This window comes from Phascolarctos cinereus, unplaced genomic scaffold, assembly GCF_003287225.1.
Source record: "Phascolarctos cinereus isolate Bilbo 61053 unplaced genomic scaffold, phaCin_HiC Scaffold_2;HRSCAF=192, whole genome shotgun sequence".
In the NCBI taxonomy this organism is placed as follows: Eukaryota; Metazoa; Chordata; class Mammalia; order Diprotodontia; family Phascolarctidae; genus Phascolarctos; species Phascolarctos cinereus.
The window spans coordinates 76,328,065-76,400,153 of NW_027555625.1; the positions used below are offsets into that span (position 1 = coordinate 76,328,065).

Consider the following 72,089-nt stretch of genomic DNA (forward strand, 5'->3'; position numbering starts at 1 on the left):
GGTGGGATGGTTTTCATGACTCCATTCATGTGTATCACTATCTCCTATGCCTACATCTTCTCCAAGGTAGTGAAGGTTCCATCTACTCAGGGGATAAAGAAAGCCCTGTCCACATGTGGCTCTCATCTCACCGTAGTTTCTCTCTTTTATGGGGCTATCATGGGAATCTATCTACGACCATCATCCTCCTACTCAGCTCAGGACATGGCTGCCACAATTATATTCACTATAGTAACTCCCATGCTCAACCCTTTCATCTACAGTCTAAGAAATAGAGACATAAAGGCAGCCTTGAGAAAAATAAAAAGAGAGTTTTTCAAAGATTTTAGAATCACAAATTTTTAGATCTAAAGCAGACCTTAGAAGTTACCAAGTTCAACTTATAATAATTAAGCTCATTGACTTCCTGCTTCCTATCTGCCCTTTAGCTGAGGTTAATTAAGCTTAATTGGCATGTTCTGACCACTTCAACATAATCTATGCAAGGAAAATATAAGGATCCCAAATTCTATAGAGTGTCAGCTTCAACTTCAAGTCAGGGCTCTGAGCTTGTACAATGTGAATCTGGTAAGAAGTCTATTCTCTTTTTATGATAGAATCATGTATTCTCAAAGGTGAAGGGACTTCAGATACCATCTAATCTAATGAATATCTGAAGAGGAATCCTCTCCACCACATCCCCAGCAAGTAGTCATGCCAACTTAAGGTAAAGATTTAAAAGCATAAGGAACTCATTAGTTCATTTTTTAATAACTTCAGTTGTTAAAAAGTTTCTCCTTATACTGAGTCAAAATTTGCTTCCTTGTAACTCACACACAGTGCTTCTAGTTCCATCCTCCAGAATGAAGCAAAATAAACTTTTTCTCTCTTCGTGCTAGCTAACTTTCAATGACTTCAAGACATCTATTATGGTTCTTTTCTATTACCCAACCCCAATGTTTTCTCTACTTCGGGTTAAGCATCCCTACCTACTTTTGCCAATTCCCATATGACATGGTTTATACTTCTTTCACCATAGCAGTCACTCTCATTATGACTTGGTCCAGGTCACCATTAAAATTCCAGAAATATATCACTCAGAACTCAATACTCCTAATGTAATCTAATCAGGGCACAATAGAATAAATTCCCTTATTCTGGACACCATGCTTTCCCCTCTAGCCTGTCTCTCAATGTGGTCCATAAAATCATATCTTGGAGTCTTATCTTAATGTAGCCTCAATCTCATTAATGTTTTGGGGTCCTATGAGGTACTATTAATTCACACTGAGATTGCAATCCATTAAAATCCCAATGGTACTTTACAAACAGACTGTTGTCTTCTCCCCATTGTGTATCTATGCAGTGGATTTTAGAAACCCAAATGCTGGATTTTAAATTAAGTCCTAAGTATAAAATTTAGCAATAACTTTAATAACCACATCACTCCCTTAATAACAAAAATCTTCAATGGATAAGCTTTACCTACATGGCAAATAAAATACAAATTCTTTACCTAGCATTTGAGGCTCTCCAGAGTCTGCTTCCAACCCATATCCTTATTTCTGTCCATTCCTCTGCAGACCTTCTACATGGCATACTGAATGACTCTCTCTTCTACAGTTTCATCCATCCCTCTGTGCATTCATTTCCACCCACATGTGTTCCCTATTTGTAACAGGGTGTTGGAGCTAATGGAGATCACCTCAGATATAGGTGCCAACTTCTGGAAGAAAATATCATATACCCCCCTACCACAGGAGTGTTCAGAACAGGCTTCATTTTTTCAAACTGCCAGAGTACCACACTAGCTTTCTTCTCTGCTCAGCATCCAGAGAGGGTGAAGGTTCCCCCACAGAACAGGTGCCATGAACTAACTGCACAAGTGAGAGAGGAAGGACTAGTTTTTCCCCTTCCCCCTATTTAGGCTCATGGCTCCAAGAAAAGAACCTGAAGTTACTGTTTGTCCATTTCTTTTGTTCTCAGATTCAGGTAAAGGAAGTAGAATCCCCACTAAACTCAGAATCACTGGGCCATAGCAACCTCAGAGCCAGAATTCCAGGCTGCTTCTTTCAGTCAACTTGGCAGGGAAGCCCTGGGAAGCCAAGGTGCCTGGGACCTGAGTCTAAGTTGGGGTTAGATTTGCAACTAGGGACTGTGCTACATAGGAACTGAGCTAAACTATGAACCTACTCCTCTACCCCTTCCCAGAGTATGAGGTAGTGCAGAGGGAGATTATACCCCACATATTGGGGGATAGGTTTGCATATTTGTCATTGCAACTTTGAAATGAGCATTTCTTCTTAAACTAATATAGTTATTATGACTGTTAAGTGATTGAATAGGACTGAGGTACAGGAGATGTCCCATAATTGAGGGAAAATTATTGGTGAAAGCTAGATCTTAAATCCACAGAGAACCCTGGGGAGAAGTAAAGTATACCTGGCCTTCAAGTAATAAGGATTAGATTAGGCACTATTGGGGCAGCTAGGTGGCACAGTGGATAGAGTACTGGCCCTGAAGTCAGGAGGACCCGAATTCAAATCTGGCTTCAGACCAAATACTTGACACTTACTAGCTGTGTGACCCAGGGCAAGTCACTTAACCCCAATTGCTTTAAAAAAAAAAAAAGAAAGAAAGAAGAAAGAAAGAAAGAAAGAAGAAAGAAAGAAAGAAAGAAAGAAAGAAAGAAAGATCAGGCACTATTATATATTCATTTCCACTGGGAAAGATGAAGTCTTCAATCAAAGTCCATCTTCAAGGCCACATCTTTCACAAAGTTTTGCCTATTCCCTCAGGTAAAAATGTTCTTTCACTTCTCAAATGACTACCTGGGCATTTGTGTAGACCTCTCCTTTCACTCACATATGGTATTTGTTCTTTTATACTTATCTATATGTCCAATTCATCTCCCACAGTGGAGTTTCAGCTCCTTGGAAACATAAACTGGGGTTGGTTGGTGGGTTCGTTGGTCTTTTCATTTTATGTATTGAGCACCTACAGCAGTGCCTTATGTACAATGAGTGCTTAAGGTATTTCCCTTGAATTTACTTATGTACATAGCAAGTAGGTGACAGAACCAGGATTCAAACCCAGCTTGCCGAATAACAAATCCTTGAGTGCTCTTTCCATCACATAATATCTTTCACAAGGATCCCATGGGAGACTTTCTGAAATGCATGTTGAAATGCATCCATACTATTTTTATGGCATTCCCCTAATCCAAAAATCTAGCAAAACATGATCAAAAAACAAAATAAAAAACATTTATCTGGCAAGAGTTAGCCTTGATGAACACATTCTAGTTTACCATAATCACTGCTTTCCTTTCCAATAATTCACCAAAAAGTCCCTTTAATAATGTATTCTAATATTTTTTCTACTGTTGAAAGTCTAGCTCACTAACCTAAGACTCATTTAAAGTAGTCTCCCTTTCAAAACTGGAACATATGCTTTTCTGCAGACCTTTCTTATTCTCTTCTATTTGTCAAAGATCACAGAGTCAGCAATTATACCCACCTATTATTTCACTATATTATGAAGTAGTTATTCAAGACTGGTGCCTTGAACTCATTGAGGGCAGCTAGATATACCCTTAGTATGTCCTCATCTACCTCGTACTTCAATTCCCAATTCAGTATGTCTTATCCTTCCAAGTCTTAAGATCATCTTCTTTGGTAGAGAAAAATAAAGCAAAATAGGAATTGGGTAGTTTGCTGTGTTTCTTTCAACCTTTATTATCATTCTGTGACCATCAAGGGGAGTTTCTAGTAAAAAGGCTAGTAGACTATATTTGATCCCATCTTGTTTAGCAAGTTTTGTAATCAGTGACTTAGGTCTGTAACTCCTGATGATAATAACAATGATGAAGACAATGACAAAAATGAGGATGGTGAGGAGGAGGAGGAGGATAACAGTGATGATGTTGGGCCTGGAATCAGAAAAATTTGAGTGCAAATCCAGCCTCACACACTTACTAGCTTGTGACCTTGGGCAAGTCTGTTTGTTTCCATTTCTTCAACTATTATTGGTGATAATAGCACATACCTTGGAGGGTTGTTGTGAGAATCTGATGAGATATTTGTAAAACAATTAGTACAGTACCTGGAGCATAGTAGGAATTATATAAATGCTAACTATCATGATGCAGATGATGATAGTAATGGTGGTGGTGATGATGATGGTGATTGTGATGTCCCCTTGTTAATTTCAAAATTTTGTATGGGTTCCCATGTGATTTCTGTTGTGTTATTAGTGTTGACTGAGAAAATTTATTATGATGCATACTATGAATTTAACAATACCTTTCAACTTATTTGTATTTTATTTGTTGTACAAGCATCTACACACATTTGAAAAATAGTGATTTGGGAAGACATGGGGGGGATGTAATGGGGGGGAGGCAATGTAAAAAAATTAATTTATTTGAAAATAATTAATATATGTGCGAGATACCAACTTACATAATAATTATTAACTAATACTATATCATTTAACTTAAGAGATCTCTTGCAATAACTTTCTTCCCTGGAAGTCCTCCTCCCTCCAGTACCACCGTCACGCAACTAGGTTCTTCTGACCATGGGTTAGGAAGCATGGACTTGAATGAAGACAAAAAAAAAAATATGATTATAAAATGAGTGATGATGTGAATATGGGAGGGATAGAAAATACCAACCTGAGAGGCTACAAAACCTGCTTGAAACCAACTTAAATTCAATTACTTGAATTTGATAAACATAAAAGTCAAAGTCCTATTCTTCATTAGGTTGAAAATAAGCTTCCTAGACATAGAATCATAGACTCAGAATTAGAAGGAACCCCAAAAATCATCCAATCTAATCCACAGCTCAACAAGAATCTACTCTACAACATAGCCAATAAGCGATCATCCAATCTTTACTTAAAACTTCAAATGACAGTGAACTCACCACCTTCTAAGGCTACTCATTCCACTTTAGGATAGCTTGAATAATTGGAAAGCTTTGTGTGACATGAAGGGTAAATTTATTTCTTTGTAAGTGCCACTCATTGTTTCAAGTTCTGCCCACTGGAGCCATCAAAAAACAAATCACATCCCTAAACTGAGTGTCAGCCCTCCAGATACTTGAATGTTGCTAAGTTGTGTCCCTAAGACTTCCCTTCTTCAGGCTGAACATGCCAAGTTCCTTCAACTCACCTTTATATTGTATGATCTCAAGACTTTTCACCATCTTACTTATCCTCCTCTGGGAAATCTCCAGCTTATTAATGTCCTTATGAAAATAAAGGCAATAAGCCCTAGTTAATAAAATGTTCAATCTGGAGACAGGAAATCTAAGTTTGAATTCTGCTTCGCTAGCTGCCAGATCATGGACACAACAAACTTCTAAGTATCTCCAACTCCTCATCTGTAACATGAAGGTGTTATTTGCACAAACTTCTTTATAGGCTTCGTATAAAAAAAATTCTTTGCAAGCCTTTAAAATGTGTCTGCCCATGTAAGATATGTTTGTTCACGTGAGGCATTTAGGTGGTGTTGTACGTGGAAAAGAGGATTTGAAATCAGGAAAAGCAGACACTTACTAGCTCTGTGGCCCTAGACAAATCACTCAGCCTCTCTCAGACTCAGTTCCATGGGAATAATAGCACCTACCTTACAGAGTTGTTTTGAGGGTCAAATGAGAAAATATTTGAACCACCTCACATCTATCAAATTGGCTAATATGACAAAAAAAAAAAAGGAAAATTATAAATATTGGGGAGGATGTGGAAAAACTGGGAGACTATTGCACTTTCAGTGGTAAACTGATCCACCATTCTGGAGAGCAATTTGATCCAACAATACCTTTACTAGGTCTATATCCCAGAGATCACAAAAAAAGAAAAATGTTATGTGTGTGTATGTGTGTGCAAAACTATTTATAACAACCCTTTTTGTGGTGGAAAAATGTTAGAAATTGAGGGGATGCCCAACAATGGGGGAATGGATCAATAAACTATGGTATGTGAATGTAAGGGAATACCTTTGTGCAATAAGAAACGTGCAGGTAGATTTCAGAAAAACCTGGAAAGCCTTGTGAAACTGATGCCAAGTGAAATGAGCAGAACCAGTAAAATATTGTACACAGTATTAGCAACATTGCAAAAAGACCAACTATGAATGACTTAATTCTTCTCAAGACAATGATTCAAGACAGTTACAAAGGACTCATGATGGAAAATGTTATCCACATCCAGATAAAGAATTGATGGACTCTGAATGCAACCGAAGCATACTTTTTCACTTTATTTTTTTCATGTTTTTTTTCCTTTTGATCTGTTTCTTCTTTCACCACAACTAATATGGAAATATGTTTTGCATAATTGCACATGTACAGTCTATAGCAAACTGCTTACCATTTTAGGAAGAGGGGAGGAGAGGGAGGTGGGAGAAAATTTTGGAACTCAAAATGTTGTAAAAATGAATGCTAAAAATTATCTTTACATACAATTGGGGAATAAATAAAATACTGTTTAAAATAAAATAAAGAAATGACAAAGGAAAATATCCATACCTCTCAGAATTCATGATTTATCACCAGTAGTGCACCAATACCCTAAAAATCCAGGATATAGACATGCAATATCTTGGTATAAACCTTGTGGGACCAATGTTATGTGGGAACTGAGCTAACGTTTTTTTTTAATTTTTTGTATTTTTTAAATTTATTTATTTTTAGTTTTCAACATTTACTTCCACAAGATTTTGAGTTTCAAATTTTCATCTTGCCCCTCCCCCCACCCTAAGATGGCATTCATTCTGAATATCCCTTCCCCTAGTCTGCCCTCTCTTCTATCTCTCCCCTCCTTCTCTTATTCCCTTCCCCTTCTACTTTTCTATAGGGCAGGATAGATTTATGTACCCCATTTCCTGTATTTCTTATTTCTCAGTTGCATGTGAAAACATTTTTTTAAACATGTGTTTTTAAAACTTTAGGTTACAAATTTTCTCCCTTCCTCTCTCCCCACCCACCCTCATTGAAAAGGCAAGCAACTCAATATAGGTTATACATGTGCAGTTATGCAAAACACTTCTATACTAGTCATGTTGTGAAAAACTAACTCTATTTCCTTTCATCCTATCCCACCTCCCCCCTATTTATTCTATTCTTTCTTTTGACCCTGTCCCTCTTCAGAAGTATTTGCTTCTGATTACCCCTTTCCCAATCTGCCCTCCTCTCTATCATCCCTGCTCTCTTGTCCCCTTCTCCCCCTATTTTCCTGTAGGGTAAGACAGATTTCCATACCCAATTGAATGTGTATGTTATTCCCTCCTTAAGCCAAATCCTATGAGAATAAGATTCACTCATTCCCTCTCACCTTCCCCTATTTCCCCTCCACTGTAAGAGCTTTTCTTTTCTGTTTTTTTTTGTGAGATAATTTACCCATTCTACCTCTCCCTTTCTCTTCTCCAGTATAATCCTCTTCACCCTTAATTCTATTCTCCAGATATGACCCCTTCATATTCAACTCACCCTGTGCCCTCTATTTATCTATCTATCTATCTATATCTATATCTATATCTATATACATACATATAATTTTTTCCCTCCAACTACCCTAATGCTGACAAAGGTCTCATGAGTTATAAATATCATCTTTCCATGCAGGAATGTAAACAGTTCAACCTTAATAAGTCTCTTATGATTTCTCTTTCCTGTTTACCTCTTCATGTTCCACTTGAGTTTGATATTTGAAAGTCAAATTTCCTATTCAGCTCTGGTCTTTTCATCAAAAATGCTTGAAAGTCCTCTATTTCACTGAATGACCATTTTTTCCCCTGAAGGATTATACTCAGTTTTGCTGGGTAGGTGATTCTTGGTTGTAATCCTATCTCCTTTGCCCTCCAGAATATTATATTCCATGCCCTCTGGTCCTTTAATGTAGAAGCTGCTAAATCTTGTGTTATCCTGATTGTGTTTCCACAATACTTGAATTGTTTCTTTCTGGCAGCTTGTAATATTTTCTCCTTGACCTGGGAACTCTGGAATTTGGCTATAATATTCCTAGGAGTTTTCCTTTGGGGATCTCTTTCAGGAGGATCAGTGGATTCTTTCCATTTCTATTTTGCCCTCTGGTTCTAAAATATCAGGGCAGTTTTCCTTGATAATTTCTTGAAAGATGATGTCTAGGCTCTTTTTTTGATCATGGCTTTCAGATAGTCCAATAATTTTTAAATTCTCTCTCCTGGATCTATTTTCCAGGTCAGTTGTTTTTCCAATGAGATATTTCACATTGTTTTCTAATTTTTCATTCTTTTGGATTTGTTTTACAGTGTCTTGATTTCTCATAAAGTCACTAGCTTCCAATTGCTCTATTCTAATTTTTAAGGAAGTATTTTCTTCAGTAAGCTTTTGGACTTCCTTTTCCATTTGGCCAATTTTTCTTTTTAGGGCATTCTTCTCCTCATTGGCTTTTTGGACCTCTTTTGCCATTTGGGTTAGGCTATTTTTAAGGTGTTATTTTCTTCAGTATTTTTTGGGGTCTCCTTTAGCAAGCTGTTGACTTGTTTTTCATGATTTTCTTGCATCACTCTCATTTCTCTTCCCAGTTTTTCCTCTACTTCTCTTACTTGCTTCTCAAAATCCCTTTTGAGCTCTTCCAAGGCCTGGACTGATTCATATTTTTCTTGGAGTCTTTGGATGTAGGAGCTTTGATTTTGTTGTCTTCTGGTTGTATGTTTTGATCTTCTTTGTTACCAAAAAAATTATGGTCTGACACTTCTTGCAAGGTTTGCTCATGATCCCAGACAATTACTTGAGTTTAAACTCTTTATTAAGGTAGACATCTGCTTCCAATGTGGAGAATGTACTGTCCCAAGCTTTGGGGGTCTGTGCAGTTGTTTTCAGAGATACTTGTAGGGACCTGTAAATTTTTGGTTCTTCCAAGGTGGTATGTTAAGGGGCGAGGTGTTTACTCCTTTCCTGGCCTGTGACCACAAGTACTCCTTTCTGTCCTGTAACTGTGAGGAGGGGTTCCTCTCCACAGCCACTACAAGCTCTTTCATGCCAGCACTCCTCCTCACCCCATGACCCCACCTCAGAACTGTGACATAGATCCAAGCACAGGCAAAACAAGAGATTCCTGCCTCAGCAGTGACAAAGAGATCCCTGCAATCCCCTCTGATCAGCCACTAGATTCCCCCTCAGTCTGTGGGCCAGAAACTCAGGAGGCAGCCACGACTTTGGAGTTGCACTCTATTGGGAACTGAGGCTAAGACCTAGCTTCTCGCTCACTGCAGAAAGATTTTTCCCACTGACCTTCTAAGTTGTCTTTGGCATTCATGAGTTGAGAGGTCTGGAAAATACCACAGCTACCCTCGATTCAGTCCTCTGAGGCCTGCTCCAGGCTCCTCTACCAGCCTGGTGTGATATACCTTTCTGATCAACCATCCAGGTTGTCTTGGGCTGGAAATTTGTTTCACTCTGTCTTTTTGTGCATTCTGCTGCTTTAGAATTTGTTTAGAGTCATTTTTTATAGGTGTTTGGAGAGGTTTGGGGGAGAGTTCAAACAAGTTACTGCTTTCACTCCACCATCTTGGTTCCACCCATGAGCTATTTTTTTAGCCTAATCTTTCTCTCTCTCTCTCTCTCTCTCTCTCTCTCTCTCTCTCTCTCTCTCTCTCTCTCACACACACACACACACACACACACACACACACACACACAAATAGCAAGGTGATACAGGAGAGAATATGCCCCCACTGTATTGGGAAAATATTTGTACATTTCTTTTACTGTATCTTTGAAGTAAACTTCCCTTTGTAAAAACCATACTAAGTGGTTAAATGGAACTGTGGTGCTAATCAGTGTCCCCACAACAAATGTGGAAAACATACCTAGTGGGAGCTCCACGTGATGGTGTTAGATGAATAAAAGCCATTTACAGACCCTCAAGGTGCCCTAGAAACCTGAGAAGAGATGCAGCCTGCCTGGCCCTGCAAGAGTTGGGTTAGAACACACTGGATAAATATGTCATTCAGGACCTCTATCTTTATTCTGTTGTCTATGATGCCTTTTAGCATAATGTAATTTTACTTGTCTATCACTTTTATTCTTGTCTATTTCTACTGTCATAATATATTTAGTTCACCTAAAGCATACTAAATTATGTCCTAGGACCAGCATGACCTTCTTCTTTTAACTCTGTGTGAATCTTTATGTTTCTGCTTTGTAAACCAATCTGCTATCCTTTTCCTCTCTAAGTCATTTCTTGATCCTCTATTACTTGCCATTTTTTTCTATTAATTTCGTATATGAGTCTTGCCTCCACTAGACTGTGAGGTCACTGAGGAAAAGAACTGTATCTACTCCTTTTCTTGTGTCCCATACAATTCAGAGTAGAATATAGAATAAGAAGCATTTTTTACCTTTTAAGATCGGTATTAATATCTTTCACAAAATTTCCTTCATTTCCCACTGTGTCCCTTCCTGTCACCACCCAGAAAACTATCCCTTATAACAAAAAATAAAAAACATCCATAGGGAAGTTGCTTATTCTTATATGTGTACATTAGTTTATAACGGAACCTTATCCAAGATATTTGACAGAAAGATTTGTTTCTCTTTTGACTGCTTCTCTTCTTATCTTTGTTGCATTAATTTTTAATGCAAAAAAAAGTTTAATGATGACTTGGAGAACAGTGGAATGGCAGAGCTAGGCTCCCATCAAAGATCATCTAGCACAGTCCCTATGCTGTATAGATATACGATCTTAGTCAGAAAATGGAAATCATTTGCTTAAAATGATGCCAAAAGTTAGTGACAAAACTAGAATCTTCCTCAACTTTTCTGTCTCCCACATAAGATGGAGAACAGAAATAAATTGGGGAGAATTAAGTGGGGAACAATGACTCTGTGATTGTCTCTAATAAGATGTCATGGGAATCAGACCCCAGAGATCCCTGAACCTGTTAAATATTCCCAACACAAGCCCCATGCAGACACTCTAGCGTCAGAAACCTAGGACCCAGGTCTTTTTTCTCCACTCCCCACCACCATCACAAGCTTCAGTAGAGGCCTTACCACCTTAACTATGCCTCTTTTCCTCCAGGGGAGAAAGGTTCCTGAATCCTCCACCAGCTACATATTGTGAATCATCTCAAAAAGAGAAGTGGAGAGATCAGGAATGAACTGCATATAAATTCTCTGAAAATCATACAGGTAAGGGCTGAAGGAGCAAACAATAGGAAAGACTCACACAATCACAGATTCTCTAAGTTTGAAGGGATCTCAGATTTTAACTCGTACCCAAATAGGAATCTCTTCTACATCATCTTTGAAAAATGATCGCCCAGTATCTCCTTTACAACTATCATTCAAGGAGAAGTGGCAATCTCCAAATGCAATAATTTCTCTTTTGGATGACTGATTATTAAGGGGTTTTTCCCTACTACTTTCCATACTAGGTTCCCATGTTAGGGAAACTTAAATTTTCCTCTGTTCAATTCCTGTCCTTTGCTCCTACTTGTGTTCTCCAAGGTCTAGCTAAAAAAGCTTAATGATAGTCCTTCCTTAAGATAGCACTCCAAATACTCGAGGACTGCTGTTGCAACCCTACTCCAAAACATATTATTCTCCAGAATTCACATTTCCAATTCCTTCACATCTTTCTAATACGGTATGATCTCCAGTACCCTCACCCTCATAGTCACCCTCCTCTGGATGTTTTCCAGGTGATCAATGTCTTTCCTAAAATCATTCTCCCTTAGACACACTCACATATGCACAAACATACAAGCTCAGAGAGATGCATGCAGAGAAATGCAAACATCTTTTCACACATATGTATATTTATATATACACATACCATATTATATATTTACACACATTCATGAGCACACAAATTTTCCTTCCAATCTAATTCAAGTTCAGTGTTAGAAGCATTTCATTATCATTTCTGCCCTACCTAGCCCCCAAACCCCATCCTTCCACCCAAACACAGAACTTAGTATTTAAGCACTAAACCTGGCTTGTTAGCAGATGGATCTCCTCACTTTCCCCTATATTTCAAACTCATTTACTCCACTGTGTGGTGCAACTAAAAGAACATGGTGTCTAGGATCAGTGGCCCTACGTTTAAATCCCAGCATAAGAAGTCATTTAACTTCTCCAAAATTCCATCTTCATCTGTTAAATATGGATGTTTGTACTATCTCTATAATCCCTTCCAGTTGAAAATCTTGAAATCCTGGTGTTTTACTACCTGGATTGATGTCTCCTTTTCCTTCTTCCTATCTAAATCCTATTCATATCCTATTCATTTATTCCTTTATCTCTCATGTGTGTGTGTATAAATATATGCACATATAAATTGTATACTGTTTCTGATCAGTACATGTTACAAAAAGATGACAAATAGCATATTGCTTATTCTGAAGGAGATAACAGCTTAATAGTGGTGATGTGGTATGTGCACAAATAGCTATAATAAAAGGGAAAGTGAGGTGAGCTCAGGGAAGAGTGAGATAAAGGAAAAAGAAGAGTCCAGGCAATGTGTTAAGATAATATCGAGTAAGGAGAGATTGTTTCATCTTGGAAGTTTAGGGAAAATTTCGTGGAAGAGAAGGTAACACTCCATATGCATTTTCCAAGCTCAAGACCCACCTCCTCCATGAAGCCCTCCCTGAGCACCTCAGCGCATGTTAATTTCTCCCTGATCTGAATTCCTTCATCACCCATTATCTATTCCACACAATTGAACACAACCTTTGATCTCCAAGGTCCCTACCAACTTCATAATTCCATGTCTCTGAGGTAATGTCTTTACTTTGATCTCAATAGTGCTTTAAGAATAGGGAGGGAATGGGGCAGCTAGGTGGTGCAGTCAATAGAGAATTGGCGCTGAAGTCAAGAGGACCTGAGTTCACATCTGGCCTCAGACCAAACACTTGACACTTACTCACTATGTGACCCTGGGCAAGTCACTTAACCCCAGTTGCATGGAAAACAAAAAAACAAACCAAAAAAAAAAAAAGAATAGGTAGGGGAAAAAAGCATTCTGTAGCTCAGTCCTGTGGGGGAAAATTTTGCAAAAGCTGACTGTGAAAGAAGGTAGTCATAGAAAAAATATGCCAACTAAGAAGTATTATGTGTCTGAGGCTGGATTTGAACTCAGGTCCTCCTGAATCCAGGGCCAGTGATCTATCCACTGTGCCACCTAATTGCCCCTATGAAAGTAATTCTTACTGAGCCATGGATTGGATAAAATACTATTTGATGTCACTTCCAACCATGAGAATCTGTGATTTTGTGAGAACCTATGATTACTTCCATGCAATGATAAATATTGTATTAATTATGACTATTTTTTCATTTAATATTTACTTCATAAGATGACCTCATGCATTAATGTTAATGTGTTTCACTGTCTTAATGAAGACATTATTTCTTTTAATTATAGCAGTGAAAAATTAATGTCTATATCTGAATCTCAGCTAAATAAACATATTACACATCTATGTTCATAAAAACCAGTCTTTGAATTGATGTGAATGAAACATTCCTTTGAATTGTTTATTAAACTATATTTGATCTCCCGTAGATATGAACAGAGAAAATCGAACCAGTATTTCTGGATTCTTTCTCCTGGGTTTCTCTGAGCTACCAGAACAGCAAGAAATTATCTTCTGGTTGTTCCTGTCTGTATACCTAGTCACCATGGTTGGGAACCTGCTCATCTTACTGGCCATTGGCTTAGATGCTCACCTTCACACCCCCATGTACTTCTTCCTGGCCAATCTCTCCTTCAACGACATTTGCTTTTCATCAGTCACAATACCCAAGACATTGGTGAACCACATATTGAGCAGTAAATCTATTTCTTACATTGGGTGTATGGCACAGATATATTTCTTTATCACTTTCATAAACATGGATGGATTCCTTCTAGGAGTAATGGCATATGACCGCTATGTGGCCATCTGCCGCCCACTCCACTATACCACTATCATGTGCCCTAGGCTCTGCATCATTTTGGTGATGGTATCATGGGTCATCACTCACCTGCATGCCCTCTTACATACCCTACTCATGGACCAATTATCCTTCTGTGCTGACAATACCATCCCACACTTCTTCTGTGACCCATACCCCATCCTGAAGCTCTCATGTTCTGACATTTACCTCAATGACTTGATGGTGTTCATTGTGGGTGGGATGGTTTTCATGACTCCATTCATGTGTATCACTATCTCCTATGCCTACATCTTCTCCAAGGTAGTGAAGGTTCCATCTACTCAGGGGATAAAGAAAGCCCTGTCCACATGTGGCTCTCATCTCACCGTAGTTTCTCTCTTTTATGGGGCTATCATGGGAATCTATCTACGACCATCATCCTCCTACTCAGCTCAGGACATGGCTGCCACAATTATATTCACTATAGTAACTCCCATGCTCAACCCTTTCATCTACAGTCTAAGAAATAGAGACATAAAGGCAGCCTTGAGAAAAATAAAAAGAGAGCTTTTCAAAGATTCTAGAACTGCAAATTTTTAAATCTGAAAGAGACCTTAGAGGTTATCAAGCTCAACATATAATAATTACTCAAGCTCAGTGTATAATAATTACTCAAGCTCCTTGATTTCCTGCCTCTTATCAGCCCTTTAGCTGAGGTTAATTAACCCTAATTTTCAGGTTCTGACCACCTCACCCCAATCTAGCATCTATGCAAGGAAAATATAAGTATCCCAAAATCTATAGAGTGTCAGCTTCAACTCAGGGCTCTGAGCTTGAACAATGTGAATGTGGTAACAGGGGGATTGCCTTGTTGTGAAAGAATCATGTATTCTCAAAGGTGAAGGGACTTCAGATATCCTCTAATCCAATGCATATCTGAAGTGTCCCCAGCAAATAGTCATGCCAACTTAAGGTAAAGATTTACAAGCATAAGAAACTCATTAGCTCATTTTTTTTGATAACTCCAGTTGTTTAGAAGTTTCTCCTTTTACTGAGTCAAAATTTTCTTCCTTCTAACTTCCACACAGTGCTTCTAGTTCCATCCTCCAGAATGAAGCAAAATAAACTTTTTCTCTCTTCGTGCTAGCTAACTTTCAATGACTTCAAGACATCTATTATGGTTCTTTTCTATTACCCAACCCCAATGTTTTCTCTACTTCGGGTTAAGCATCCCTACCTACTTTTGCCAATTCCCATATGACATGGTTTATACTTCTTTCACCATAGCAGTCACTCTCATTATGACTTGGTCCAGGTCACCATTAAAATTCCAGAAATATATCACTCAGAACTCAATACTCCTAATGTAATCTAATCAGGGCACAATAGAATAAATTCCCTTATTCTGGACACCATGCTTTCCCCTCTAGCCTGTCTCTCAATGTGGTCCATAAAATCATATCTTGGAGTCTTATCTTAATGTAGCCTCAATCTCATTAATGTTTTGGGGTCCTATGAGGTACTATTAACTCAATCCACCAAAATGCCAATGACTTCTTACACACAGACTGTTGTCTTCTCCCCATTGTGTATCTATGCAGTGGATTTTAGAAACCCAAATGCTGGATTTTAAATTAAGTCCTAAGTGTAAAATTTAGCAATAACTTTAATAACCACATCACTCCCTTAATAACAAAAATCTTCAATGGATAAGCTTTACCTACATGGCAAATAAAATACAAATTCTTTACCTAGCATTTGAGGCTCTCCAGAATATGCTTCCAACCCATCTCCTTATTTCTTTCCATTCCTCTGCAGACCTTCTACATGGCATACTGAATGACTCTCTCTTCTACAGTTTCATCCATCCCTCTGTGCATTCATTTCCACCCACATGTGTTCCCTATCCTGTAACAGGGTGTTGGAGCTAATGGAGATCACCTCAGATATAGGTGCCAACTTCTGGAAGAAAATATCATATACCCCCCTACCACAGGGGTGGTCAGAACAGGCTTCATTTTCTTAATCTGTCAGAGTACCACACTAGCTTTCTCCTCTGCTTAGCATCCAAAGAGGGTGAAGGTTCCCCCACAGAACAGGTGCCATGAACTAACTGCACAAGTGAGAGAAGAAGGACTAGTTTTTCCCCTTCCCCCTATTTAGGCTCATGGCTCCAAGAAAAGAACCTGAAGTTACTGTTTGTCCATTTCTTTTGTTCTCAGATTCAGGTAAAGGAAGTAGAATCCCCACTAAACTCAGAATCACTGGGCCATAGCAACCTCAGAGCCAGAATTCCAGGCTGCTTCTTTCAGTCAACTTGGCAGGGAAGCCCTGGGAAGCCAAGGTGCCTGGGACCTGAGCCTAAGTTGGGATTAGTTTTGGAACTTAGGACTGTGCTACATAGGAACTGAGCTAAACTATGAACCTAATCTCCTACCCCTTCCCAGTGTATGAGGTAGTGCAGAGGGAGATTATACCCCACATATTGGGGGATATGTCTGCATATTTGTCATTGTAACTTTGAAATGAGCATTTCTTCTTAAACTAAAATAATTATTATGACTGTTAAGTGATTGAATTGGACTGAGGTGCAGAGATGTCCCATAACTGAGGGAAAATCATTGGTGAAGGCCAGAGCTTAAATCCACAGAGAACCCTGGGGAGAAGTAAAATGCAACATACCTGGCCTTCAGACAATAAGTATTAGATTAGGTGCTATTACATATTCATTTCCACTGGGAAAGACTGAAGTCTTTAATCAAAGTCCATCCTCAGAGCCATGTCCTTCACACATTTTTGCCTATTCCCTCAGGTAAGAAATGTTCTTTCACTTTTCAAATGATTACCAGGGCATTTGTGTAGATCCCTTTCACTCCTGTATACTATTTGTTCTTTTACACTTATCTATATGTCCAATTCATCTCCCACAGTGGAGTTTCAGCTCCTTGGAAGCATAAACTGGGGTTGGTTGGTGGATTTTTCATTTTATGTATTGAGCACCTACAACAGTGACTTATGTACAATAAGTTCTTAAGGTATACCCATTGAACTTACTTGAAAACATAGCAAGTAGGAGACAGAACCAGGATTGCCTAATAACAAATCCATTAGTGCTCATTCCATCACATAATATCTTTCACAAGGATTTCATGGGAGAATTTCTCAAATGCATGTTGAAATGCATCCATACTATTCTTATGGCATTCCCCTAATCCAAAAATCTAGCAAAATATGATCAAAAAACAAAATAAACAAGATTCATCTGGCATGAGTTATACTTGATCAACCCATTCTAGCTCATCATAATCACTACTTTCCTTTCCAATCATTCACCAAAAAGTCCCTTTAATAATCTAGTCTAATATTTTTTCTACTGATGAAAGTCTAGCTCAGAAACCTAAGACTATCATTTAAAGTAGTCTCCCTTTCAAAACTGGAACATATGCTTTCCTGCAGACCTTTCTCATTCTCTTCTATTTGTCAAAGATCACTGACACAGTCAGCAATTATACTCACATATACACACTATGTTGTGAAGTAGTTTTTCAAGACTGGTAACTTGAACTCATTGAGAGCAGCTAGGTGTACCCTTAGCATGTACTCATCTAGTTTGTACTTCAATTCCCAGTTTAATATGTCTTATCCTTCCAAGTCTTAAGATCATTTTCTTGGTAGAGGAAAACAAAGCAAAATAGGAATTGAGTAGTTTTCTGTCTCTGTTTTAACCTTTGTCATCATCCCCTCAACTTCATGAGATGTACCTATCCTTTTAATAATCTTTCACTGCCAACATAGAGTGGTCCGCTGTCAACAACATCTGTCACCTAGTTCTAGTAATTGGGTTTCCATACTGTTGCCAAACCTGAGTGCCTACCATTGTTTCATTTCCATTCCACTGTTGCTCTGGAACTTGAATCTTGCCTTGCTCCCCTGGACCCTCTATGAACTTAGCTAGGCTAGTCCTCAAGGGATAGGCTTACATTCTATTCTCTGCTTGAAGACTTTGTGGTATAATAGGACCAGGCAAAGCTTGTTCTATGCTATCATAAGCTTCAGGAATCCAGGGCCACCTCCACATTACCACCAGATATTGAAATAGGATTTTAATGCAATTATTCATTGTACACTCCCCCAAAAAATGTCATGTATATTATAGCCTTTTCACATCTCTTTATGTTTTTCCTATTACTCTTTAAACTCTATAAATCCCCTAGATACCAACACAGATCCACCTCCTCCACAAAGCCTCTCCTGACTACTCCCAGTTCAATAATCTCTTCTTGCCTCTGAACTTGTACTCCCCTCCTGTCTTTACCACTTGTTTTACACCTCTTTAGTTATCTTTTGATGCCTACATCTCACTTTGCAAATTCAATTCAAATCAGCAAACATTTGGGGAATATATTATAAGGTGTCCCAAAAGTGTTAGTGCAGTTTGAAGCTATTAAAGCTTAAAACCACTCTGAATTTGGGGACATGGTATTTATTCCCAAGTGCATTTTAAAGTTCCTGAGCAATGGGACCATTTCTTAAAATTCTATCTTCCCATAGCACAATATATTCTGTAGGCATTCAATCGTTTGGTTATGTTTTGTAAAGCATTCTGAAGTTTAACAATATTAGTTTTTATATTTAAAAAACCATCAACCAGTTATTGCATTAGATCATTTCCTTCTCAAATGATCAAAGTGCCAGGAGTCTCATATATTAGTGTATTTGTGGTATTACAGACTAGATGATCTTTGAGGTCCACATCAGCTCTAAATTTATGATTCTGTGACCATCAAGGGGAGTTTCTAGTAAAAAGTCTAGTAGACTATACTTGATGCCATCTTGTTTAGCAAGTTTTGTAATCAGTGACTTAGGTCTGTAACTCCTGATGATAATAACAATGATGAAGACAATGACAAAAATGATGATGGTGATGAGGAGGAGGAGGAGGATGACAGTGATGATGTTGAGCCTGGAATCAGAAAAATTTGAGTGCAAATCCAGCCTCACACACTTACTAGCTTGTGACCTTGGGCAAGTCTGTTTGCTTCCATTTCTTCAACTATTATTGGTGATATTAGCACCTACCTTGGAGGGTTGTTGTGAGAATCTGATGAGATATTTGTAAAACAATTAGTACAGTGCCTGGAGCATAGTAGGAATTATATAAATGCTAACTATCATGATGAAGATGATGATAGTAATGATGGTGGTGATGATGATGATGATTGTGATGTCTCCTTGTTAATTTCAAAATTTTGTATGGGTTCCCATGTGATTTCTGTTGTGTTATTAGTGTTGACTGAGAAAATTTATTATGATGCATACTATGAATTTAACAATACCTTTCAATTTATTTGTATTTTATTTGTTGTACAAGCATCTACACACATTTGAAAAATAGTGATTTGGGGAGAGATGGGGGAATTGAGGCAATGTAAAAAATGTAAGTTATTTAAAAATAATTAATATATGTACAAGATACCAACTTGCATAATAACTATTAACTAATACTATATCATTTAATTTAATAGGTCTCTTGCAATAACTTTCTTCCCTGGAAGTCCTCCTCCCTCCAGTACCACCGTCACGCAACTAGGTTCTTCTGACCATAGGTTAGGAAGCATGGACTTGAATGAAGACAAAAAAAAAAATATGGTTATAAAATGAGTGATGACATGAAGATGAGAGGGATAGAAAATACCAACCTGAGAGGCTACAAAACCTGCTTGAAACCAACTTAAATTCAATTACTTGAATTTGATAAACATAAAAGTCAAAGTCCTATTCTTCATTAGGTTGAAAATAAGCTTCCTAGACATAGAATCATAGACTCAGAATTAGAAGGAACCCCAAAAACCATCCAATCTAATCCGCAGCTCAACAAGAATCTACTCTACAACATAGCCAATAAGTGATCATCCAATCTGTACTTGAAACTTCAAATGACAGTGAACTCACCACCTTCTAAGGCTACTCATTCCACTTTAGGATAGCTTGAATAATTGGAAAGCTTTGTGTTACATCAAGGGTAAATTTATTTCTTTGTAAGTGCCACTCATTGTTTCAAGTTCTGCCCACTGGAGCCATCAAAAACAAATTACATCCCTAAACTGCCTGTCAGCCCTTCAGATACTTGAATGTTGCTGAGATGTGTCCCTAAGACTTCCCTTCTTCAGGCTGAACATGCCAAGTTCCTTCAACTCACCTTTATATTGTATGATCTCAAGACTTTTCACCATCCTAGTTATCCTCCTCTGGGAAATCTCCAGCTTATTAATGTCCTTATGAAAATAAAGGCAATAAGCCCTAGTTAATAAAATGTTCAATCTGGAGACAGGAAATCTAAGTTTGAATTCTGCTTTGTTAGCTGTGAAATCATGGACACAACACAACTTCTAAGTATCCCCAACTTCTCATTTGTAACATGAAGGTATTATTTGCACAAACTTCTTCACAGGCTTAGTATGAAGAAAGTCCTTTGCAAACTTTTAAAATGTGTTTGCCCACGTAAGATATGTTTGTTCACATGAGGCAGTAAGGTGGTACAGTACATGGAAAGCAGGATTTGAAATCAGGAAAAGCAGACACTTACTAGCTCTGTGGCCCTAGACAAATCACTCAGCCTCTCCCAGACTCAATTCCTGCATCTGCAAAATGGGAATAATAGCACCTACTTTATAGGATTGTTGTGAGGGTCAAATGAGAAAATATTTGAAAAGTGATTTCCAAATCTTAAGGCTTTATATAAATGCTAGCTCTTGCTTTTGTTCTTATTCTTGCTGTTATTTTCTAAATGATACTTGAAGTCAGCATGAATCTCTGTAATCTGACCCACTCTCTTCTAAGGGAAATTATAATTTCTGATTTCTACCATAAGGGAAGGAAAATAAGGCCCATGGCTAGGTATATGTTCTTTCCCTTTCCTATATACAAGAATGGTAATGGACTAGAATTACATCTGTCTGTCTGTCCTCCCCCCCAAAAAAGAAAAAATATTGCTGGTCCAGTGGTAGAGTCTGTACCCTGGTCACTCTTAAGGAGGTAGCATAGATCCAAAATTGCACTGATTGGCTTGACTCCTTTCCACCAAATACTGGTTGCACAAAAGACTATCACAAGTAGCAAATAGAGAGTAAACTCATTTGTCCAAACAAATAGGAAATAGAAATCAGAAAAAAAAATTACAGATTCGGAAAAAGAAAAAGAAAACTACAAAGGGAATGAGCTCTCCAACTGAGAGTCATATAGGTACCTCAACTCAAAACTAAAAAACAAAAAAAAAGCCACAATCTAACATAAGGGGGAATTCTCAAAAGTCTCTTGAAAGGCAAGCAGGAAATGAAGGGCAAGTTAAGGAGCTGGCTTCCCCTACTTGTCTGCAGCTCCCAAAATCTTTCTACCTGTCTCTTCTGAAAAATGCTTTGAACCATATTTATCTCTCCCTCCAAGAAGCTTTAACTCCAATTCCACCTCTCATGCAGGAAAGCAGTATAACTTCAGCATTTGCTCTACCAATTAGAAGTCACGTCTCCCTCTTCGAATGCAGCAATACATGAAACATCACAGGCATGGGCAAAAGGCCAATTACAAAGAACATAAATGTCAGTTATTTTAATTAAGGATCAGAGTTCTAGATGTGGATAGACAAAAACATATTGACTTAATGAACACTAAGGTGTTTACTATTACATATTCAGAAATGAACCTTGGTCAATTATGAGTTCAGTGTACATTACAGACCAAGAAGAAGCAACATGGATACAGCTAACTTACTCCATAGGCCTCATTCATCATAGATTGTGGTGATTCCCACAGAAGAAGTGAAGCCATAATGTGATCCAAAGAAAATGGGGCCTCTGACACAGAAATGTTTGGGGGAAATCTGGCCAGAAGCAGAATCACAATCAGTGGAAGCTAGGTACAAGGCACGAAAAAAAATCCTTCCAACCCAAGCTGAACAGAAATGACTAGTAGCAGTGCTAGTGTTGGATAAAGGTATAGAAGTTCTACTGCTGCCGTGTTCAAGTGCTTTGTATGTTTTGTACCTAAAGTATTCCACTGATTGACCTCCATTTTGTTACCAGTCCCAAACTGTTTTAAAAATTATTGCTTTGTAGTACAGTTTGAGATCTTGCAAACCCCATTCCTTTCCACTTTTAAAAGTTATCATCCTCAAGATTCTTAATTTTTTGTTTCCTCACATGAATTTTATTATTGTTTTCTCAGTATATAAATAATTCTTGTGAGAGTTTAGCATAATACTGAAAAAGTAGATTAATTTAAAAGGATTGTCATTTTTATTATATCGGCTTGACATACTGATAAGCAATATATATTTTTCCAATTATTTAGGACTCTATTTCTGTAAAGAGTATTTTATAGTTAGATTTGCATGATCTCTAGGTGAATCTTCATAGATACACTCTCAAACAGGTGTGACCTTGGTCACAGTGTACATTACAGACAAGGAAGAAACAACATGGATACAAGTGATCTAGTCCACAGAGTTCATTCATCTTGGAACTGTGGTGATTCCCACAGAAAAAGTGAAGCCATACTGTGGCCCAAAGAAAATGGGGCCTCTGACATAAAAATGTTTGGAAAAAATTCTGGCCAGGGGGCAGCTAGGTGGCACAGCAGATAGAGCTCCGGCCTTGGAGTCAGGAGGACCTGAGTTCAAATTTGGCCTCAGACACTTGACACTTACTAGCTGTGTGACCCTGGACAAGTCACTTAACCCTCATTGCCTCACCAAAAATAAAAAATAAAAAATTCTGGCCAGAAGTAGAATCACAATTAGTTATTCTATAGTTATTTTCAATGGAATTTCTGTTTCTAACTCTTCCTTTTAGGTCTCACTGATTACATATAGGAATGTTGATGATTGATCTGGATTTATTTATCTAATATCCTGCAACTTTACTGTTATTAATTGTTTAGATTTATTTTAGTTAAATCTGTAAGATTCTCTACCTACATCATCATACCATCTTCAAAAAGTAATATTGTTTTCTCTTTTCCTGTCTTTATTTCTTCAATTCCTTTTTCTTATTTATCGATATAGCTACCAATTCTAGCATGGTTAAATAGCAATGGTGATAATGGTCATCTTTGTTTTATCCTGAATCTTATTAGAAAGGCCTCCAGCTGTTATCCATTATATATAATGTTTGCTCTTGGATTTGTATAAATCCAATATTTACTACGTTAAAGAAAGGTCTATTTATTTCCATATTTCTAGAGTTTTTAACAAAAACAAACGTGGTTTCTTTGTCAAAAAGCCTTTGTGAACTCCATTGATGTAAGCATATGGCTTTTATTATTTGTATATTAATATAGTTTATTATATTGATAGATTGCTTTATGTTGAATAATACTGTATTCTTTGTAGAAACCCTGTCTAGTCATAATGTATAATCTTTCTAATGTGTTGTTATAGCCCCTTTGCTAATATTTTATTTTTAAAATTTGCATCAATTCCCATGGTTTTCTTTGTTTCACTGCATGTTAATAATACAAAGAGATTTGAGATATTTTTTAATTACAAAATATAACAGTGAATTTTTTTCCTTGAATTTTTGATAGAATTCAGTGGCAAATCACTTGATCCTGGCTTTTTGACCAATTAAATACTAACAAAACTAGTAAATTAGAGTAAATATATGTACCTTTCAAAAATATTAAATATCTATATTAACAAAATAATAGATAATTTAAATAATCCAATATAAAAAAAATAAACAAGCCATAAACAAACTCCCAAAGGAAAAAACAACAGGACAAGATGGATTTATAAGTGAACTCTATCAAACATCCAAAGAAAAAAATCACTCTAATATTATATAAACTCTTGACAAAAATAACAGAAGACAAGACCCTTCCAGGCTCTTTTTATGACACAAATATGGTTTTGATATTTAAACCATGGATAGAAAAATCAAAGTAGGAAAACCACAGACAATATCTCTAATGAACATTGATGCAAAAAATATATTAAATACTAAGAAAAATTTTTCAATAGCATATTACAAAGACTGTACACTATGACCATGTTCATTTCAAACTAAGATACTAGGGTTGGTTCAATATGGGGAAACATAAAAAACATAAAACATAGGGAAAACATACTAGATCAGATTAATAGCAAAAACAATTAAAGCCACACATTTACATCAATAGATGCTGAAAAATCATTTTATAAAATCTAATTTTAAAAAAATACCAGGAGGGAAAGAAATAGATTTTTCTTTGACAAGGATAGTAATATCTATATAAAATCAAGGGCAAACATTCTACATAATGGAGAATGGTTAAAGGGCTTTCCAATAAGAACAGGATTAAAGTAAGGATGCGTATTATCATTATTACAAGGCAGCAAGGTGGCACAGTGGCTAGAGCACTGGCCCTGGAGTCAGGAGGACCTGAGTTCAAATGTGACCTCAGATACTTGACACTTACTAGCTGTGTGACCCTGGGCAAGTCACTTAACCCTGATTGCCTCACCAAAAAAAAAAAAAAGCAAAAAGAAATAGAGGTAATAATCAAAGGCAACAATAAAATAAAGCTACCACTTTTTGTCAATGGTATGACATTCTAGCCAAAGAATTCTAGAGTCAACTAAAAAATGATTGCAACAATCGATAATCTCAGCAGCTTTGCAGAGTATAAAATGAATAACATAATATGAATCATTAACATTTCTTTACGCTATGAGAACAGCCTAGTAAGAAAAAAATAGAAAAATTCAATTCAAAATAACTATAGAATCATAAAAAATATGGAAATTTGCTTGTCAAGACACTCCCAGGAAAATTATGAATGCAACTATAAAATGCTCCTTATGGAAATAAAAATAGAAGAAATAGTAATTGCTCATGACAATAAAATTAAAATGACAATATTATTTAAATTTATTTATTCTATGCCTATCAACTATCAAAGGATTATTTTATATAGCTGGTAAAAAACTCTCTGAACAATGCAATGAAAAATTATGATTCTATGAAGAAAAAGCAAGCTACCCACAGCCTAACAGAGAGATGATAGATATTTACAGTATAAGGCATTATAAGTATATACATTATATATGACAAATTTCAGTATAAGACACATTTTCAGACACAAACAATATGGGAATTTGTTTTTCTTGACTGTGATTATTTATTACCAGGGCTCTGTTTTGCTTTTTTTTTTTCTAATGGAAGGGAGTAGAGCAAGGAGAGATAAAAATATCGTGTCAAAAAAAAAAGGAAAAACAAAGAAAAAATGGTTTGATGATATATCTTTTAAAAACCACATACAAAGAAAAGAACAAAAGGGAAGCCAGAAAAAAAATAAACCAAAATAGCTTGAAAGCTACAGGTTGAAAATTGTTGACTCATACTGAGCTTTCAATCACTTAAAAATTTCAGGTTGTGTCAGGAATACTTTCTAACTGCATCTTCACCATTTTTCACTTGTGAAGTTGAATTTTTTTAACAATCCAATTGTAGAACTTTACCTTTTTTTCCTATTTTAATTTCTCTTCTGACATTTGGCCCCATGATCTAGTGCTTGTTGGGAAATTTGGAATTCTGATTCTTAATTAATATGTTTTATGCCTCTCTTCTTTCTATCCCCTGAAAATATGCTTTGCATGCCATCTTCCATCCAAGTTCAACAAAAGCATTGGACAGTGCATAGCCATCGACGGATTCTTAGAGTTAATATTCATTAGACTCTTATGTTATTTGGTTTACCAGTGAAACACATTAACAATATTTCATTATAAGAGTTCACAAAAGGTTGTTTGGAGTTCCACTACCACAAAACAATTTTCAGAATAATTGGCCAACTGGAAAAAGTACAAATATTCTAATATTGGTTCCAGCGTTCCGTGCTCTTCACAATGTGTTCCAATGCTACCTTTCCAAACTCACCTTTAACTTCTCATTTTCATGTACCAAACTCTTTACACATACACAGTCTAAGACAGTTCCTTTTACATTAGTTACTTAACAAATATCTGTTGCAATAGTGTATGACACTGTATTTTTCTCTGCCTCTCTCTCTCTCTCTCTCTCTCTCTCTCTCTCTCTCTCTCTCTCACACACACACACACACACACACACACACACAGAGAGCAATCCTGCAATAGGCTCAAGTATTGTGTTTCCAGATATTTTTGTTAGAATCTGACATCCATTTACAAACTTTTTGAGGGCAGAAACCACATATTCTACTATTTCCCCTTCTCCAGTCCTTTAGTAGTGTAGAGTTGTGCACAAAGAATATGTTCAATAAATACTTGCTGATTTTTACACAATTACATCAAGCCCTAGCATTCATAGGCTTCAGGGGTCAGGGAAAAGAAAAATTAAGGGACAGTTTTCCTTCTGAGAAGCTTCTTCAGGGCCCCTTTCATGTCCTGGTTCCTTAAACTATAGATGAAGGGGTTGAACATGGGAGTCACAACAGCATACATCACAGTGGCCACTGAGTCTTTCACAGAATACGTTTTCACAGGTTGCAAATACACCCCAAATAGGGTACCATAAAACAGGGAGACCACAGCCAGGTGTGAGGCACAGGTAGAGAATGCTTTGTATTTCCCAGTGACTGAGGGGATCTTCAGAATGGCCTTGACAATTTGACCATAGGAAATGAGCATAAGCAGAAAGGGAACAATGAAGAGGAGAGAGCCTGTTGTGAGTAGCACTGCCTGGTTGACTCGGGTGTCAGAGCAGGCCAATTGTAGCAGGACATACATCTCACAGAAGATGTGACTGATCTCCCTCGACCCACAGAATGTCAAGGTGGCCATGAGGATTGTGTGGGTCAGTCCATAAAGAATGGAGAGGACCCAGCATGGGACCAGCAACAGAAGGCACAGTCTGGAGCTCATGATTGTGGTATAGTGAAGGGGACGGCAGATGGCTACAAAACGGTCGTAAGCCATCACTGCCAGGAGGAGATTGTCCAGAGCCACCAAAGAAACTAAAAAATACAACTGTATCAAGCACCCAGTAGGAGATGGCCTTTTTCTGGGTAAATAAATTTACCAGCATCTTGGGAACTGTATTAGACACAAAACAGACATCAGTGAAGGAGAGGTTGGCCAAGAAGAAGTACATGGGAGTATGGAGGCGGACATCAGAGACAATGGCCAGGACAATCAGCAGGTTCCCAGCCAGAGTGACTAGGTACATAGCCAGGAATAGTCCAAAGAGAAATCTCTGGTGCTCTGGATCCTGAGTGAGGCCTAGGAGGAGGAACTCAGAAACACTTGTCTGATTTTGAAAGCCCATGTCTCTGTGTGAATGCAACAATGACAAGCATTTAAGTAGCAACTATTGGGTACTAGGTTCCTACACATTAAAATATTTGATTTATGAATAAGTGATCAATAATTATTTGTTAAATGAATGAATGCAAGTTTAAATGAATACATTTTGAAAATTAGGAATAAATAAATGTATAAATTATTCAATTTAATTCAGGAAAAATTAACTTTACATTCTAAACATTTAAAATATGAAGAAAAAACCAAAAGAGTCATTACCCTCAAAGAGTTTAATGAATTGTGAATGAATTCTGATTGCATGTATGTACATAAAGACAACAGGAATAGGGTGCTAGAGTTAGAATGAAGAAATCTTGGAATCAATGCTCACCACTGAGATTTGCTAGTTATGAGACCATGGAAAAAGCCTTCAAATGTTCTGCAGTCAGCTCTCTAAGATTGCTGCAAATTGTAGTTGGTGAAGACTATTGACATATTTGAATTCACTTAGGCTACTCACTTTGAGAGAAATACTGGTTGAAGTGTTGCATTTAATTTCAGATGTGGCCACTTTCACAGCTGTTTTTACTTAGATGATTTTCTCTGTTACAAGAGGTTATTCATTTTCAGAATGAGGTAGTTTTAAGGTATATTGAGAAATGACTGTGAAAGTTAAACAAACATGACATCAACACAACTTATGTTATAAAATTTTGACAGGAAGAAGCACTGATAAGGCTTGGTGACAAACTAGATAGTGGGAAGAAGTCAAGAAGAGGAGAAACCAGACAACTTGATGGTGCTGAGCCTAGGAGCCTGGGAAATGGGATTGCTGTGAAGGAGAGACTGAGGTCAGTGGTGAGTCTGATTCTGTGCAGTTTCAGTTTCAAGTACACATAACAGAACTCCAAGGAGAGGTACTGTGTAGGTGTTAGAGGATACAGAAGTAAGGTGAGGAAGAGTCAGTGTGGCATAGTAGAAAAGAGCAGTGAACTTGGACCTAGAAGGTGGGTTGAAATCCAAGCTCTGACAGTCACTAACAGTGTAACTGCACACAGGCTACTTGATTATTCTGAAACTCATTTTCTTCATCTGAAAAATAATAATACATGTACTAATCGATCTCCCAGGCATAATAAACTTGTAAACTTTTAAGTACTATGTAATACGCCTGTTACTATTGATAAGAGACATAGAACTGAAGCATAGACAGTGTGGCATGAAAATATTTTAGTGTCTGGGTGAAGCTTAAGGAAAACCTGTCAAAATGCAATAAAATAATAATGACATATGTTGTCAAGGGAGTTTTCCCTCTGAACAGATGCCTCACATCCCCTTTGTGCCCCAGTTCCTTAGACTGTAAGGAATAGTGGTCAGATAGACTTTATGGGTCTGGGAGTATTTTAGGAGATGAACAAAGTATTTGTGTTGATCCTGAAATGGCACTATACTTCACGCTCTCAAACCCTGGTGGAGAGAATCCAGAGACATGAAAAAAGAAGACATTCAAATAGGTGGCCATATTTGATAGCCCAGGTTTTGGTGTGGATATTCAACAACTTCTACAGTGGCTACAGCTCTGGGTCTGGAGTCAGGAGGACCTGAGTTCAAATCTAACCTCAGATGCCTATTAGCAAGTCACTTAAACTCTTTGCCTTAATTCAGAGGAGAAGGAAATAATAAACCACTCCAGTATCTTTGCCAAGAAAACTGTCTATGGGGTCATGAATAATCAGACACTGCTGAATGTCTGAAAAACAATAAGAACAATAACAACAGGAGCTGGCTGTTGGGTCAAGTTGAACCATTGCAGGAGATGCTAGGGAAAATAGCCCCATTCTGCTGGAAGGTCGGGAGGAGGTAAGTCATGGCTAATGGCTCTACTGGGCTTGAGATAGTGCCATATCCCTTACTTGACCTCAGGAGCTAAATATGGAGAAGATGGGTAATAAATTTTAAAACATCCAGATGCCTCTAATCGATTACTTTCATGCCCTTTTGATTCTTTGAAATAATGTGAATTATTTGTGAATTTACTTTTTCCCTAGTAAATTAACCTGGAAATAGCTGCACGTGAACTTGAGTATGTTAGAAGTGGGAGGAATGAAAGAGCTGGATATGTGGAGCTATCCATACCTCACAGTCAGGCTAAAAGAAGACCATGTAGGAGATGGGACAAGGGGACAGGCAATCAGAGTTAAAGCATACTTCTGCACATGAACTACACCAGGGTATAAAGTAATGGTTTAGGAAGGAGATTCTAACCTCAGGCCAAGAGAGTGCTCTACATACCCAAGCTATAGATAGCAGCAGAGTCTCACCTTAGCTCTCTCCTATGTGTCCATTCAATTACCTTATTCACAGATTCTGCAGGTTTGAATGTCTGTACTTCCATGGACTGGAACCCAAGGTTCATCTCTTCTCAGGCCCTAGCACAGTTTCATGAATATAGCAAGTAACTGTATGTGTTTTTTCAACTGAATTGTATAATAATGGTTATTACATATTATCATTATACCAGTAATTTCTTTGTGTTTTTGGAGTATAATAAAAACTAATATTTTATATAACACTGTTATTTAAGTTGTTTTGCATCATTTATTTCATTTGTTCTTCATAGTAACTCTCTGAAGTAGGTAGTCCAATTGCATTATTAGCTTTATTTTATAGATGAACTGTAACAGAATCTCGGAGTATTAAAGTGACATGCCCATGATCTTGCAATACATCATAGAACAACAGGCCTTTGGACCCAAATTATCCATGCCAGGTTTCAGTCCTTTCTTCTATACCATGCCACATCTCATATAACTCCCTAAGTTGCATCACATACCAAAGCTGCCTGACTTTGCTTGAATAGATTGGCTCCAGGTGGGTGACCCCATTCCTCTCACGTAAGCTTTCAGGATCCCAAGAAAGTGGGAAGTGGAGGGAGAATCTATAAAGAAATATCTCATGCTTAGATGATCCATTATAAACTGTTTCCTTAGACCAGGCTCAGCCTGGGTTTAGAGGGAAGATGGATAAAGGGAGCTATATGTGTATGTACATGCATCTTTGTGTTATGTGTGTATGTCTGAGTATGCCTACATGTGTGTGAGCATTCATGAATGTCTGTATAGATCTGTCTTTATGTATGTGTCCTGGTGTCTGTGTATTAATCTGAAAGGAACTCTTCCATTTCTATTAGCCTAACTCTTACCTAGATGGCTTGTGGTGACCTCAGAAGCTGTCATACAAGGCCATGACTCTGCTGTCTTCTCTCCAGATGATGAGACATGCACAGTAACATAGTACACACGAACAGAGGAATTTTCTCTTCCTGCAGTAGAAGTGATGCCTGAGGTTGGGGGACCCCAGTGCTGGGCTAGGGGAATAATTACCAGGTATCATGTCTCTAAAGCCAGAGGGGCCTGAACCAGGATAGTGTGAAGCATATATATAGATGAGCTTTGGGCATCCCCTGGGAGACAATTCCTGAAGCTCCTCATTGGAGATCAACAGAGATAGTTATTTCATCATGGTTCTACCATCTGAGTGTTCTATGGGGAGAAATTTTAGGAAACAAGCCTCATAGGATGGAAACATGCTCACCCAAACTCCATTCCATCCTGAGATCTGGGGCCAGCTACACTAGGGAATGTTTTAGCCCTATCCCTCTCCCTCTTATCCTTTGGGAACCATGTCCCTATGATATTTCTTTCTTGAAGCCCTTCATAATTCCCCTTGCTAGGAGTAAATTAATAATACATATGTTGATCTCACTTTTCTTCAGAGCCCTCATGTATGGTATATTTAGTCACAGAGACATCAGATTGTAAAAACTGAAAGGAACCTGAGACATCATTTGATTCAACCCTAAATTTTACATCTGGGGCATCAAAAAATAGGACTTTAGTAGAGAAATACACATATTCACATAAATATAGTAGAAAATGATAAATGCAAAAGACAGACACGTTTCCATTGAAGCTTGGAAAAGACAGGTCACTTTCTACCATAGTGACCAAGACAGTTTTCCTGGAGGAGGTAGCATTTCAACTGGACCTTGAAAGTTCTGTAGGATTTCAACTGGTGGGTAGCAAAGGGGATGATGGGAAATGGCATTTCAAGTGTAGGGAAAGACATTAGCAAAGATACAGTGGGGGGAAAGTATGGAAGATGTTTGGAAAACAGAATATTCAAGTTTGACTAGAAGGGAATAAATGTATATTTATTTATAAAATAAATAAAATTTAATAAAATAAAGTTTAAATTTAAAAAGGCAATAGTGAGAGATAAACCAAATAAGTTGGAATGAGACAAGATCGGTATGATACATTCAAATGTAGATTGGTCCACCATGTAGATCCTTATAGTTTTGTTAAACACTTTGCTTTACACCTTCTTCCTTCTAATGTTTTGATCTATGTGTATATTCAGGCCTGTACATGTGTTTACAATGCATGTATATATGGGAGGCACATAAACATGATTTTTGGACTGCTTAACAGACAATGTTCCCCTTCCCAAATGAGTGAGTTGTTTTCTAGATCTGTCACCATACTGAGTCTCTCATTGGGAACAACTCTGTCAGTTTTGGAAGAAACCTATGCTCCAAGAAGTTTTAGAATCTCCACTGTAGCCCCATCTCCATTATTACCATATAATTACTCAATGCAATCCAAGTCATCCAGTTAGTACTATCAATCTATGAATATATCTGAACCAATAGGATTGTGGGAAAATGCACAAACCCTGATCATGTTAAAACTGGTTTCCTACTAAGAAGCCCTCAAGTTGATATCATATGAGGATTAGGTAAAGGAGATGGGTATGTACAATAAAAAGAAGAGAAGAGAACAAGAGGTCATACACATACTGGTTTCCCTGACTTCCTTTAAAACAGTTGAAATCTCACCTTTCCCAGGATGCCATTCCTGATTTTCCCCCTACCCTCCATCTTTCAAAGCTAGTCCCTTCCTTCTGAGATTGCCTTCTGTCTACTGTGTATATATTTTGTATGTATATAGTTGTTTGCATGTTGTTCCCTCCATTAGAATGTGAGATCTGTGTAGACCAGAACTATGTATTTGCCTTTCTTTGAATATCCAGTGCTTAGCACAATACTTGGCATGAAGTAAGCACTTGATAAATACTTGTTGATTGATTGATTGATTGACATAGGATAATAAATCTAGACCTGGAAGAGACCTTACGCATCCCTCTCATTTTAGAAATGAAGAAACTGAGACTCATAGAAGCTTAGTGACTTGCCCATAGTCACACAGGTAGTGACAGAGAAAACTTGAACCCAGATCCTCTAATTCTAGAGTCAGTCCTTTATCTATCATAATGTTCCTCATATGATAGTTACTTTAAATATTAGAATAATTGATGTGTAGAAAATAGATTATATTTGTTCTGTTTTGCCTCCAGAAGTCAGAACTAGAAGCAATGAAGAGATGTTGAAAAGAAGCAAATTCAGATTTCACATAAGTAAAAACTCCCTAATGCTCAGTGTTACAAGGATGAGCTCATTTTCAGAGCTCCTCTAATGTTACTCTCCACATGGAAGAGGATATTCTCTTTCTAGGAGTCATGATGACTGTAATGGAAATACTTTGGAGAGAATTTGGAGCATGCATAGATATTCTACAACTAGTTATGGTGTTCTGTTAACCATATGATATCAGTCTCTTTAATAGACTGCAGTGGCAGAAATAGAACTGGGGTACCTTCCAAAGGCTTCAGTTGACCCTATTGTTCTTTCTCTCTCTCTCTCTCCCTCTCTCTCTCTCTCTCTCTCTCTCTCTCTCTCTCTCTCTCTCTCTCTCTCTCTCTCTCTCTCTCTCTCTCTCTCTCTCTCTCTCTCTCTCTCTCTCTCTCTCTCTCTCTCTCTCATGCACTCACTTTGATTCCTTCACTAAACTAATGGCATTCAGTGAAAGATAAAACTGTAAGGGGAGGGGCCTTACATGTGGCCCTGTGAAAATGAACCTTGACCCTTTGTCTTGTTATGTGTTATTTCACTGTAGGTGAAGGAAATTAATCTGGGGCCTCTAGCCTTGTAAGTTTTGAAAGGTCATGAGAGTGAACCACTAGGAATCCAAGAGTTGGGAGTTCAGGGGTTAGAATCAATCCAGGGTTTTGCAGCCATCTCAACTTCTATGCCCCAAGGATTGAAGAGATTAGGGATACAGCCCTCAATGGTAATTGAGATGAGGACTCTTCAGGAAATGATAGTACATGTGGAAATGGATTTATTGAGACCAAAGCTATATAAAAACTCTGCTAGGGGTGTGCCCCTCAGGTATTGGGGGTAAATGTTTGTGTTTTTGTTCTTCTTATATCTTCAAAATAAATATACTTTTGTAAAAGCTGACAAAAAAAATTTAAATTTTAAAAATTAATTTTTTTTTTAAAAAGCTAACTAATGTTAAATGGTTAAGTTGACTTGAGATGTTAATCACTGGTGGCTAATGGTGGGGGAAATAAGTGGTGAGGAAATAAACTGATAGCATTAGAGGAGAAATATATCAATGACTCAGAGGTTTCCCTAGAACCCTGGAGGGAGATGTAATAACTTGGCTCTAGAATAGTGAACCCAGAGTATACCCTATATAAGAGGCATCACAAATTAGAATGAGGTCCCTTGAAGGGCAGTTGGGTTCTCCTTCTCAGAGGTCACCAAGCAAAGGCTACCTTGTCTGGTGTTTTGTAAATGAGGTTCTCTTTGTGGAATGTATTAGAAGAAAAGACGCAGCTAATTAGAGAGCAAAATGGTAACAACCAGGGAAAATAGGACCCTGGAAGTTTTGCTTTACTATGCCAGAGAGTTGGCATAGGGAGACTGGGGGCTTCTAGAGATTCATCTTAAAAGTACCTAAAAAACTGGAGGACCAGATGGCCCTGCCACAGAGATGAAAGCTATAAGGAATGACAGAAAGAGGAGAAAGATTTTTCTTAATTTATTGATTGCCTATACCTCCCACCTTCTTTAATCAGTAGAAAGATATGGCTCAAGATAGAAATGAGGATGGATAGATGAATGGATGGATGGATGGATGGATGGATGGATGGATGGATGGATGGATGGATGGATGGATGGATGGATGGATAGATGGATGGATGGATGGATGGATAGATGGATGGATGGATGGATGGATGGATGGATGGATGGATGGATGGATGGATAAGAAACATAAGGAATGGGAGGAAGAAAAAGTGAATTGCTACCATGTCTGTTTGTCCCACCCCAAATCCTATCTTAATCCATATCTCCATACTGATTAGAGAGGGTAGAGAAGAATTAGAAGGAACAAGCAGAGAGCTATTCTTCATGGCTCCCTTCTCTTTAGTATGGCCACTAGTCAATCCAACAAGCATTTAAATTTATTTAAGTAAGTTAAACAAATATCTTTTATCAAATAAATTAATTGTTTATTAAATAAAAGTATTTAAACTTAATAAGTCAATTAAATATTTGTTGGTTCATGTGTTTCTACATAATATATATTTGCATATGTACTATATATTAGACTCATGGTTACTTATTGAAGAGTAATCCATCATTCTCTTCTTTTCATAAAATATTGTTCTATGAATTATGAACTTCAGGCTGACAAAAGGAGAGTCACTCAATATAGTGAGGTATAAGAGAGAAGTATTACCTGTTATAATTATTCTTTGGCTTCATTGGTAAGGTGCATAAACCAAGAGAGTAAGAAAACCCCCCAAAGTATAGCATAATCCTTCAGGTTATAAGAATGTCTAACACAAAGGCACAGTACCACTCATTCATCTCCTCACTTTAGGGCTTAAAATGTTTGTGTTCAGAATCTCATAACTGAAGAGTAAAAAGCAGGAATCTGAAAAAGACCAACTTTCATCTTCTGCCTTGAGAGCATTTGCAGACTTACACATTACAAGCTAAAGCTTGATACATGGTGAGAGATGCCAAGCTCTACAATACAATTTCCCTGACTTGTTATATTCTGCAGAAATCACTGCTTCTCTATGTTGCCTCAGCTGCACTGTCAATTAGCATTTATTAAACACTTTCTATATAACAGACATGGAGCTAAACACTGGGGTTACAAAGAAAGAGAAAAAAACACTGCCCCTGTCCTCAAGAAGCTCACAGTCTACTGGAAGAGACAACATTCAAATAACTATGCACATGCACAATATATACTGTGTAAATAAAATCTCAGCGAAAAGGAACTTGAGGGTTTCTTCCCCCAAGAGACTGGTAAAATCCTCCTCTGGGAATTAGGACTTGAGCTGAGTATTAAAAGTCAGGGAAGCTAAGAATCACATGTGAGGAAGGAGAGCATTCCAGAAATTGGATACTAACTACTATCCTTTCTCATAATTGGGTGGAAAAAAAATTAAAAAAACAAAACTTCTTTATTGTAAGCAGGTCAAAGACTTCTAATAAACAGTATCTTACATTTGTATGGTACATCCAAGGTCATTTTGGACAGAATATACCTAATCAGGAATCTCTGGTGGTCTTTCAATCTTTCACTAAGGATTTCAAGTGAGATTGCAACTCATTATTTCTTAAATCAGTTTTTTCCCAATTTTGGATACTTCTAATTATTAGAAACGGTTCTTTTTTTCTGTTGAGGGAAAATTATTCTCTTTTCAACTTCCACATGTTGTTCCTGGTTCTATCCTCATGGACAAGTCAAGTCTCTCACCTGAGAGCACATTCAATATTTGAAGGCTGTTATCATGTCTCCAAACTTTTCCTTTCCCCAGGCTAAACATCCCTAGTTCTTTCATCTGGTATCCATGTGGCATTTATCCAGTTAATTAATGTTCTTCCTAAATTCCAATAACAAGAAATGAATATAGTATTTTAGATGTGATGTGACTAGGACAAAGTAGAGTGGGATGATTATCTCCCTCATGCTGGACACCAGGATCCCCCAAATAAAGACTGAAATTATATTACTTTTTTCATTGCTAATTCATACTGTCAACCCATGTGCTTGCAATCTACTAAAATCCTTAAATTTCAGAAAGACTATTTCCTAGCCACCCACCATCCTTATTTCACTTATGAAACTGACTTATTTTCAACCAAAGTATGGACTTTTTGTTTTTCTCTACTATGATTTATCTTATGAGATTTGGCCCAGTGTTCTAGCCTCTTAGGAAATTTTTGGACTCTGACTTCCTTAATCAATATATTAATTATCACTCTCACCTTTTTATCACCTGAAAATTTACTATGAATTCATCTAAGTTGGAAAAATCTGTTAAATAGCACAGAGATAAATACAGATCCCTGGGGCTAATACTCGATAGCCATATTATTTGTTGTCACTTTTGACTGACATTTAAAAAAATAATTTTAAAAATATTTTACCGTAAGAATTCACCCAGGTTTTCTTGGAGTTGTTTTAAAATGAAGAATTGCACCATCACAAAAACTTTAAGAATAACTAACTATTTCACAGAGGAAAAGCTTAAATATTCTAATATTTACATAGTATTCAAGGTTCTGCAGAATGTAGTCCCATCCAACCCTTCCAGATCCATTTTTAACTTTTCCATGTGACTAATACTTCACATCCACACAGAAAGTAGCACAGTTCCTTATGCATCATAGACGTCTAATGTTTAATTACTGAAAGAATATATTACATGTCATTTTCTGTATCTTTTTCTATCTCTGTCCCTTTGCCTGCCTCTGTCTATCCACATCTCTAGAGCAAAAATTATGCCCCAAAAAATTCGACCACTAAAGTTTTCTAGTTTGTGACCATGGGCAAGATACTTAGAGGCTCTGAGGTTAGTTCAACAGTCTAAGATTGATGGGCGCTCTCTCTCTCTCTCTTCTCTCTCTCTCTCTCTCTCTCTCTTTCTCTCTCTCTCTCTCTCTCTCTCTCTCTCTCTCTCTCTCTCTCTCTCTCTCTCTCTTTCTCTTTCCCTCCCCAAGAATAGAGTGCTGGAGCTGGAGTCAGGAAGATTTGAGTTCAAATTCAGCCTTAGACACTTATTAGCCATGTGACAAGTTACTTACCCTCTATTTGCCTCAATTTCCTCAACTGTAAAATAAGGATGATAATAATATCTACTTTGCAGGGTTGTTGTGAGGATAAAATGAGACAACATTTGTGAAAAGCACTTAGTACAGTGCCCAGCCCATAGTAGACACTATATAAATGCTTATTCCTTCCTCAAAAAACTTTCCTTTGATACTGCTATCCCTTCAAGTTATTGTCCTATGGCCCTCCTATCCTTCTCTAACACATTTCTAGAAAGAATATTTAGCACTTCAAAATCTTATGGACATGATTGTTGAAACTAAAAATAAATGAATAAATTTATTTTTTAAAAAACAATATTCTACACTTGCTTTATCCACTCAGTTACTATCCAATTATGCCTCAATTCTCTCAAATCTGGTCTGCTTCCCCATCACACCACTGAAACTAAACTGCTCTGTCGAAGTCACTAATGATCTATTAATTGCTGAATCCAAGGACTTCCCATTTCTCATCCTATTTCCTTTCTGTAACATTTAACATTTTTGAAATTCAAATCTGTGCCTTGGCTTCTATGATATCTTCTCTCTGTCTCTCTATCTCTCTCTGTCTCTGTTTCTGTCTCTGTCTCTGTCTGTCTCTCTCTCTCTCTCCCCCTCTCTCCATCCTCCTTTCTTACCCATATGAACTCTTTGATTGCATGGACTACTTTTTGTCTTTCTAGTATCTGTAGCATGTAACACAGTGCCTTACATATAGTAAGTAAGTGACTATTAAGCCCTTGTTGATTGACTGATCTGAATAATCCAAAATCCTACAGTCCTGTTAATTCTATCACTGCAATATCTCTTATATCTGTCTCTTCCTTTCTATCTCCAATTAATTCAAACATGGTAAAAACCTTTATTAACTCTGTAATAGAAAATCATAGTAGCTTCCTAACCAGTCTCCTTGCCTCTAGTATTTCTCTTATCCGATCTCTTATCCATTCTTCATATCACTATCAAAGTCATCTTCCTAATGTGCCATCTTACTACACTATCAATTCAAAAAACTGTCATCTCTTTCACCTACTACCTAGTTCTGGGTCACATACCCAAGGCTATTTATGAAATGGAACTGGCATAGGGGTGACATTCTTGGGTAGAGAGGCCATGGGCTGTGTGTGGAGAAAGGAATAAGTTTAGACATCAGTAGCAACAATGATGTAACTTAGACCCCTTACTGTTCTGCCACTCAGACCCAACAGTGATTTTCAGCTGGCTGATAGTTGCTGAGACCAGAAGCAAACTGCTCTTGCTCAGATCCAAATCCAGGTCAGAAACTTGCAAAGCTCAGACCAGTGCAGAAGTATTAAAACTTTGCTGTGGACCACTTTGGGAGCACTGACTGGTCCCCCCAGACTATCCCTGAGATCCTGGAATAATACTGTACTCAGTACTCCAAGAAAGCAGCAACAGTACAAGCCCATAATTCTCCTCCAAAGGTACCTCAGAACCCATCAAGTCAAAATTCAGTATTGGAGAATGAGCAAATTTTAAAAAGAGAACACAAACACAGAAGAAAATTGCTCCAAAACATCTACAAGCTTTGCCTCAGAGAAAAAAAAACAACATGGGCACAAATTTAACTAGAATTCCTGAATGAGATGAGGCAAGATTTTATTAAAGGATCAAAAATGATTTTATAAGTGAAATGAGAGTGCTTGAGTTAGAAAGTGGAAAAGAAATGAGAGCTATGGAAGAAAAAATTAGAAAGAAAATTAAGAGCTTGGCACAGGAGGTATAAAACCTTGCCCAAGCAAAAACTCCTTGAATATCCAAAAGGACCAATTAGAAGGACTCCATAAAGCAACAAGGAAAGTTAAAACAAAGTCAAAAGACTGGAAAAATAGAAGAAAATGAAATTTATCTCATAATAAAAACAACTGAAAACATATCAAGGAGAAACAATTAAGAATCATTGGACTATCTGAATATCATGACAAAAAAGTGTGAGCATCATGTTTCAAGAAACCTTAAGAGAAAACTGCCCAGATTTCCTGAAAGAAACCCTGAAATAAAAATTCCAGGCAATGTCATAGCCAAAATACAGAGCTCCCAGGTCAAGGAAAAAAATACTGCAAGCAGCCTCAATCAAGATCACACAAGATTTGGCAGTCACAATTATAAAGAAACAGAAGGCTTGGAGCATGATATTCTAGAAGACAAAGGTTCAATTTCAATCAAGAACAATTGATCCAGCCCAAAACTGAGTATAATTCTTCAGGAAGGGAAGAATGAACATTTAATGAAATAGAGAATTTTCAAGTATTCCTGATGAAAAGACCAGAGCTGTATGGAAAATGTGACATTCAAACACAAGAGCAGAAACAGGTAAACAGGAGTCAAAAATCAGAACTGGAAAAAGTTGAACTGTTTATATTCTTAAGTGGAGAAGTGATATATGTAACCCCTTGGAACTTTATCATCATGAGGATCTAAGAAGGAGTCTAATTAGATAGAAGGCCTAGGTGTTATCCTATTATGTTTGGATGATCTCGAAAGAAGAATGCATTGGGGGTAGGAGGGAGGAAGAGGAAAAATGGGAAAAACTATTTCACATAAATGGGTGCATAAGAAAGAGTTTATACAATAAATGGTGCAGTCAAGGAGAGGATAACACTTGAACTTTACTATTATCTGAATGGGTTCAAAGAATGAAGAATACACATATGCACAGTTGAGCACAGAAATTCATCTTATCCATTAGGGAACTGGGAGAAAAGGGGATAAAAGACAGGTGGGAGTGATGAGGTAGGAATAAAAGGAAAGGTAGATAAATGGAGGTAGTGGTCAGAAACAAAACAGACTCTTAAAGAGGGGACTGGTAAAAAAAAAAAGAGAGAGAAGAAGTATAATAAATAAAATAGAAGGAACTAAACAGCAATCATAACTGTGAATATGAAAGGGATGAACTCATTCAGAAAATGAAACAGTATGGCAGCATGGATTAGAAACCAGAATCTAACATATGTTGTTATTAAGAAACATACTTGAAAAATAAAGATATACATAGAATTAAAATTTGGGTCTGGAGCAGAATCTAGTACTCTACAACTGCTATTTTAAAAAAAATCAGATGGCAAACATGCTCAGATAAAGTAAAAGCAAAAATAGAACTAATTAAAAGAGATAAACAGGAAAACTACATTTTGTCATAGGTGCCATAAACAATTAATATCAAATCTGAACATATATGCATCAAATGGCATGGCATCAAAACTCTTAAAGGAAAATTTAAATGATTTACAGGAGAAAATAGTAAAACTATATCAGTAATTAACCTCAATTCACCCCCTCAAACATAGATATATCTAAATAAATATTAATAATAAATTCAGTGCTGATGGCTTAGTTGAGTCAATATAATAAAAATAACAATACTACCCAAAATAATTTATACTTTTAATGCTGTACTAATAAATTTATGGAGGCTGCTAGGTGGCACTGTGGATAGAGTGCTGGGCTTGGAGTCAGAAAACCAGAGTTCAAATTTGCCTCAGAAACTTACTAGCCATGTGACCCTGGACAAGTCACTTAACCCAGTTTACCTTAGTTTCTTCATCTGTAAAATAAGCTGGAGAGGGAAATGGCAAACTACTCTAGTGTCTTTGCCAAGAAAACTACAAATGGGGTCATGATGAATAGGACATGACAGAACAACAACAACAAAAATAAATTATTCCTCCAGCTATTTAGGTAGCTTTCACCAATTTAATCCAATGCACATTGACTGAGTGCCTACATGTCCAAAGCATCCTCTTAGGCACTAGAGATTCAAAGAAGGAAAGCATACCTCAACAAGAGAAATCACAAGTGGTCTAGAAAAGCCAATTCAACCCAATACGTGTTGATTAAGTGCCTACATGCCCAAGTTTACCTCAGTCAAACTGAGGTGTCTTAAAGACATTAGCTTGAAAAGGCCAAGGTCCCCCACTTACATCCTGGGCCATCTCCAGTTGCCCTGATCTACCACTGGACTCAGATGGCTCTGGAGGAGAAAGTGAAGCTGGTGACTTTGCACAGCCCACCCTCACTTAAATCCAATTCACTTGCATGTCATGGCATCACCTCCTTGATGTCATGATCCTTTTCAAGAATGAAGGACAAATAGCTGTAATAATAAATAAATGAGCTAGTTAAATAAACAAGAAAGAAATTAAAGAGATGAATAGCATTTTAGAAAAGTTAGTTGTGTCCAACTCTTTGTGATCCCATTTGGAGTTTTCTTGGCAAAGATACTAGAGGGGTTTGCCATGTCCTTCTCCAACTCATTTGACAGATGAGAAAACTGAGGCAAACAGGGTTTAGTGATTTGCCCAGGGTCATATAGCTAGTAAGTATCTAAGGCCAGATTTGAACATAGGAGGATGAGTCTTCTAATTTCAAGCTTGTCATTCTATCCACTGTGCCACCTAGCTGCTCTTACTACACATTACATCTCTGGAGGATACCAAATGGGAATAAAAGTATACCTGTTTGTGAGCTATGTATGGCACCTTCACAAAAATTAACCATGTATTAGTGTATAAAAACTTCACAGATAAAAGCAGAAAAGTAAAAATATTAAATGCATCTTTTTCTGATTTAATGCAATAAATATTATATTTAATAAAGGGCCTTTGAGGCATAGATTAAAAATTAATTGGAAACAAATTAACCTAATCCTATAGAATGAGTAGGACAAAGAAGAAATCATAGAAAAAATTAATAATTTCATTAAAGATAATGATGACAAATGTTTCAACATAAAATTTGCAGGACACAACCAAAGGGGATCTTGGGGAAATTTTATATCTCTAAATGCTTACATCAAAAAAGAGAAGAGCAGATCAACAAATTGGACATATAATTGAAAAAATTAAAACCAACAAAATTTTAAAACCCCAATTAAATACTAAAATAGAAATCCCAAAAATCAAAGGAGAAATTAATAAAACTGAAAGTTGAAAACATTAACTCATAAATAAAACTAGAAGCTTATTTAAAAAAAAACAATACAATAAATAAACCACTGATTAATTGGATTTTTAAAGGAAAGAAGAAAATCAGGTTATCAGGATCAAAAATTTAAAGGTGAATTCACAACCAATGAAGATAAAATAAAAGCAATGATTAGCTCAACTACATGCCAACAAGACTGATAATCTAAATAAAATAGATGAAGATTTACAAAAATCTAAATTATTCCGATTAACAGAACAGGAAACAGAATATTTAAATAAATAAATTTATTTAAATAAATAAACTTTAAATATTAAATAAATAATGTTAGAAAAAGAGATTGAACAAGCTATAAATGAATTCCATAAGGGGCAAAAAAGGAGCCAATGGATTTACCATCAAATTCTACCAAAGATTTAAGAACAATCAATTCCAATACTACATAAATTGTCTGGAAAAATTGGTAAAGTCTTACGTTCTCTGCCAGAAGTATGGTATTGATACCTAAACCAAATAGAGTCAAAACAGGCAAAGAAAAACAGAGACCAATTTCCCTAATGAATACCAATGCAAAATTGTTAAATAAATACTTCCAAGGAGATTACAGCAATATATCACAAAGATATACATTATGACCAAGCTGGATTTATATCAAGAATGCAGGGCCAGTTCAATGGAAGAAAACTATAAGTATAATTAACTGTACCAATAAAAAAAAACACCAAAAATCATATGGTTATTTCTATATATGCAGGAAAAAAGCTTTTGAGAAAAATATAATACCCATCCCTGTAAAAAAAAAAAAACACAGAAAGCACAGGAATGAATGGAGCTTTGCTTAAAAAGAAAAGTAGTGTCTATCTGAAATCAAAATCAAGTATTCTCTTTAGTGGGTATAAGCTAAAAGTATTTCCAATAAGATCATGAGTGAAGCAAAAATGTCCATTTTCACCATTACAATTAAATTGTACAGGAATCCTCCTAGATCATTGCTTTGTTGTGACAGAGGGACTTGCAAAACTCAATGAAATTATGAGCTATACCATGCAGGGTTAGCCAAGATGGACAGATCATGGTGGAGAGTTCTGACAAAAGATGATCCTCTGGAGAAGGAAACAGCAAACCACTCCAGTATCTTTGTCAAGAAAACCCCATGGGTGGTATTAAAATGATAGAAGATATGACACTGGAAGATGAGCCCCTCAGGTTGGAAGGTGTCCCCCACACTACTGGGGAAAAGTGGAAGACAACTACAAGTAGCTCCAGAAAGAATAAAGCAGCTGGGCCAAAGCCAAAAGGATGCTGCAATTGTGTTTGGAGACCAAAGAAAAGTTTGATGCTGTAAAGATAAATATTACATAGGAAACTGGAATGTAAGCTCTATGAACCAACATAAGCTGGATGTGGTCAAAAAGGAGATGGAAAGATTAAATATCTGCATCTGGAGAGTCAGTGAACTTAAATGGATGGGAATGGGTGAATTTAATTCAGGTGATCATTACATATACAACTGTAGACAAGAATTCCTTAGAAGAAATGGAGTGGTTCTTATAGTCAATAAAATGACAAGAAAAGCAGTAGTTGGGTACAATCTCAAATAAATCAAATGATATTTGTTTGAATCCAAGGCAAACTACCCAACATCACAGTAATACAAGTCTATGCTCCAACCACTGATGCTGAAGAAACCTAAGTTGCTCAGTTATATGAAAAGCTACATCTTCTAGAAATAATACCCCCAAAAAAGATTGGAATGCTAAAGAAGGAAATCAAAAGCTAATTGGAATAACAGGCAAGTTTTGCCTTGAAATACAAAATGAAGCAGGGCAGAAACTAATAGAGTTTTGTCAAAATAACTCACTGATCATAGTAAATATTCTTTTTCAATAATCCAAAAGGTGACTCTATACAGGGACATCACCAGATGGTCAATATCAAAATAAAATGGATTATATACTTTGCAGCCGAAAGTGGAGAAGCTCTACACAGTTGGTTAAAACAAGACCTGGAGCTTACTGTGGCTCAGATCATAAGCTTATTATTGAAAAATTCAGACTTAAATTGAAGAAAGTAGAGTAAAAACCATCAGACCATATAGGTATGACCTAAATAACATCCCTTATGAATATGAAATGAAAATTATGAATAAATTTAAGGGATTAGATCTGGTAGATAGAGTGCCTGAAGAACCATGGACAGAGGTTGAAATATTGCATAGGAGGCAACAAGAAAAAACATTCCAAAGAAAAAGAAGAGCAAGAAAGCAAAATGGCTTTATGATGAGGCTTTACAAATAGCTGAGGAAAGAAGGAAAGGGAAAGGGGAAAATACACCCAACTGAATGCAGAATTCCAATGAATAGCAAGGAGAAATAAGATTTTCTTAAATGAGCAATGCAAAGAAATGGGGAAAAAAAGAACAACAGGATGAGAAAGATGAGATCTCTTAAAGAAAATTAGAGATATCAAGGGAACATTTCATGTAAAAATGGACATGATAAAAGACAAAAGGCATGGAGACTTACCAGAAGTAGAAAAGATTAAGACCAGGTGGCAAGAATATATAAAAGAACTATACGAAAAAAGATCTTAACATCACTGATAACCATGATGGTATGGTTACTGATCTAGAGCTAGACATCCTAGAAAATGAAGTCAAGTGAGCTTTAGGAAGAATTGCTAACAATAAGGCTAGTGGAGGTGATAGAATTCTAACTGAGTTATTTAAAATACTAAAAGATGATACTGTTAAAGTGCTCTACTCAATGTACCAGCAAACTTGGAAAACACAACAGTGGCCACTGGATTGGGAAAGATTTGTTTACATCCCAGTCCTAAAGAAGGGCAATGACAAAGAATGTTCAAATTACCAAATAGCACTCATTTCGCATGCCAGCAAGGTTATGCTTAATATTCTGCAAACTAGGCTTCAGTAATATGTGAACTGAGAACTACCAGAAGTGCAGGCTGGTTTTCAAAGAAGCAGAGGAACCTGAGACCAAACTGCAAACATTCACCATATCATGGAGAAAGCAATGGAGTTCCAGAAAATATCTACTTTTGCTTCATTGACTACACTAAAGCTTTTGACTATGTGGATCACAAAAAAATGTGGCAAGTCCTCAAAGATATGGGAGTATCAGATCATCTTGTTTCCTAAGGAACCTGTATGTGGGTCAAGAAGAAAAAGTTACAACCAAACATAAAACAATTGATTGGTTTAAAATTGAGAAAGGAGTATGACAAGACTATATATTGTCACCTTATTTATTTAACTTATATGCAGAGTACATCATGTGAAATGCCAGACTAGATCAATCAAATGCTGAAATTAAGGTTGTCAAGAGAAATATCAACAATCTCAGATATGTACACAATGCCACTCTGATGCAGAAAGTGAAGAAGAATTAAGAAGCTTCTTGATGAGGGTAAAAGGGAGAGAATAAAAACTGGCTTGAAGCTTAACATAAAAAAAAAAACTAAGATCTTGACAACTGATCTCATCACTTACTGGCAAATACAGGAAGAAGAAATGGAAGCAGCATCAGATTTTATATTCTTGGTCTCAAAGATCACTGCAGATGGCAACTGCAGCCATTAAATTAAAAGACATTTCCTCCTTGGCAGAAAAGCTATGGCAAATCTGTACAGCATACTAAAAAGCAGAGACATCACCTTAGTGACAAGGGTCTGTATAGTCGAAGCTATGGTTTTTTCCAGTAGTGAGAGTTGGACTACAGGGAAAGCTGAGTGCCATAGAATTGATGCTTCTGAATTGGCGGTGGAGAAGACTTGAGAGTCACTTAGACAGCAAGGAGATCAAATCAGTCAATACTGTAAGAAATAGACTATTCACTAAAAGGTCAAATACCAAAGCTGAGGCTTAAATACTTTGGCTATATAATAAGAAGAAATAACTCATTGGAAAAGACCCTGATGTCAGAAAAATTGAAAGCTAAAGAAGAAGGGGACAGCAGAGGGTGAAATGGCTAAATAGTTTCATGGAAGCAATGAACATGAGCTTAGAAATACTTTAGGATATAGTAGAGAATAGAGGAAACTTGCATGCTATAGTCCATGGGATCATGAAGAATTGGACATGACTGAACAACTGAACAACAATAAATTGTACTAGAAATGCTATTGAGAGCAATAAGACAAGAAAAAGAAATTCAAGGAATAATCACAGGCAATAAGGAAAGAAAATTATCACTTTTTACAGATGATATCATGGTTTTCTCAGAGAACCCAAGGCAACTAAAAACTTAGTCAAAACAATTAACAACTTCAGCAAAGTTTCAGGGTGTAAAATAAGCCCACCCAAATAATTAGCACTTCTATATATTACCAATAAAACATAGCAGGAAGAGTCAGAAAGAGAAATTATGTTTAAAATAACTAAAGACAGTATAAAGTACTTGGAAATCTACCTGCCAAGACATACATAGGAACTATATGAACACAATTATAAAATATTTTTTCACACTAATAAAGACAGATTTAAATAATTGGAGAACTCTTCGTTGCTCATGAGTAGCCCAAACCAATACAATAAAAATGACAATACTAGCTATATTAATTTACTTATTCAGTGCCATACCAATCAATCTACCAAAAAACACTTTACAGAACTAGAAAAAAAGAATAACAAAATTCATCTGGAGGAACAAAAGTTCAAGAATATCAAGGGAATCATTTTTAATGGGAAAGAAAGGGGCCTAGCAATACCAGATCTCAAGCTATACTACAAGACTATAATCATCAAAACAATTTATTACTGGTTGAGGTTGATCAGTGGAACAGATTAGCTACACAATATAAAGAAGAAAATGGACATAATAATCTAGTGTTTGGTAAACCCAAAGATCTCAGCTATTGGGGTAAGCAGTATTATTTGAAGAAAAAAACTATTGGGAAAACTAGAAAATAGTCTTGCTAAAACTAGGCTTTGAGCAACATCTTATATTGTATGATAGGATAAACTCAAAATGGGTACATGGGGAAATAAAGGGTGATATTATAAGTAAGTTAATAGAGCATGGAGGAAATTACCTATCAGATCTGCAGGTAAGAGAGGAGTTCATGAGGTACAAAGCAGGTAAAATGGGTAATTTTTATCACATAAAATTAAAAGGTTTGGGCACACAAAAAGAAACAATGGAGCTAAAATTAGAAGAAAAGCAAAAGACTGTGAAAAATTATTACAGCAAATTTCTCTGATAAAAGTCTCATTCCTAAAATATATAGGGAACCAAGTCAAATTTACAAGAATAAAAACCATTCTGCAAATGATAAATGTTCAAAGGATATGAATTGGCAGTTTTCAGAGAAAGAAATCGAAGCTATCAGTAGCCAAAGGGGAAAAAAATGCCTTAAATCACTAATAACCAGAAAAATTCACAATAAAACAACTCTGCGTCCAGCTAAGGCAGATAGCTGGTACAGTGGATGGAGCTCTGGGCCTGGAGTCAGGAAAACTGGAGGTCAAACCTGGCCTCACTTGCTAGCTTGTGACCCTAGGAAGTCACTTCACCCTGTTTGCCTCAGCTCCTCATCTGAGCTGGAGAAAGACACGGCAACCCATTCCAGTAGCTTTACCAAGAAAACCCCAAATGGAGTCATGAAGAGTCAGACACAATTGAAACAGCTGAAAAACAACCACCTTACACCCATCAGATTGACTAAGGTGACAAAAAAGGAAAATGACAAATGCTGGAGGAAATGTGGGAAAATAGGTACACTATGAGTATACTATTAGTGGAGTTGCGGATGAGTCCAACCATTCTAGAAATCAGTTCGGAACTATGCCCCAAAAGCTATTACCCTTTCACCCAGAAATACCACTATGAGATCTGTTCCTCAAAAAGATCAAAGAAAAGGACCCATACATGTAAAAATTATTATGGAGGCTTTTTGTGGTAGTGAAGAACTGGAAACTGAGAGAATACCCATCAACTGGAGGTTGGCTAGACAAGTTATGGTATATTAATGTGATGGAACACTACGCTGTAAGAAATGGTGAAAGGATGGTTTCAGAAAGAATCTGGAAAGGCTTGTATGAATTGATGCAAACTAAAGTGAACAGAACCATTTAGAACAATTTATACAGTAGAAACAGATTAACTACAGATTAAGTAGAAATATACTTTTTAAAACTTAGTAACTGATCAACACAATGTCCAATCACAATTCCAAAGAACTCATGACAAAATATGCTAGGTACCTCCAGACAGGGAGCTGATAGACTCAAGGGGCAGATTAATGTATATGTTTTCATCATTCTTTTCTTGCTTTTGCTTTTGAAACATGGTTAATGTGGACATATGTTTTGTGACTATACACATTTGTAATGATTTGGGGTTTTTTCTTGCCTTCTCAATAGGTGGAGGGGGAGAAAGAAGGGAGAGAATTTGGAAAAGAATTTGGAAACTTTTTTGAAAAATGAATTTTAATTTAAATTGAATTATTAGGATACCTTCTAAAGAAAAAGAAGGAGCAAAAGATATAATGACAGATCTTGGGGGGTTGACAGACTGAACAAAGAGAGATGATTCACAAAAACTATCAGATAACTGTCCCTGTGAGGGTATGATCCAGAAATATAATGTGTGGTTCTGACAAAAAGTACTACTATACTACAAATAAGAAGATGATCAGAATAGAGGATACTTTCTAAGCCCCAAAGGAACAGTGAGAGTGTAAACACTTCTCCAAACACTTACGAAATCTGGCCCAGAAAGATCATCTGGCTGGGGGACAGAGGAAGGGAATTGGAACACAACAAAATCCTCACATTTGTCACTAATGAATTTCTCAGGGACCTAAGATCTCCAGGGCCTAGAACACTGAAGAAAGGGAGAGACCCAGGGAAAAGGCAAGGAATCATGTAGGTAGCAGAGAAGAGAGCAAGAATAAGGAACAATATCCTAGAACCCCACTCAGGCTATCCAGGTAAGTTGAGAAGCTGGGAATTGTACTGTCTAAATTCCTGACTCCATAACATGTTATTATTCCTGATCTATCTGAAGTCTGTTCTTTTATTTCCAAAGGCACTAATGTACACACACACACACACACACACACACACACACACACCCTTCACATGGCTCCATATTGCCTCTAGGATAAAATATAAGTTATTTATTCTGATGTTCAAGGCCTTCCACCACTTGGTTCCAAACTGTTTTTCCAGATTAACTTCACACTACCTGCCTTCACACATTCAATGCTCCAGTCACACTGACCAATAGCTACTCCTCAAACTCAACATTCTGTCTCCTACCTCCATGCACTCTTACAAGCCATTTCCTATTCCTTGAATGCCCTCTCTCCACATCTTTACCTGGTTGAATCCTTATTACTCTTCAAAATTCTAGTCAGGCACCAATTTCTCCAAGAATAGTCGCCTAATGCTGCAGATATAAGTGCATCCTCCTACCTCAAATTCCTTTCCATTATAACTGACACATATAAATATGGAATGCAATCTCTTTGAGGCAAGGAATTTTGTCTTTAGGCCTAATGTATTGAATGCAGATAGCAGATGCTTGATAAATATTTATTGAACTAAAATAAATTGAAATTTTCCTCTGAATGGAATCACTAACCCAAGACCATTCTGGGTGACTTCTTTTTCCCTCTTGCTTTCATCCTCTCTGGTTTTTTTTTTATCACCACCACTACCACCCCTGTCTCTCACAATTCAAGTTCTGAAAAAGGAGTGCCTGACTTCAGTGAAGAGTACAGATCAGGGGATAGAGAGAGGGAAGAAAGAGGGGAAATTAATGTCTTGCTCTAGGTCTTTAGCAGCAAACCCTCAATGGGGGAAGTCATCTACACAAGGATCCACAGCATGAAACTGAAATCAAATGCCATGCTTCATCACAGACCAGTCACCATAATGACTTCTCTGAAGTCAATTCAATCAGGAAATTGAAATTCATATTATAATAATAAGGATAAATACCTAACATTTATATAGTCCCTACTATGTGCCAGGCACCATGCTAAGCACTTTCCAATGATTCTCTTATTGGATCCTTGCAATACCCACAGGAGGTAGGTGCTATTATTATCCCTATTTGATAGATGAGAAATATGAGGCAAACAGAGGTTAAATGATTTGGTCATCAAAGGTCACACAGCTACTAAGTGTCTGGGAATAGATTTAGATTAGATTAGATTTAGATTTTAAGTTAGATGAGAGATGTCAAGTTCATGACAGAGGCATGTAACCCACAATACTCCCAGTGGGACCCAAAACAGATTAAAGTGTAATTGGAAAATGTTTATCAAAGTAAATAAAAATACAATAAAACAGATAATTTTAATTTGTGGTTTTCTAAGTCAATGTGCAGCCCACAGGGATTCATTTCTATTTGAGTTTGACCCCACTGTATTATATAATACACTTATCTAGGTTCAGAATTCATCATCTCAGTAGATCCAAAGAGTGCCCACTGACGAACCAATCCCAACCCAGAGGGCAGTACCTCAGCATCCTTTCTTTGGCCCTGTTCTTTCAACACTTTTATCATTGACATGAATGAAGACATAGGATGTTTTTTGAATCTAAAATGTCTCAATAGGCTATAAGAGTGACCTAAAACAATAATATGAAGTTTAATAGGGATAAATGTTTTGTATGTTGGTTCAAAACATCAACTGCATAGGCTACAGATATGCATTAGGGAAAACAGAGATAGAAAGTACATCATGTGCTAAAGACCTTAGGATTTTATGTGACTGCAAGCATTTATTCATATGAATACATTGTAAAGTCACATAAAAATGAATGTAATCTTGCTCTATCATTGACATAAGCATAGTATCAAGAGTAATGAGCATTGTGGTCCCACAGTTTTTTACTTGATCAGACAACATCTATAGTATTCGGGTTATATCTGGAAGTTGTGTTAAAGAGAAAGACAGTGACAAACTACATAATGTCCAGAGAAGAGAGGCAAAGATGGTGAGCAAAATTTAAAATATGCAATGTCACAAAATCACAGAATTTCTGACTTATAAGGCATTTCAGAGCACATCTAGTGAAATTCATAACTGTTCGTAAATTCCTTTCACAATATCCCCAAAAGATGTCCTTCATTTGAAAACCTTTAAAGAAAGGATTTGAAACCAGAACCATTGACTCCACATTCATTGCTCCTTCCATTATAACGTATAGTCTAGCTGGCTCATTTGAAGATGCCAGATATATTTAGTCTAGAAAAGAGATGCATCATTTAGGTGATAGGAGAACTAGATTACTTCTTTTAACAAATATTTTAGAGATTGTGCTGTGTTGAGGTATTTAACTTCTGATTTAGCCCACAGTATAAAATCAGAACCAATGAGTGAAAATTACAAAGAGATATATTTTGGCTCAAAAGAAGAACAACTTTTTAACCTATTATAGCTGCCCAGAAATGGTATGAGTTATATTAGGGGACTGTGCATGTTCACCAGAAAACTGAGATAAACAGGGTTAAGTGACTTGCCCTGGGACACATAGCTAGTAAGTATCTGAGGCCAAATTTGAACTCAGGTCTTCATGACTCCAGACCTGGCACTCTATCCACTGAATGATCTAGCTGACATATTAGTTACCTGCTTAAGACTTTAAGTCTTCCCAACCAAGTAATTCATTCCTCCACTAAATTCCTAAAACACGTAATTGCGTTTAACTTTCATTTAGCAATTCTTTAAGTACAATTTTATTTAAAAGTCTCTTCTTAAGTCACTGTTTGGATTAAGAATTTACCATCAATCAATTGACAGGCATTTATCAAGCATTCACTAAGGTCCAGGCACTGCACAAAGAACTGGGTATACAAAGAAAAAAAAAACCTGCTCTTAAAGAACTTACGTTCTAGTGGGGGAGACAGCATGTGCACATATAGGCATCCACAAGATATATATTAAGTAAATAAAAATAACTAGATGGGAAATCACCAGTAACTGGTGATACCAGTGATGGAACAAACAATGGAGCAGCTGTCTTTGAATGATAGCAAGCTCCTCAACCCTGGAATCTTTCAAGAATGTTCAGAGGACCATTTGTCAGACATGTTGCAAAGGAGATTCCTGCTCAGGTATGAGTTAGACTAGATGAACACTTAGGTTCATTCCCCTTTTGAAATTCTGTGACTCTGATCTTGCTCTGACCACAGACAGATAAGGCATCTTGGAGGAAACGCACAAGGCATTTGCTTTTCTACTTCCTCACTTAAAAATACTCTGTTCTCAGTTGGTTGTTTGGTTGGTTGTTGTCCTTTATTCTTTGTTTTTGGCTAGGAAATTGGGGTAAGTGACTTGCTCCAGGTCACACAGCTAGTAAGTGTTATGTCTGAGGCCGGATTTGAACTCAGGTCCTCCTGAATCCAGGGCCAGTGTCCTTCATTCTTGAAGTGGACCAAAGTGACATCACTATGTTAGAATCAAGTTACAGTGTATCCAACTGTCTGATCAGACCAATACGACCTCAGAAGGCTCTACCACAGGTCAGACGCAAATAGTCAATAGAACATTTAGGGTGGATTCTCTAAATTTGTGCACCTCGTGTTTCTTTTGAACTACTTCAATTCCACTTTGCTCATAGAGCACAGCACCTTTTTCTTTGCACAATCAAATCTAAAGTCCTTCAGAGAGACCTAGAGAGTGTCCTTGCATTGCTTCTTCTGACTGCAATGTGAGCACTTGATTCGTATGAGTTCTCTATAAAACAGTCTTTTAAGCAAGCATAAGTTTGGCATTCAAACAACATAGCCAGCCCCTTGGAGCTGCACTCTCTGCAGTAGAGTTTGAATGCTTGGCAGGTTAGCCCAAGAAAAGACCTCAGTTTCTGGTACCTTATTCTGCCAGACGATTTTTAGAATCTTTCTAAGACAATTCAAATGGAAGTCATTCAGTTTCCTGGCATGGCACTGGTATACTGTCCATGTTTCATGGGCATACAACAATGAGGTCAGCACAACAGCTCTGCAGACCTTCAGTTTGGTAGTCTAATACCTCTTCTCTCCCATACTTTCCTTTGGAGGCTCCCAGACACTAAGCTAGCTCTGGCAAAGGTTGGATCAACCTTAAAATCTATGCGCATATCCCCAGAAAGTATACTGCCAAGGTAACTGAACTTATCCACAGCAGTCAAAATCTGTTAGTCTTGTTTCACTCATGGCTGCTATTTGGATGTGATACCAGCTGAGTTCTTTCACAACAAGAGCTGTTCATCTTTCAGCTTGTTCTCTAATTGTCTGTATATTCCGTGTACTGATGGTGAGTGGAGTCATCTTTGAAAAGGTTTTTGTATATTTTTTGTTTTGACCACAGGGTAAGATCCCCACTTTCCTTGGTAAGTAGGCCAAGGTTGGGCAAGCAAACACTTTTAGGGCACCTTTTCTAGCCCCTTCTTTACACCAGGAAGTGAACAGCATGGTCCTTAAAAGGCTGCTCAGACACCCCAGGGGCTACCAAATCCCACTGCTGCTTTCAGTGGGAAGGTGAACCTATGGCCTAAGCCACCGTGTGCAGGGTTGTAACAATATCTCCCAGTACATCCACACCTGCTGCTTCATCACTTGCCTGTTGCCACAAGACTTTCAGAAAGGTAAAAACGGTAAGGTGATATGGGTGATGTCTTTTGATTCATGCACAAATTGGATTTAAGTGAGGCAGAGTTGCACAACGTCATTGGCCTCATTCTCTCTTCCAGAGTCATCACAGTCCAGTGGCAGGACAGAGTCAAGATGACTGATGATGATTCAAGATGTAGTGTAGGGTGTGTTCAGGCAAGACTAGTACCTCTGATGTGAGGATTGTCAAGCCCTTTTCAGGTCTGCTTTCCACATTAGTGTCTACCTAGAACTCAACTCTCACCTGTGACTCCAAGAATCTGTAGCATGTACAGCAGCCACACCCATGGTAAACCATTTTGGCAGACAGGCTACACTAGGTTGAGGGTAACCAAGGGCTCTCAAACCCATTGGTAAACTACAGGGGTGTCTACCACAAGCATGTGAAGACTTCCCCTAATGGAATAGGCAGATGAGAACAATTTCTTCCAACACCACGAAGGCAGCTGAAACAGGTGCTGTGGAGCACTTAGAGCTTTGTTAGACATCAAAGGTGCTAAGGTCGGTCATCCACTCTGCTTTCATATAACAATGAAGGTTAGCTTGGTAATACCTTTGGCAGGAAACTTTTGTCTCCCTGCTTATGCACTTGAACAAAGGTAAGTCTACTGAGGAAAAAGAGATTTCTGTACTCTTGAAAGCTATTGGCCATAGCTATTCCATCCTTCTCCTACTGTCCAGATGTACTATATTCCCAAATCATGGAGGAATTTGATTGCTAGGAAAACAAGTTAGGCTTTATCCTCTGGGAGAGAGGAACAGATTGAACATTTTGAGAAAGGATAACTTGGAAATTAGGGCCACAGAGTTAATGAAAAACATGGCAACTGTGAAGATGAGTAGCTGGAATTTGTAGAACCACAGAAGCTTAGGGCTTACAGAAGTCAGCTAATTCAATCTCTTGCCCAACATAGGAATCCCTGCTAGAGGATTTCTGACAAGTGTCCATCCAGTAGACTTGAACACTTGCTGTGACAAGAGCCCCCTGATTATCAAGTCAGGCTATTCCATTTTTGGTCAACTCCTACACAGTGACGTGAACTTTAAAAAAAGAACAGGTCAATGGAAAGAGACTTGGATTAGGATGACCAATAAGCAAGATGTCTAGGTTCTAATCCCATCTCAGCCACCAGGAGCTACATCAGATCACTTCTCCAGATACCCATTTCCTCACTTATAAAAGTTAAAAGTCAGATTAGATGATCTGTCAGGTTTCTTACAGCTCTGAAACTCTAGGAACTATGTCCCACGAGCAAGGTATATTTACTGAAATTGTTTTTCAAACAAATGATTGGGATTTTTTTGTTTTCTTTCAGATGACACAAGTTTATGATGAAAAGGGAAACCAAACTATTATCTCCGAGTTCCTTCTCCTGGGCCTGCCTATCCAATCAGAGAGGAAGGCTCCTTTCTATGCCCTCTTCCTTGCCATGTACCTCACTACAATCCTTGGAAACATGCTCATCATCCTCTTGATACATGTGGATTCCCGCCTACACACACCCATGTATCTCTTCCTCAGCAACCTGTCCTTCTCTGACATGTGCTTCTCCTCTGTGAGCATCCCCAAACTGCTGGTAAACATGCAGAGCAAAAACCAGCTATCCCCTATGCTGGCTGCCTTTCCCAGATGTACTTCTTCCTTTTCTTTGGAGACCTAGAGAGCTTCCTGCTGGTGGCCATGGCCTATGACCGCTATGTGGCCATCTGCCACCCACTGCACTACACTGTCATCATGAGCCCCAAGCTGTGCAGCTCTCTCGTGGTGCTTTCCTGGGTCCTCACTGCCTTCCATGCCTTGCTGCACACCCTGCTCATGTCCCGATTATCCTTCTGTGCCAACAACGTTATCCCCCATTTCTTCTGTGACATGTCTGCCCTGCTGAAATTGGCCTGTTCAGACACCCGGCCAAATGAGTTGGTAATCTTTGTCACGGGGGGACTGATTTTGGTTGTGCCATTCCTGCTAATTATCACATCTTATGCCCATATTATCTCTTCTATCCTCAGGGTGCCCTCTGTAAGGGGCATTCGCAAAGCCTTCTCTACCTGTGGCTCTCACTCACAGTGGTCTCTCTCTTCTATGGGACAGTCATTGGCCTCTACTTGTGCCCTTCAGCAGACAACTCCACAATAAAGGAGACAGTCATGTCAATGATGTACACTGTGGTAACACCAATGCTGAACCCCTTTATTTATAGTCTGAGGAATCAAGACATGAAAGGGGCCTTCAAAAAACTTCTGGAAGGAAGAAAACTTCCCTTCTCCCTAGGACTGTGATACTGAGGCTTCTAACACAATTCTTTACAATAACAATGAGAATGAATGGTATAATAATCATGTAGAGAGTAGAAAAATATCCAATATGGTCTCCTTGCTTTCATTTCCTCTCATTCATTTCCATATATCCTGCGCTACTAGAATACTCTTCCTTAAATTTCCCTTTCATTACACCCCTTTTACTGAAATACTGTTCAATCTTCTAAGACTGACCTCTCCTGTTTTCTCTCCCCCTGCTCCTCTACATATACTCTGTACTATAACTAGACTAGTCTCATCACAGTCCCTATTGCTATCTCTACTATCACCCACTTTCCCAGATGGAGTGCTCTTCCCTCCTTTTCTCAACATTCTCTGTCCTTTAAAGGCCAGTTCAAATCCTCCTTCATTAATATATTTTAAATCATTTTTAAAACATGTTAAATATATACTAAGTATTAGATCCTGCATTAGGCATAACTCCCTTATGTCTTCTCAACTATCCCTGACTGAAGTTATTTATCCCTTCTCCAAATTCGTAAATCGCTAAATTGTCTACTTTAACAATTATTTATGTACAAACTTAATGATGCAAATATAATTCTACTTGGATATGAGAATATTATAATGTTTTTGGTTTTGCTTTTGTTTTTTGGTTATGGAAGGGAATTCTTAACTAAAACAGTTTAATTTAAACATTATTATTCAACATACCATGCCCAAGACAACTCTCTAAAAGCCTAAGTTTCAACTTTTCTTCATTGGTTGAGGGAATTTCCACATCATGAATTCCACCATATCATGGAATCATAGAACTAAATTCACTTTTCACTAAAATACTTCAGAAGCAGCTTATAAATATCATTAAAGAAACATGCGATCAGACAAGAAAATGTAATCATGTAGCAAAAGAGAAGAAATGAATAGTGTATGTGTGTGCGTACATGCATGCACACTCCATTGGTACATCTATAATGTTCAGAAATCTAAAGAAAGGCTCTCAAAATATTGGGTGAGCTTCCTTGCAAGGGAATTACAGAAAGACATAGACAGGGATTGTACTGGATAAAAAAGTATGTTCAGGCAGGTTGGATGGATGTTGGTGGTGCCCAGACTACGTTATGTGATGGTTGAAGGAATAGAGGATATTAAAGTTGGAGAAGACTTAAAGAAGAAGTGGTGAGATAATATCTACCTTCAAATATTTAAAGGATTTCCACAGAAGAAAGGGATCAGATTTCTTCTGTTTGGCTCCAGCTTACAGAATTAGGGCCACAGAATGGAAGAAAGATTTAGACTCTATGTAAGAAGTTTTCAGCAATAAGAAGCACCCAAAAATGGAAAGGATTGCCTGGAAGTAAATTAATTCTTTAGCACTCTAGGTGTCTAAGAGGCAAACTAATCACCTGTTATTTCCCAAGCTAGAGTAGAAGAACAAAGAATACCATTGTTCTATAAGAAATAATGAGCAGGTAGATTTCAGAAAAACTTGGAAAGACTTATGTGAACTGATGCTGAGTAAAGTGAGCAGAAATAGAACATTGTACACAACAACAGCAACATTGTGCGATGACTAATTTTGATAAACTCACCTCTTCTTAGCAAAGGATCTAAGACAACTCCAAGACTCATGACAGAAAATGCTATCCACATCCAGAAAAAGAACTATGAAGTCTGAATGTACCTCGAAACATACTATTTTCACTTGTTTTTGGTTTTTTCTTTTTTCTTTTTTGTGGTTTTTTATTCTTATTCTTCTTTCACAAGATGACTAATGTGGAAATATGTTTAACATGATTGTACTTTTATAACCTATATCAGATTGCTTGCTATCTTGGGGACAAGGGAGGAAACTGAGGGAGGGAGAAAAATTTGGAACTCAAAATTTTACAAAAACGAATGTTGAAAACTATCTTTACATATAATTGGGAAAAATAAAATACTATTAAGGCAAAATGCCATAACATTTGGTGCATATGCATTTAATAGTGATGTTCCTGTAGTGTCTATGGTATCTTTTAGTAAGATGTAGTTTCCATGTATCTTTTGATTAGATCTATTTTTGCTTTTGTTTTATCTGAGATCATGATTGCTACCCCAGATTTTTTTTTTACTTCAGCTGAAGCATAATATATTCTACTACAGCCTTTTATCTTTACTTTGTTACTCTATGTGTGTCTCTCTGCTTCAGATGTATTTCTTCTAAGCAATATATTGTAGGAATCTGGTTCTTAATCCACTCTGGTATCTGCTTCCATTTTATGGAAGAGTTTCTACTGAACATTACATATACATATATATATATATATATATATATATATATACATATATATACACACATGCATACAAACATATATACATATATACACATACATGCACATGTATGTGTAAATATATTATGTGTATATATGTATATGTGTGTATATATATGTATTGTGTGTATAAGTATATATACTATTAACATTCTAAATGGACCAAAGGGTTGGTGGGAGAAAGTCCACAGTGTGACATTGCACCACTTCTTATTCTTATGTAAGGAGGTATTTATCTGGGGTCTCTTGATCAGCTGAGTCCCTCTAACCCACTTAAAGAAACTTTAAGATATAATGGGCAAGTAACAGGGACAGTAAAGTGTCAAGGTTTTGTCCTTTCAGACTTTGAGTTGGTTGCATGCATGGCTTGTAAAGCTTATGAAAGTTGATTCTCTGAATAACCTATTCACAGACAATGATTGTCAAAGATACAATACTTGGACTAGACCATTTATATCTTGTGAAGGGTTAACCTTTTTTAGGCTTCAATTAACCATTATAAAGGAATTGTAAGAAGTATAAATACTTCCATTTAAGAGAGGTAAAGAAATTCCATAATAAACTTGATGGAATTATAGGGCAATTAGACATTAACTGGATGAAAATGGCCTCAAAAAGAATGAGAAGGCTCTAAAAAGAAGGTCATCTCTGGCAATGGAGCTGTGAAGGAAGAACTCAAGTCTTAACAGTGAACTGCCCTTGCCTTTTCCCTACTGCCTTTTCCAGTGTAGGAGAGGAGGAAAAAAATTATTTCTACGGGGCAGCTAGGTGGCACAGTGGATAGAGCACAGGCCCTGAAGTCAGGAAGACCTGAGTTCAAATCCGGCCTCTGACCAAATACTTTACACTTACTAGCTGTGTGACCCTGGGCAAGTCACTTAACCCCAATTGCCTAAAAAAAAAATTTCTCTCTCCCCTCCCTCCATTGTCAGTGGCTGCTATGTTGCAGTGGAATAATCACCCAGGAGGGAGTGCCCAAAGAGCCAGTCCATATTGTCCATTGGAGTGACCCAACAGAAACTGTACCCAGGAGGAGAAGCATGATGACACCACAACAAAAAATAACCCTGCAATGTTTAAGTTGAGTGAGTTCCTTGACCACATGTGTTCCTTATGTCTGAGTTCTGACTAGTAAAGTGTTTTTCAATACTTTCATTGCTACCATGCTGGGACCATTTCCCCAACTCCTATTCACATTGTTTGGCCAGATCTCTGGAAGATGGTAGCTACTACTCTTCTTAGGGTTTTAAGGGTAACCCTGAGGGTCAAGCTCCTAGTACTATTGCCACATGCTCCCCATTAGCATGCTTCCTATTCTAATCATCCAGTAGACATCAATTAGCTTTTTAGCAAAGGGCATTTACTAAGGTGGAATAGTAAGTACAGTTGATATAAAAATCTCTACTTATTTACAAAAAGTCTGAGGCACACCCTTCTACAAGTACACAAAGATGCATAGGAAACAGGCTCTAATTGTAAAGAACATGCAAGACTAAAGGGTAAATTCACAACTGTTGGTTCCTCGAAGTCCTTTCTTCAATCAATAGCCAGTACTGCTTGCTGATACAGTGAGACATGCTCATTGAAGCTACTTCCTATCTTTCTGTCTCTGTCTGTGTTTGTGTCTCTGCTTGTCCTCAGTGCACTTTTCCCTATTCCTGGATTAATATGTTGTCTGCTGTTGCTCTGCTTTCTCTAATAACATGATCAATGGAGTGGAGCCCTCTGAGTTCACTCTTCCACCCCAATGCTCTTTTTCTGCCACAGGCACAGAAGTCCAAAAACAGATTAAATTTCTCTCATTATTTAAAATCTCCTGGGGTCTGGTTAGTTTGTTTGGCTCTCGATCACATCATTCTTTTCCTAACCAAACTTAAGAAGAGTTCACACCTGATGAAGGGATAACAGGATATAGACATCTTATTTACACATTTTAAAAACCTAGTCATAATAATTAACTATTTGATTGAATGAGATTAGATAGAGATGTCAAACCCCCTTCCTTATATATTTTGAAGCCAAACTGTGGAGGAAAGGGAGAATTCAAGCCAAATTTTCCCAACATTGCCCTCCAAACAACTTTAAAATAATGTGTTAAATTATGGAGCACCAAAACCAATAAAAGTTCAGGGTGAAACATTTTTCAAGGCCAAGATAACTTAGGAGGTCAGGAAGAAAGGTTTGTGACACTGGGTGGCAGAGAACTGAGCATAGTGGCACCACCAGCTTTAAGCCTTAAAGGCAGCTGTGATAGCAGCTACAGCAGCAGTAGTTTCAGGAGCTCTCATTGTCCAGAGATGGTAAGGTTACTGGACAACTCATCAGAAAGAGATTACATGGAACCCCTATGCTGGCACTGGAAACAGGACAAGACACCACTTGGCAACTCCATTGCCCATTACCCAGATCCAGGTCACAGTTTCAGGGTGAAGAGTGACTTACTGTCACTAGGGATCAGGGGCCTTGGTCACAGTTCCAGGACAGAGAAAAAATAAAGACCTAGCTCTAGATCAAAATTCCAGAACAAAGAAGGCACTAGAATTTGCAGTTGCAGTGGATTAAAGACCCTACCTGGGTCAGGACCAGAGCACAAACCAGGAAAGAAGTGACCACACCTCTCCCTGAATCATACCACTTTGGAAGAAGAGAAAACTTACAGACTCCCAGAACCAGCTGTGAAAACGCAGGGTAAAAACTCCTGAAGCATGGGACAGTTTCCCCACACCACTCCAAAGTGAGAAGGGCCCAATTTTAACATAAAGTTCAAAGTCAAGAAATAAACTATAAAAATGAGCAAACAACAACAAAAATAAAAGAACTTGACCATAAAAATCTGCTATGGTGGCAGGGAAGCTCAAGACACAAACTCAGAAGAAAACAACTTGAAAACATCTACAAACAAAGCCTCAAAGGAAAAATGAAGATTGGACACAAACCCAATTTAGCTGGAAAAGCTAAATAAAGAGAAAAAATGGCAAAACTTTGTTTTTAAAAATCAAATGAGAGTGGTAAAGGGGAATAGGAAAAATAAATGAGAGCAATGCAAGATAATCATGAAAACAAAATTAACAGTTTGATAAAAGAAGCACCAAAAATGCTAAAGAAAATAATACCTTAAAAAACAGAATTTTCTAAATGGTAAAAGAGTTACAAAATTTCACTGAGGAAAATAATGCTTTAAAACTTAAAAAACTAGGGACTCCATGAAACATTAAGAAACAATAAAATAAAGTCAAAAGAATGAAAAATAGAAGAAAATGTGAAATATCTCATTGAAGCTACTTCCTATCTTTCTGTCTCTGTCTGTGTTTGTGTCTCTGCTTGTCCTCAGTGCATTTTTCCCTATTCCTAGATTAACATGTTGTCTGCTGTTGCTCTGGTCTCTCTGACCTGAAGAGTAGATCAAGAAGAGATAATTTAAGAATGATTGGACTACCTGAAAGCCATAATCAAAAAAAGAGCCAAGACATCATATTTCAAGCAATTATAAAAGAAAACTACCTTGCTATCTCAGAATCATAAGGCAAAATAGAAATTAAAAGAATCCATTGATCACCACCTGAAAGAGATCCCAAAATGAAAACTCCCAGAATGTTATCAGCAATTTCCAGAGCTTCCAAGTCAAGGAGAAAATACTGCAAGCAGCCAGAAATAAACCAAGAAGCCACAGTCAGAATCACACAATATTTAGCAGCTACCATGTCAAAGGAGGGGAGGGCTTATAATATGATATTCCAGAAGGCAAAGGAGGTAGGATTACAATCAAGAATAACCTATCCCCCAAAAAATTGAGTAGAACCCTTTGAGGGGGAGGTGATGGACATTTAATGAAATAGAGGATTTTCAAGCATTTCTTATGAGAAGGCCAGAGATGAATAGAAAATTTAACATTCAAATATGAGACTCAAGAGAAACATACAAAGATGATCATGAAAGAGAAATCATAAGAGACTTAAGGTTAAACTGTTTACATTTTTGTTTGGGGAGATGACACATATAACTATTAAGAACTTTGTCATTATTAAGGCAGTTAAAAAGGAGTTAACAGACAAAGGATATGGCCGTGACTTCATCATGTCAGGATAATCTCAAAAAATGGAGAGGTGAAAAAGAGGGATGCACTGGGAGAATGCGGAAGGGAAAGGAACAATGGGGAAAATTATCTCACATAAAAGTGTCATTCAAGGAAGAGTTTTTTACAGTAGAGGGAGAAATATGATTGAGCAGGCAATGTTTGAACCTCAATCTGATCTTAATTGGTTCAAAGAGAGGAGAATGTGTGTGTGTGTGTGTGTGTGTGTGTGTGTGTGCGCGCGCGCGTGTGTACACATAACATAAACAAAGATACATATACTCAGAATTGGGTATAGAAATTCATCTTATCCAACAGGGAAATAGGAATGGAAAGGGCTAAGAAAAAAGAGGAAAAGTAATAAAAAGAAGGGCAGATTAAGGGAGTCAGTGGTCGGAAGCAAAATAGATTTTTGAAGAGGAGCAGGGTAAAACAGACGCAGAGAGAGAAGATAAACAAAACAAAATAGGATGGAGGGAAATTCACAGTAATCACAACTGTGAATGTAAATGTGATGAACTCACTCATACAATAGAATTAGAAAGCAGAATACATTTGAAACCAGAATCCAACAATATGTTGATTATAAGAAACATACCTGAAACATAAAGATACACATAGAATTAAATAAGAGACTGGAGCAGAATCTACTATGCTTCAGCTGAAGTAAAAAAGGCATGAGTAACAGTCATTATCTCAGTCAAAGCAGAAATAAAAATAGGCCTAATTAAAAGAGATAATCAGAGAAATCACATTTTGCTAAAAGGTAACATAGACAATGAAGTAATATGAATACTAAACATATATGCACCAAATGCCATAGCAATCAAATTCTTAAAGGAAAAATTAAATTAGTTAAAAGAGGAAATAGGCAGCAGAACTATACAGTGAAAGACCTCAATTTAGCCCTCTAATCACAAAGTACATAAGAGAGAAGTTAAGAAGATGAATAGAATTTTAGAAAAGTTAGGTATGATAGATCTCTGGGGGGAAAATGCATGGTAATAGAAATGAGAACCTCCTTCTCAGCTGTTTATAGCACCTTTATAAAAATGAACCATATATTGGGACATAAAATACCTCACAAGCAAATGCAAAAAAAGCAGAAATGTTAAGTGCATCTTTTTCTGACAATAATGCAATAAAATTACATTCAGTATAGGGCCTTAGAAGCATAACTTGAAAATTGATTGGAAACAAAATAATCTAATATTAAAGAAAGGGTCAAAGAACAAATTATAAAAACTACAACAATTTCATTAAAGACAATGACAACAATGAGACAAGATACCAACATTTAGTGGATACAGGAAAAGCAGTACCTTAGGGAAATTTTATATCTTTGAACACATCAAGCAAGAATAGGCAATGAAGAGTTGTGAGTATCTCTCCTGTGGTACAACCTCTTGGGCCACACGCTGGCCCTCGTCCAGCTGCCGCAGCTGCCGCTGCCATGCCCCCAAAATTGAGGAAATAAAAGACTTCCTGCTGGCAGCCAGGCGAAAAGATGACAAATCTGTCAAGATCAAGAAAAACAAGGACAATGTGAAGTTTAAGGTTCTCTGCAGCAGGTACCTGTACACACTGGTCATCACAGACAAAGAGAAGGCAGAGAAACTTAAACAGTCCCTGACTCCTGGTTTGGCTGTGAAGGAGCTGAAGTGAAGGAATCGTTCAATGTTCCACATGTATTAAAATGTAGTGGAAAAAAAGAAAAAAAAAGAATAGGCAACGAAGAAACAAGACTATAGTTCTTTGGAGCTGATATGATGGTATACTTAGAGAACCCTAAAGAATCAACTAAAAAAACTAGTTGAAATAATTAACAACTTTAGCAAAGTTGAAAGATAAACCTACATAAAATAACTCACATAAATCATCAGTGGTTCTATATATTACCAACAAAAATGCAGCAGGAAGAGATAGTAAGAGAAATTACATTTTAAATAATTGTAGACAGAATAAAATGCTTGGGAGGCCACCTACCAAGACATACACAAGAACTATATGAACATAATTACAAAATACTTTTCACACACAAAAAGGGCAGATTTAAACAAATGGAGAAATATTAGCCAATATAATAAAAAAAATTCTACCTAAATTAACTTACTCATTCAGTGCCTTATCAAGCAAACTACAAAGTATTATTTTATAGAGCTAGAAAAAATAATAACAAAATTCATCTGGAAAAACAAAAGGTTAAGAATATCAAGAGAATCAATGAAAAAAATGTAAAGGAAGGCAGCCTGGCAGTACTAGATTTCAAACTACATTACAAAATAGTAATCATCAAAATAATCCAGTATAGGTTAAAATACAGTGGCTGATCAGCTGAATATATTAGATACACAATATACAGAAGTAAATTACCATAGTAATTGAGTGTCTGGTAAACCCAAGATCCAAGCTTTTGGAGCAAGAACTCATTATTTGACAAATATTGCTGGGAAAATGGTAAAACAGTATGGCAGAACCTAGGCACAGAAATCTCACACCATATACTAAGATACTGTAAAAATGGAGCTTGGAGTCAGGAAGACCTGAGTTTATATCTAGCCTAGGACAATTTCTAGCTGTGTGACTGGGAGAGTCACTTAACCTCTGTTATGTGACTGTAACAATACTTGCCTTAGTTTCTTCAACTGTAAAATGGGAATAATAATAGCACCTACCTCCCAGGGTTATTGTAAAGTACCTAGCACAGTGACTAGAATGTAATGGGTACTTAATGAATGCTTGTTTCTTTCCTCTTCTACTTGATAAACTCTAGTGGTTCTCTATTGCCTCAGGTACAAATACAAATTCCGCACGTTAGCATTTAAGGGTCTTCACAAGTTGGCTCCAATCTATCTCTCCAGGCTGATTATAAACAACTCTCCTTCATGAACTTTTCAGTCCAACTGGCCTCCTTGCTGTTCACACACAGCATTCTGTTTCCTGTCCTCGCACCTTTGAAAGGCAGTCTCTCATACCCGGAATACACTCCCTCCTTACCTCTATCTTACCTTCCTTCAAAGCTCAGTTCAGGGCTACTTCCCAAGTGAGACCTTTCCTGACCTCTTCAATTGTTGGAGACTTCCTCAAAAATTTGTATTTATGTTTCATGTATTTCAGCATATGTGCACATGTTGTCTCTCCCAGTGGAATGTAAGTTCCTTGAAGGCAGGGGCTATTGCCAAGGTCTATCAATTTTACCTTAGTTTTATACCCCTCTTTCTTCTCTCCTGAAACTGCCACCACTCTTGAGCAGGCTTTCAGCACTTCATGCCTATATTATTGAAATAACCTGCTGAAGGGTCTGCCTGCCTTAAGTCTCCGCACTCAAGTACATCCTACATTCAGCTGGAAAAGTGACCCTCCAAAAGTTAGGTCTGACCACGTCACCTCCAATCTTCTCCCCCAATAAACTCCAATGACTTGCTGTCACTTCCAGGATCAAATATAAAATCCTAAGTTTGGCATTCAAGGTCCTTCATTGCCAACACTCTCCACCTTTCCAGTTACACCTTATACTCCCCCCTCCATGTATTCTATCTAGTGTCACTGGCTGTTCTTCAAACAAGGCACTCCATCTTTGAGATCCAGGCATTTTCACTAGCTGTTCCCCATGCCTAGAATGCTCTCTTTCCTCATCTATACTTCCTAGCTTCCCTGGCTTCCTTCAAGTCTTAGCTAAAATCACACATTCAATAGGAAACCTAATTTCCTTTTAATTCTAATGCTTTCCCTCTATTAAGTATTTTCCATTTATCCTGTATATAGCTTATTTGTACAAAGCTGTTTGTATGCTGTCTCCTCATTATACTATGAGCTCTTTGAGAGCAAGGACTGTCTTTTGCCTTTCTTTGTATGTCCGGTACTTATCACAGTGCCTAGCACACAGTAGATTCCTAATAAATATTTCCTGACTGACTTTTGTCTTTGTATGCCCAGTGTCTAGCATGATACTTAATATATGTTTGTTGATGAATTCATTCTGCCATATTGGATTATAAACTTCTTAAGGGAAGTCATCTTCACATTTTTTGCTTCTCCAGTTGACCACAAGAATTTCCTATAATCATAATCTCCATTATTGGAACGATTGAATAAGAAAAAGAATAAGACATAATCTCATTCATTGGGCACTCACGGATTGGTCAAGGATCAAGGAATAAAAAAAGAAAGAAACATGGCAGGATCAAGAAATAAAATGAAAAGTTAAGCTGAACAGCTACAAGACTGATCAAGGTAGTCTGCAGTGGCCATGAAGAGAGACATCATGGTGGAGATTTTCTGTGCCCCAGTAGACAGCTAAGAGCATAAATACTACCCCCAAATACTTAAGAAGTACGTCCCAGAGAGATCTTCCTAGTTGGGGAGGGAGAGAGGGACCTAGATGTAAGGAAATTCCCATGTTTGTCACTAACAAGTTTCCCAGAGATCAAAAGTCCCCAGTGGCTGAGATATTAAAGAAGGGGAGAGCAGGTAAAGGTGAAAAATCCTATATGAAGGAGAAATGAGAAAGCCATAGCTAAGCAGAAAATAGGAAGAATGCCCAGGAGTCCCAATCAGGATAGCCAACTAAACTTGAAAAGAATGAGCTCTGTGATCTGGAGCAAGTCACTTTATTTGTACCTGTCTCAATTTCCTCATTTATAAAATGGGAATAACAGCACCTATCTCCCAGAGTTGTTGTGAGTATCAAAGGAGATGATATTTGAAAAGCTTAGAGCACTGTGTAAATGCTATTATTGCTAACTTGGGAGGGATGGGGCTTTTTAATATCTGGATTACAAACTAAAACATGATGTGATCCACAGTCTTCCTACAACAAGCTTCTTTCCCAAAGATTTTGGTTTCCCTCAAAGATCAATGAATAGCTCCATATGGCCTCTGGGATAATACACTACTTCTTTAGCCATAAGGAATATTAGCTATAATATTCAAGGCCCTTCACAATCTGGCTCCAACCTACTTTTCCAGATTTATTTCACATTACTACCCTTCACATACTCTGTGCTCCAGCCTGAATGGACTGACCAGTTCTCTCCAGACTCAGTTCTCGTTCTCTCTCTCTCTCTCTCTCTCTCTCGCTCTCTCTCTCTCTCTCTCTTTCTCACACACACACACACACACACACACACACACACACACACACATCTCCATGCATTCTCACAAATAATCTCTCACACCTGGAATGCACTCCCTCCTCACCTTACCTGTCAGAAGCCTTACTGTCCTTCAATTCTACTCAGGAGTCAATTCCTCCATGAAACTTACCCTCATCTGCCCCACCCCCAAAAAAAGCAACTAATGTGCTCTCGATTCAGTTTTGTGTTTGAGTCATTTCAGTCAGGTCTAACTCTTTGTGATCCCATTTGGGGTTTTCTTGGCAAAGATAATATAGTAGTTTGCCATTTCCTTCTCTAGCTCATTTTACAGATGACTGAGGTAAACAGATTTCAGTGATTTGCCCAGGGTTACATAACTACTAAGTGAGGCCAGATTTGAACTCAGGAAAATGAATCCTCCTGATTTCAGGCCCAATAGTCTATCCACTAGGTCATCTAGCTGCCTATCCTAAATTATACTGTATTCTTATATTGAGCTAGAGAGAGCAATTAATAGAGTGCTGGATGTGGATTCTGGAACACCTGAGTTCAAATCTATCCTTGATATTTACTAGATGTGTGACTCTCAGAAAAATCATTTAACCTCTGCCTCAGTTTCTTCATCTCATAAAATGGGGATAACTATATCATCTCTCTCCCAGGGATGTTGTAAGCATAAGAATGAAATAATATTTGTAAAGTATTTTGTAGACCTTAAAGTTCTATATAAATGCTAACTACATGCTATAAGGGTATATGAATATAGAATATAAGTAATAGAATATAATCTCCTAAAAGGCCAGGACCTGTTTTGTTTTTTTCTTTGTATCCTTAGGACCTAGTGGTACAGTAAATGCATATATTAAAATAATTAAATTATTAGAAAATATTTGTTAAAATGAAGTTAATCCAAATTCTCCTATGAATGGCATCTATGATCCAAAAGGAGCTGAATGATTTCTTTTTCTTCCTCCTTACTGTTACCCCCTGGAGGTTTTTACCCACTGTCTATCAGATATCAGGTCCTATGATAAAATTAGTAGGACTGCAATGAAGAGCGCAGGTTGAACATCAGAGAGTGTTAAGGTTGGAGAAGTTAGTGTAATGCTCTATATCCCTAGCATTAGCCTTTTCTCCCACTCTTCCAGGGGTGGAACTCAACTCAGCCCAGGATCTGCATGTACTCAGGATCAATTACAATCAAATGCCATGCTTCATTTCAGAACACTAACAAATGGGGCTCATTGTTCCCAGGCTTTGAAGTGGCAACTTGGGTGTCACTTCAAATATGGAATAAAAATCCAAGATGACTAAGAAGATGATAGAGAGCAGCTAGCTTGTCCTTGATTCCAAGTCATCAGAAACAGATTAATTACATCAAAGGGTACACAGAAAGAATTTAAGCTTGTGATTATTAAATTATTTTTAAAGTTTCAGAGTGAGTAGAAGACCTTATTGTGGAAGAAGAAATAACCAAACATCTCAATATTCCAAAAAAAGAAAAGAAAAGAAAAATGCAAATTCTTCAAATTAGAGGCCAGTGAGTTTGGCTTTCATTGCTAGAAAAGTTGAATTAACAGAGAAATGTTTTCAGAGCACTTATGAAGAAAATTGCTATTCACTACAGGCCAAAATGGATTCACTATAAACAAATCATACTGGGACTACTCACATTTCCTTTCTTGACAAGCTTCATAAAAGACTAGGTAAGGGCAATGCCATAGGCTTTTTTTTTTATGATTTACTGAGGCATTTCACATAGTCTCTCAAGATATCTTGTTGTATAGGATGAAGAGATGTGAACTAGGTGGTAATATTATTAGGTGTATTCAGAACTCATTACATGATTGTGCCCAAAGAGTGTGGATTAATGGACTGAATCAATCCTGAGAGAAGTCTATAGGGCAGTAGTTCAGGATTCTTTCCTTGGACATGTTCTTTTCGATGTTTTTAATCAATGACTTGAATAAAGACATGGACAGCATGTTTACTACATCTAAAATTAATACTAAATGGAAGGAATAGTTAATAACTTTTGATAAAATTTGGATCCAAAGAAATCTCAACAGGCTATAACCATCATCTAAAGCTAACAATATTTAATTTAATAGGGAAAAAATGCAAAGTATCATATTTTAGTTTGAAATATCAGCTGCACAAATATAGGGTGGGGAAGACATACTCCAAAGACCTTGGGGTCTGATTGTACTGCAAGATCAATAAGAGACAAGCATGGCATCATACAATCAAAAGAGAATGTGATCTTAGACTACATTCATAAAATTATAGTGTGCAAAGTGAGAGAGGCCTCTAATTTCAGTCCTCTGTCTGGTCAGACTGCAACATAATTATCATGTCTTTGTCTGTGTGTCACGTTGAAGATGAAGAGAAGGACAATGACAAAATGCATATCCAGGGGAGGCCAACTAGATTAAAAACCATGTAATATCACAAAAATATAGAATATAAGAATTTGAATACAGTTCAGAGGTTATCTAATCAAACCTATACATAAATTTCTTCAGTAGTATCCAATTATCCAGTCTTTTACCAAAGTCCTCTTGAAAGGATTTAAGTCAGGACATTGACTACAAATCCAGTTTTTCCTCTATTATACTTTCTATGTGCAACATTGAAAGGAACTAGAGATAATTATTCTAAAGAATAGAAGCATTGTTAGGGGAATAGGAGAGGTTGATTATTGCTTTCTTCAAATATTTAAAAGTATATTGTACAAGAGGTTTTGGACTTGTTTTGCTTCATCCCTATATACAAAATCAAACCCAATGAATGAAAGTTATAAAGAGAAAAAATTTGACTCAATGGGAGGAAAATTCTTTTTTTTTTCCTATTAGAGCTGGCTATAAATGGTGTAAGCTATATTGGGGACTATACATATGCAACAGAAATTGGGGATTTTGCACATTACAGGTTACTAAGGAACATATAAATTAGTGTCAGTAAGCAGAAATTGAAGTATATCAATATGCTGATAAGATGGCTCTGTTATTACAATTAATATATGTGTCCAACAAGAGGAAATCTACAAGGATCTGATGCTTTGGACAAATAGGCAAGATGAAGAGGAGAAATTTGGAAACGATGATTTGGTTACCTTTTTCATGACGATTTTGCTTGAGATGAATGAGAAAGAGTAATGATTACCCCAAAAAAATTCATTTTAAAATAAATATAATCTATTTAACACAAACATTTCTTATGATTTCATAGAACCACTTAATATCAGACCTAGAAGGGATCAAAAGTGGTCATCTACGGGGAAGCTAGGTGGCACAGTGGATGCAGCACCGACCCTGAAGTCAGGATGACCTGAATTCAAATCCGGCCTCACACCAAACAACTTGACACTTACTGGCTGTGTGGCCCTGGGCAAGTCACTCAACCCCAATTGCCTAAAAATAAAAATAAAAAATTAATTAAAAAAAAGAAAGTGGTCATCTAGTCCAATTTTTATTTTTAGGTGAAGAAACAGGCCAAGAGAAGAAATTGTCTCACAAGGAGTTAAAATGGGATTAGAAGACAAGTATCCTGACTTTCAAATCAACACCCTTTCCATTTTCTCTTTATAGGTCAGAGCTTGGATTAAGACCTAAAAGGGAAAGAAAAGAAGAAGAAGAAGAATCTACCAACAATGGAGTGACTTTCCTTGGAAGGTAGTAATCTGTCCAATACTGAAAATCTTCAAGTTGGATCACAATTTGTCAGGCATGTTATAAAGGTAATTATTCTTATGTATAGGTTGTATATTCTTCTTGTGTATAGTTAATCAATTAAATAACCTCTAAGGTTACAAAATAGAAAATTTATCCCTCTCTGATCTCATCTAGACTATAGACTGATAAGATTACCTGGGGGTGGGAGAGAACACCAACTTGAAGGGAGGGACAGAATGAAAGAGATGCCGTATCTCTTGTTAATTGAAAATAATCACTCCACTCTCACACAACGATTAGAGGTAAGATTATAATTCTTCCGGCTTAAGGTTTATAGTAACTCTGCTATAGAAAGTAAACTGATTCTCTCTCCAGAGATGGTGGCCCCAGCTAGTCCACTCTAGTTTTGTAGTGCAGATGTACTGCCTTCCCAGATTATTTATGACTTTGACTTGTAGGATAAAGAGTCTTATGACCTGGGGCAGAGAATTTATGTAGAGTTGTTCTTCAGCACCTGCCACATAATTAATGAGGAACATGGCAAATGAGAAGATGGGCAAATGACATTCATAGAACCAGAGAATCTTAGCATTTGAAGAGATCTTAGAAGAATGTGCATCTTTGTAACTTTCACTCATTAAACCTTCTAGTCTTACCCCCCTACCAGGCTAGGAATCCCCTTCACAGCATCCCCAGTAAGTGCCAAACCAGCTTAGATTGGATTCTAGCAAAAGGATCTTACTGCCTATTAAGGTAGCCTGTTCCATTGTGACTCAGCTCTTGGATTTGTTTTGTCTTGTTTTGTTTTGTTTTAATTTATCTTATTTTATCTTTAATTTATGGAATAAAATAAGCATGGTTGACAGTTCCTAATTGAACGGCAGTAGAAAGAGCACTATAACCGAAGTCAGGAAGATGTGGGTTTGAATCTC

General features: G+C 37.2%; 5 protein-coding genes and 1 pseudogene across 5 annotated transcripts in view; 5 read left to right on the top strand and 1 right to left on the bottom strand.

The window, feature by feature from the left end:
• The window catches only part of LOC110193246 (olfactory receptor 1f45-like), a 951-nt gene extending 606 nt beyond the window's left edge, over window positions 1–345 (top strand). Inside the window, exon 1 of the mRNA XM_020964918.1 lies at window positions 1–345. This exon is cut by the window's left edge and continues 606 nt beyond it. Coding sequence (XP_020820577.1) covers window positions 1–345 — 345 coding nt within the window.
• Window positions 346–13,544: 13,199 nt separating this feature from the next.
• LOC110193245 (olfactory receptor 1f45-like) lies at window positions 13,545–15,156 on the top strand. Its single transcript, XM_020964917.1, has 2 exons — window positions 13,545–14,454; window positions 15,110–15,156. The coding sequence occupies exons 1-2, from the start codon at window positions 13,545–13,547 to the stop codon at window positions 15,154–15,156; spliced, it is 957 nt and encodes a 318-aa protein (XP_020820576.1).
• An 11,088-nt stretch (window positions 15,157–26,244) lies between these two features.
• LOC110193223 (olfactory receptor 1D2-like) lies at window positions 26,245–27,175 on the bottom strand. Its single transcript, XM_020964884.1, is given in 2 exon segments — window positions 26,245–26,893; window positions 26,895–27,175. Coding segments are annotated over 2 exon segments (930 nt in total).
• Window positions 27,176–55,060: 27,885 nt separating this feature from the next.
• Window positions 55,061–56,024, top strand: LOC110193244 (olfactory receptor-like protein DTMT). The gene is given in 3 exon segments (XM_020964916.1): window positions 55,061–55,337; window positions 55,340–55,804; window positions 55,807–56,024. Coding segments are annotated over 3 exon segments (960 nt in total).
• Window positions 56,025–63,755: 7,731 nt separating this feature from the next.
• Window positions 63,756–64,083, top strand: LOC110193243 (large ribosomal subunit protein eL38 pseudogene; annotated as a pseudogene).
• Window positions 64,084–67,814: 3,731 nt separating this feature from the next.
• Window positions 67,815–72,089, top strand: part of LOC110193242 (olfactory receptor-like protein DTMT) — a 5,688-nt gene continuing 1,413 nt past the window's right edge. The window contains 1 exon segment of the mRNA XM_020964915.1: window positions 67,815–67,823. Within this exon segment, the coding sequence (XP_020820574.1) occupies window positions 67,815–67,823 (9 nt within the window).

Excerpts from the sequence above, each read along its gene's own strand:
- LOC110193245 (XM_020964917.1), top strand. The coding sequence starts at position 13,545 with ATGAACAGAGAAAATCGAACCAGTATTTCTGGATTCTTTCTCCTGGGT. Across the intron at positions 14,455-15,109 it reads GGCAGCCTTGAGAAAAATAA|TACTTCGGGTTAAGCATCCC; the intron begins AAAGAGAGCTTT and ends CAATGTTTTCTC.